The sequence below is a fragment of the Myxine glutinosa genome, chromosome 8, assembly GCF_964187855.1.
Source record: "Myxine glutinosa chromosome 8, kmMyxGlut1.1, whole genome shotgun sequence".
NCBI lineage: Eukaryota > Metazoa > Chordata > Myxini > Myxiniformes > Myxinidae > Myxine > Myxine glutinosa.
The window spans coordinates 35,687,343-35,759,431 of NC_136268.1; the positions used below are offsets into that span (position 1 = coordinate 35,687,343).

Below are 72,089 nucleotides of genomic sequence, written 5' to 3' on the forward strand. Positions count from 1 at the left end.
CAATCAGGCCATGCTGGCCCAGGCGTTCGAAGAGCGTGCGGAGGTGGCGTAGGTGCTCTTCGCGGGACGCGCTGGCGACGAGGATATCGTCCAGGTAGACGTAGACAAAATCCAAGTCGCGCAGGACGCTGTCCATCAGTCGCTGGAACGCCTGAGCCGCATTCTTCAGACCGAAGGGCATGCGCAGGAACTGGAAGAGTCCGAATGGTGTGATGACCGCCGTCTTCGGGACGTCCTCCGGCCTGACGGGGACCTGATGGTAGCCGCGTATGAGGTCCACCTTCGAGAAGAAGGACCTGCCCGCCAAATGGGCGGAAAAGTCCTGAATGTGGGGGACGGGGTAGCGGTCGGGAGTCGTGGCGTCATTGAGACGGCGATAGTCCCCGCACGGTCGCCATCCCCCGCCGGGCTTCGGCACGATGTGCAGCGGCGACGCCCAAGCGCTCTCTGAGCGCCGAACGATGCCGAGTCGCTCCAGGGTAGCGAACTCCGCTTTTGCCACCGCCAGCTTCGTCGGCTCGAGGCGGCGTGCCCGGGCGTAGACCGGTGGCCCGACGGTGGGGATGTGATGGGCCACCCCGTGCTTGACGGCCCCCGCCGAGAAGGTGGGCCGCGTGAGGGCCGGGAAGCCGGCGAGGAGGCGGGTGAATGCGTCCGCTGCCGGAAGCGTACAGACCAACGTGGCCGGAACCGAATCGTTCGGCAAGCCGCTTGGCAAGCCGCTCGTTGAGCTGGGCAACGCACACGCGAGCGAGCTGAACGTCTCGGCCTGGACAAGCCGTCTGCGCTTGACGTCGACCAGGAGCCCATTAGCGCACAGGAAGTCCGCGCCAAGCAGTGCCATGGGCACGTCGGCGGTGACGAACGTCCATCGGAAAACCTGCCCTCCAAACCGCAGAGAGGGGCAGCGTTTTCCGTACGTACGGATGGGCGTCCCGTTCGCGGCAAGCAGTGCGGGGCCCCCACCCGTGGCGTGCTTGTCTGACGTGCCGGCGGGAATGACACTCACCTGCGCTCCCGTGTCGCACAGGTAACGGCGCCCGGAGAAGGTGTCCGTTATGAACAGCAGGCTGCTCGAACGGCCGGCGCTCATCGCCACAATTGAGCGCCGGCCCGGGCATTTCCCGACCCGTTGAAGGAGCACGGCGGATGACACCGCCGAGCTTCGTGGCCGAACTTGGCGTGGAACCAGCACCAGGTGGTGGAGCTGGAGGAGCGCGGCTGGCTCCGCCAGGCCGGTGGAGTCGACGGGTTTCCCCGTGGTGGCGGTTTTCGCCGCGGCGGTGGGCGGGGCGTGGCGGCGTTCACGAGGTGCGTATCAGCATGCTGCTGAACCTCAGCGTGCTGTAGAAGATGATGCTGTGGAACATCAGCGTCGAAGGCCGTGACGGCCACGCCAACGCTCGCCCGCGTGTCCGAAGCGGCGAAGTACTTGTCCGCCTCGGCCGCCAATGCTCGGGGTTCCGTTAGCCCGGTCCCGGCCAACGCGAGGCGAACCTGCGCTGGAAGTTGGCGACGGAAAAGCGCCCGGAATAGCGAACCGGGGGCTTCATCGCCCAACAGTGACAGCATATGGTCCATTCGGACCGACGGGCACGTCTCACCGAGCTCGGGGAGATCCAGGAGGCGGTCGGCCCGTGCGTCGTCCGTAAGGCTGAACGTGGCTAGGAGTAGCCGCTTGAGTGCCTCGTACTTGTGGCCGTCCGGTGGGTGGCGAAGGACGGACACAACTCGAGCGGCCGTGCCGGGCCCGAGGGAGGCGACGACGTGGCAGTAGCGCGTGTCATCGCCGGTGAGGTGCCGAAGCTGAAATTGGGCTTCGGCCTGGACGAACCAGACTTCGGCCTGAGCCTCCCAAAATTCCGGAAGTTTGACGAAGGCGGCCATGGCGATGGCGTCGCGTGTGGAAGGATCGCTCCGGCAGATCCAACGTCGAGGGTCACCAGTAAAGCGCGGCGTTACGCGCGCTGCTTGTGAGCAAGGAGGAAGCGGACAAGCGGTAACATATAAACGTCTTTATTGTAAGACTACACTGTAACACTGAACTCCTCCGGGCTGGTCGCCCGGTGTATATCATGAGGCCACGCCTACCCCTCGGGCGTGGCCACCGCCCACTTGGTGCGTGGAATGATGTCACCACGCCAGTGGGCTTTTGTGTCCGCCACAGTATCACACATATTCAGTGAGGATTTTAGATCCTCCTTTTGCAAGATGGAGGCACCAAGATGGAGGCTCGCAGCCCCAGGCGTCCTTATACCATGTAATTAGGCAGACAGATTTGGGTTATCTCTCTCGCTATTATAACTCTCGCTTAGGGCGACAGGAGCAATAGCTGGAGAGAAGTTCCGATTACAAACTTCAGAAATAAGCGTTTTAATGATATAGATAAGTCTAATAAACTGGAAAGTTAACACACATTGGTCCATACATTCAGTGCAGGCTGATGTCAGAGAAGTTAAAAGTTCACTGCAGTCCACAGTTAACAAATACTTCTTTGATTTGAACTTGAAGGCATCTATTCCCAACACCATGAAAGGTAGGTCTGTGTAAAATTAAAGTATTAAATAAATAAAGGAAAGGCAAGTGTGAAAGTTGGGGTTGTTTTAAGTGCTTGAGCTGGCAGTTTATTCTGAAAGTCAGCAGAAAACAACCTCTGTCCACCTTCTGGTGTGGAGGTAAGTATCTCCCAATTTACAAACCTTTGCTCAACCAAATGAATGAAAATTTTACTCAAAAATGAAAAAACAATCACGATGAAATTCTATGTAAATTTTATTTGGAACCATAATTGTGTAACTCTAGGAACGAATGTAGTCAAGATTCTTTTTCAACTGTATACAATGCATGATTACAATTATTGGGAGACCAAAAAGAGAAAGAAAAAAAAAAGAGACAAAAAAGAAAAAGAAAAAAGAAAAATGCAAGACAGTCCATAAACAATATCATTCCTACTTTAAAGAAGTCCACAATGACTCTAGTGAGTCTCCCGAGACAAGAAATCAAATACCCCGATAAATGATGACACTCCACGTTCCATGCTACGTATTGTTGGGTTCTAATAGATCATGACGGCATTGCGACATGTGCGCCAAGTAATGTGACACCCGCTTATGTGGTCACTGTGGTGTAACTAAAGTTACATCTGCGTAAGTACTATGTGATTAATGATTATACATGAGTGGTCAGGTGGTTCAAGGAAGCAGCCCCATCAGCCCACAGATTTGATGTTCCCTTCAACTCGCATCCCTCATTATCACAGTATCCCAACTTTTGTATTATTTGACTAACATTCACCATGTGTCTGTGATGCTCCAAGAGCTGGACCATCACTCTCACGGAGTTCAATGTGGGATGTTCTGGGATGCGGAGGCACTCAATAATGCTGGGACAGGTCAGTTGACAAGTCACCAAGTAGGTGGACGATGAGTTCTCAAGTTGGGTGAGTTGAGTTGGAGCTTCGGTGGGGATATTTCCAAGGAGATCAGTTCAGGGTCAGAGAGTGACAACTGAATCAGCCGCAAGTGCTCGCAGTGGGCTTGGTGTCTTCCTGAGTCTATTGTCTCTCCTATTGATTGTTCCTTTTAGGGGGAACTCATGCCCCAGATGACAGGCGATGAGCAATTTTTAGGGTTAGGGTCAGGGTTAGGGTTACGGTTGTTAGGGCTATGGTTGTTAGAGTTACGGTTGTTAGGGTTAAGGTTATGGTTACGGTTGTTCGGGTTATGGTTGTTCGGGTTATGGTTGTTCGGGTTACGGTTGTTCGGGTTACGGTTGTTAGGGTTAGGGTTAGGATTACGGTTGTTAGGGTTAGGGTTAGGGTTAGGGTTAGGGTTAGGGTTAGGGTCAGGTTTAGGGTTAGGGTTAGGGTTCGGGTTAGGGTTACAGTTGATAGGGTTATGGTTGTTAGGGTTACGGTTGTTAGGGTTAGGGTTACGGTTGTTTGGGTTACGGTTGTTGTTGTTGGTGTTAGGGTTAGGGTTCGAAAAGGCTCTGGTTTCGAAAAGGCCCAGGCACAGGCTCCGAAAAAGCTCGCTGGCAGCTATCATATACCCACCAGAGTCTGTGCTCCTTTATTCCCTTACCCATGTCCCAGCATCTTAAATTGTTCTGTTGTAATTCCAACTTTCCCAACCAAATCCGTTCATTGTAAAAAATATCTGTGGCAATATCTAGTTATTTATGTTTAACCAATAAGCACATGTTTTTTTCTTCACCCTCAGCTGAGGATCCAGACAAGACTAATGCCTTCTGGGTACTTTAGTAATGTATTAAGTATTCTTATGCCTACGTGTAATTTCTATCGCCACTCTTATTTTCTTTAAAATGTTAGTTATCGGTGTGGAGCTTCAGTCTCTGTCATTTGGTGGAAGATACCTCGAGGTAGCAACAAATGTTGGGTTTGAGTGAGAACGAGGCTCACATCCACAATTCAACTCAGACTATCATTCTTCGGCAATTCTGTGGACCATGCCCCAGAATGTAAACGATCACTGCACTGTCCATAAAAATTACAATATATACAGAGGGCAATACAAAATTAGGCAGACAGTGTAATCCTCTTCCAAAATGCCTTCCTCAGAAGCTCCCGCTCACGGCGGATTCCTGCCAGCACCACTCGGTTCTCTTGAGCACGCCTTGCCAAGTATGGAAGCACTGACTGAATAGTTCCAAATGGCACAGACTTGTACACGAGGTATCCCATGCTCCCTTGGAAGGAGAAAACAACAGAACGAAGATTTTGTCGTTAAAGTTTACCTAACCTGTTCCATTATTTTATTTAACTTCAGCATTTTATGGTATTGAGCATCTCAAGTAAAACCATGTAGCCTGCAACATGAAGTTATATTTTTACATATAAGATTGAGGTTCATGGAAGAGCAAGGTAAGAGGGGGGGGGGAGGGGGGGGAAGCAAGGGAATGAATGAACATGAAAAGAGGAGAGAAAGGCAGAGAGGAGCGCAAGAACAGCAACCTGCAAGTAAGATAATCATCATTATCAGCCCAAGGCGTCCTTATACCGGAAGCCAGCTACTTCAACCGGATTCTCCTGGGTAGAAAGTTAAAGTTTTTCTTGGGTGGGGGGAGGGGTGGGAAAGGGAGGAGGGGAGTGCCCATTCACAGCAAGCTGGTTGGGCCATAGTCCAAAGACTGGGGAAGTGGGTCAATGTAGGAGTCTTCCTCATTAGGCATTCCCCCTTCCACTGGTAGTCCTATGATGAGCAAGTCTCCTTCGCCACAACTTGCAAATAAGATAGTTGGGCTATGTGTGGTTATTGGGAATGGACAATAATGAGAATAGGGTTGCGGATGACTTGAGATGGTGATGTACTGCCAACTTCAAAACCTAGAAGAAAGAATTGGATTGAACAGCCTCAGAAAGGTGGTTTCACTAATGGGAGAAAGGAAGAACAAAATAGAGTGGAGGTGGGCAGTAAGCACCCAATCAATCCCAATCCCAATCCACTCCATACATTTTGTATTCCTATTTCTACAGGTATCAATACTCATGGAAGAGTGGAAAATCTGAGAAAAAATAAATTATATATATATATATACTCGTATATTGGATGAGGTCAATTTCTTCCCTACAACCTCAAAACGTACCGAGGGTTAGTGAAACGTGGTCACACATGCCAAAAAGCTGCCCAAAGGAAATGCAGCCATTTGCTGGAAGGATGGAAAGGTCCTTCATTCTGGGGATGGGTATTTAGAAATGGGCGAACAATTAAGAAAATGATAGAAGACATGGGAGTTATGGTAACAATAGTTACTGAATTAAACTAACAGCATTTCTTCATTTATACGAGACATTTCCAGATATTTGAGAAGTGTGGTTTACTTTGATTCACATTGTTAATTCATCGTTTTAAGTGGGCAGGGCCACACACAGAAAGAGAATCACGTTCTTGGATTTCTCTTTGAATGGTTCTCATAAGAAAGCATAATGTACACAAGAAACGTGGAATCGTAAGATATGGAATGTAAGCTATGTTTGAGGACTGTCACATGACTTTAGTCCCCATTGGACTTAGTCCGAAACGGGGGCGTGTGGATTGGGTCTCGTCTGTCCGTCCGTCCGTCCGTGCATTCGCGCGTCCACAACCATAACTCGGAGAATGTATGGACCGATTTTGTTCATACTTGGTACAAAGACAATACATGATGGTATACTATGCACATCATTTTGTTTTACAATGCGATCAAAGATGGCGGCCATTTTAGTTGTAAAAAACCAGATTTTGAACACGTCCTCAACTTTTTCTCGGACATGCATTTACCGATGTTGCTCAAACTTTGCACACAGATAAGGAATGATGGTATACATTTGCACATCATTTTGTTTTACAATGCGATCAAGGATGGCCGACTGGTGGCCATTTAGTTGTAAAAAACCAGATTTTGAACATGTCCTCAACTTTTTCTCGGACATGCATTTACGGATGTTGTTCAAACTTTACACACAGATAAAGAATGATGCCTTACATATGCACGTCATTTTATTTTGAGAGGAGATCCAAGATGGCCGACTGGCGGCCATTTTATTACTTAAACGTGTGCGCAACCATTTCTCGGCCATGCACGGACCGATTTTGTTCATACTTGGTACAAAGACAATACATGATGGTATACATATGCACATCATTTTGTTTTACAATGCGATCAAAGATGGCGGCCATTTTAGTTGTAAAAAACCAGATTTTGAACACGTCCTCAACTTTTTCTCGGACATGCATTTACCGATGTTGTTCAAACTTGGCACACAGATAAAGAATGATGGTATACATAGGCACCTCATTTTATTTTACAATGCGGTCAAAGATGGCCGACTGGCGGCCATTTTAGTTGTAAAAAAACAGATTTTGAATACGTCCTCAACCTTTTCTCGGACATGCATTCACCGATGTTGTTCAAACTTTGCACACAGATAAAGAGAGATGGTTTACATATGCACATCATTTTATTTTACAATGCGGTCAAAGATGGCCGACTGGCGGCCATTTTAGTTGTAAAAAAACAGATTTTGAATACGTCCTCAACCTTTTCTCGGACATGCATTCACCGATGTTGTTCAAACTTGCACACAGATAAAGAATGATGGTATACATAGGCACATCATTTTGTTTTACAATGCGGTCAAAGATGGCCGACTGGCGGCCATTTTAGTTGTAAAAAAACAGATTTTGAATATGTCCTCAACCTTTTCTCGGACATGCATTCACCAATGTTGTTCAAACTTTGCACACAGATAAATAAAGATGGTTTACATATGCACATCATTTTGTTTTACAATGCGGTCAAATATGGCCGACTGGCGGCCATTTTAGTTGTAAAAAACCAGATTTTGAAAATGTCCTCAACTTTTTCTCGGACATGCATTTACAGATGTTGTTCAAACTTTGCACACAGATAAAGAATGATGGCTTACATATGCACGTCATTTTATTTTGAGAGGAGATCCAAGATGGCCGACTGGCGGCCATTTTATTACTTAAACGTGTGCGCAACCATTTCTCGGCCATGCACGGACCGATTTTGTTCAAACTTGGCACAAAGACAATACATGAGAGTATACATATGCAGAAGATTTTGTTTTTAATCGGACCAAAGATGGCCGCCCGGCAGCCTTTAATTCTGTACAGCACAATTACTAAATCCACAGGGGCTATGACATTTTACATCTTTTTCTTCTTGTTGTCCTTTAATCAGGGCTTGGATCATCAGATTACTTGCAGGAAAAGCAACCATTACTGATGTGACTGATATGAGTCTCAGGGGTGCCTTTAGTGGGGCGGCTTAGCCCAAATATTCAAAAGAATTGTGCATTTTGTGATACAAGCACCAAATTTGGCACAAATGTACATTAATATGTTGCGAACATTTTCAGATATTGGGCCACTTGAAATTCCGTAATTATTTTTTTCAAATTTTTTCAAATTTCGTAATTTCAAATTTTTCGGGTGACACCGTCACAATTTCGGTCTTCGAGGCCGGCCGATAGGCAAAGTGTGACCGGAAGGGACGAGGTTCTCCTGACCACGTGGCCCTCGATCTGGGAAGCGAGAGGCGTTCCATTAGTGGACGCGCCCCTCACGCCCGACTTTTGGGCGGCCCCGGCAGGCCGTTTGTTTTGACGTTCCGTGACAGGCCCCGCACCCCCACCTCCGGGCCGACCGGAAGCTTGTGCTGAGTACATCATACCTGAACAACTCAGTGAGGCAGAACACAGCAGTGCACACCAGGGTGACCCCTTCAGTGCATAAACCAATTAACCTGTCCACTGCAGGGCATATAGAAATGAAGTTATTTTCTGCATATAATAATAATATAAGTTCAGTTCTATATAACAATTTCTGTTATCACCACTACCACTACAACTACCACTACTACAAGCTTTGTCTGGAATTTTGTGGACTAACAGACAAACAGACATACAGACAAGCTGGGATCAAAACATTACCTCCTTCCACCATTGAGTGTAGAGGTAAACATCATGGAAATTATATCATGCCCTAGATTTAATTCATGCTTACCCGTGTATTTGCTTCACTGGTTCACAAGGTCTTTTGCATACATGTAATTCAGACTCTCGTCTTCATTGCTGACCACACAATGTTCGCAACATATTAATGTACATTTGTGCCAAATTTGGTGCTTGTATCACAAAATGCACAATTCTTTTGAATATTTGGGCTAAGCCGCCCCACTATATCGGCCGGCCTCGAAGACCGAAATTGTGACGGTGTCACCCGAAAAATTTGAAATTACGAAATTTGAAAAAATTTGAAAAAAAAAATTACGGAATTTCAAGTGGCCCAATATCTGAAAATGTTCGCAACATATTAATGTACATTTGTGCCAAATTTGGTGCTTGTATCACAAAATGCACAACAGGTTTGCTATGCTGCTACACTACTTGGTTTTTCTTTTGTAAATGATCATCACACAAAAAAACGGGCCACAAATGTAGGTGCCTGCATAATACAACACAGGTATTGCTGCTTACCTTTGCACAGCGTGCCGCACACTGTTCTCGTTGTGAGTGGCAATGATCATATGGTAGCTGTCACCATGACGACTAGTAAGTTCCAGCAATATATCCAATGCAGAGTGGTAACTGTGAAGTGAAGATTTGGTGAACATAAAGAAAAAGGAAGACTTGTGCAGAGATGAAATACAAATTATTATTATTATTATTACTATTGCTGGATTAAGACAGCCATGTATGTATGTATATATATATATATTTATATTACAAAGGTGGGCGGTCCGCTTCGAAAGTCCGCTTATCCGCTTATCCGCTGCAGCGGACTAACGTTTTCGAAGCGGATAAGCGAATTGGAACAACCCCCGGAAACCGAAGCGGATAAGCGTAAGCGGACTACCGAAAAATTAAAGCGCATCGCGATTCGCCAAATCAGCTGTTAGCCTGAGCCGTTACTCTAGAATTGTGAATATTTATTTAAGTGAATAATAAGGGAAAACTGAATATTTTATTGGACGCTAGAGCGGCAATAACGTCAAGATGGAGAGATTTCTGACTCTCCAGCCCAGCGGCAGTGCCAGGGACAGGCACACGAGCGACGCAAACCAGCAGTCCCAGCACAGCGACATCCACAACCCGGCGGTCAACATGATGGGGGACGTGGAGGACAGTCAGGAGATCTGCGCCCTGACCCCTCAGCTCGCGCGCAGCGAGAGCAGGATGTCGCTGGACTCAATCGAGTCGGCTGAGATCAACGTGACAATGGACACAGACAATTCCTCAAGAAGGCCCACGAGGTGGAGGAGGAAGACGAGGACTAGTCAACAGACTGCTAGTCTGTTGACTAGTAGACTCTCTTGTCAAAGAAAGGACGGGCAAATTGATTTTTCTTTAATGTAACTTGCATATATTAAAATTATATTTAAATTAACTGTAGAGTAGAGTAGAGTCGAGTGGAAAACTTTATTTCAATAAATTTTGAATAAATTTTATTTAAATAAAAATGTATATTTTTGATCTTAAAAGCTTTGTTTGTCTTTGTAGTAGTTAGAAATGGCTATTTAGGCTTAAAACGCATTAAATTCCCTTTGGAAACGTCAAAAAGCGCTTTAAAAACGTCGAAGCGCTTTTAAAAAATCGAATCGAAGCGGATAAGCGGATAAGCGGTAAGCGGACTAAGATTTTCGGCCGCTGAAGCGGATAAGCGAATCGGACTACACGGGCTGGCGGAGCGGATAAGCGGTAAGCGGACTTAAAATTTTCCGAATCGCGCCCACCTTTATATATATATATATATATATATATATATATATATATATATATATATATATATATATATATATATATATATATATAATCATGTGTGTGTCACTGGAAGGCAAATGACAATCTCTTGACTCACCATGGTATGTGTGTATATATTGATATAAATAACAAGTTCTCCAGTTTATATGGACATTAAACTGGGCATCTCAACTACCAGCATTAGATGGTGGATGTTTAAGATCCCATAGTTCTTTGTGATGGGGAGAAGAGCTATCGCCAGCAGCGTGGTCAACTTCCAAATTCCTGCCCTGACTGTGCTAGGAAGGCAAAGGCAAACCGCCCAGTTTAACCCATGGAAGAAACTGCTTCAACAGCACAACCATTCTGTAAAGTTTATGGCCGGCACAGCTCAACATTATCATCTCTGGTTCTTCGCAGGCTGGGGCTGCTTGTTGCTGCCTCCTAGAGGGCAATTTGGAGCTTTGAACATACGTGATCTACCATCTTCGATTATTTTTGGGGGAAAGAAGAGGGGCAGGGTTGGTGGTGTGATGATGTGTAATATATCTGAAAAGAAATGTGATGAGAATGTTATGAAGACATGACGGACTAAATAGCCTTTTCTGACATACATGTTTGTTCTGTGTGCTCCCTTCATGTAGAACACTATTGTTGAGCAAAAAAGCAATTAAATGTCGTTCAAGTGAATGATGCAACCAAATGAATGAGCACGACATTAAGATTGCTCTTTCAAAATAAAACAAAATTTCACCTTTTGTTAGTATCCTCATAGGATGGTTGGATTGGATCTGTATAGCCTCCAACTTGTGCTAAGTAGCGCTCTTTGTCCATGTATGCTCCTCGTACAAGCTTTATGCCAAAACCGCAGCCCAGTTCCTTTGACAGCTGAAGGTCTTGCATCATGGTCTTCTCAGTACTCTGTTCAAAATGTGGTTTCAAAAGTTTTTGGGTTTTTTTTGCATACAAAGTCGGAGGTCGGGGGGGGGGGGGGTTGGGAGGGAGAGGGGAGGGTGGAACAAAGCATGGAAAGACCAGGTGCAAGACCAGAAAGGAGGCGGTAGAAGACAGAGAGACCACTGATCTGTCTCCGATGTGAAAGTGAATGGCCTATGAGCACAGCATCAGTGTGGGATGCAATGATCTTGAAGGTCTTAGTTTCCACAGCGTGAAGCCGAGCTTGGTGTGAGGCAGGAGCACCAGCCCAAAGGGGAGAGAATTACTCCATCAAGCTGCGGATGAAGGCCTTGTAGGTGGATAGGAGTTCAGGTGTGTCAAGGAAGGACTTTGTACGACGGAGGGTGCACAGTCAGCAGCTGGTTTTGGAGGCCAACTTTGAAATGTGGTTTGCCCTAAAAAGATCATGGCTGAGAGTGAGACCCAGGAGTTTGAATAACGAAACTTCCTCAAAAGGATTGTTAAAAAAGTAGATAGGAGGGTTTGTCAGGCAGACATTTTGGAGAGAGTGTGAGTGTGAGATTTGTCAGGATGGAAAGACATATTCCAATTGTTTGACCAGCTTGTGCTTTTGTCAAGGTCTGAAGGGAGGGAAGAGGCTGCAGGATGGATGTCTGTCTGAAGGATTAGGGATGTTATGGCAGACGGTGGAGCCATAAGCAAATATAGATACTGAGGATTTTCCAGAGAGTCAGAAAGATCATTAATGATGATTAGGAATAGGACTGGACCCAGAACACTGCTTTGGGGCACTCCAACCTTTATGGGGAGAGGAGATTAAAGAATTCCATTGAGAGCTTTCAGATTTCAATGAGATAAATGACAGAGGGCAGCAGGTTCACAGACTGGGAGAGAATTGAACATAGAGACACAGAAATCACACATTATTAAAATCCCCATTGTTAAAAAAAATCTCATTATGTTTTGTTTTTCTTACAATTTACCTTGAGGTAACATTGATAGGTGTTCCACACGAAGGGCTCGGGACAGTTGTACTTGCTCATAAGGGCGAGGGTGATGAGCGAGAGAGCAGGGTTTAAGTACGTGTATTCTGCATCGACCAGAACTCTCACCCCATGATGCTTTGCATACTGTCGTGAGAAGAAAGGAAACAAAGGTGGAGTTGGGTACACTTGGGAAACAAAGGTGAGGAAGTATGAGGGAATACATTTTAAACTAGAAGGGCACTCGGTAGAGGGCGCCACATAATGCCTGATCCAGTGTAACATATCGGGCCCAATAAATTAATATTATATGTATGAATATGACTCATTCACTGCGCAAAACCTAGAACCTGTAATTCCACTACATTTTACATATATGAGTAGAAAATAGTGGAGTACAATACTTTGGCTGTTCCACCTCGTTTCAGCCGCATCTCTCAATGGTGAAGAAACACTTTAAAATTCCTAGTATCCGGATCCAGATCCAGATCTTCGCCAAAATCTAATCAATTCTTTCTTGTCACACACCCAAACTGTCCACCAAATTTCATCCGAATTAGTCCACAACTTTTTGGGATATCAGATGAAAACAGATGAAAAATCACTCATAGAGCGGCACTTGGCAAAAGAGAACAAAGTAGAATGGCACTCAATAGAGAATCCTTTGCATCCTTTTGACCTCAAAAATAATTGGTGGTTGAATTCAGTGACCTGATATGCAAATCATCTTCAAATTTTAAGTTAATCAGATGAAAATCAACAATTTTAGAAATTTGGCCTATCACTCCGATAGCCGTTGACCTTTTGCCCGATGTTGACCTCAAATATAATTGGTGGTTGAATTAAGTTCGCTGATATGAAAATCATATTCAAATTTCAATATCAATCGGATGAAAATTGAGGATTTTAGAAATTCGAAATTGTTGTTGACTTTGTCCTATGTTGACCTTTTGGCCGATGTTGACCTCAAATATAATTGGTGGTTGAATTAAGTTAGCTGATATGAAAATCCTATTCAAATTTCAAAATCAATCGGATGAAAATTGAGGATTTTAGAAATTTGAAATTGTTGTTGACCTTTGTCCTATGTTGACCTTTTGGCCGATGTTGACCTCAAATATAATTGGTGGTTGAATTAAGTTAGCTGATATGAAAATCCTATTCAAATTCCAATATTAATCGGATGAAAATTAAGGATTTTAGAAATTCGAAAAGGTTAATTCCTTTTCGGTGGTGGGGGTAATGAGATGACGTTGATGTGCACTAATTGATTTGATAAACTCACACTCACCTGAACAATGGCATCTAGACGTGTAAGGGAGGCAGCCAGATGCCCATTTTCAGATTTGTTGAGACATGCAAAGTTACAGGACTGCAGAAAACAACAAACCAGAATGAGACAAAGGTGACTATTTCATTTGTTGTTGTAATATCGTGTAATTGAGGTGGACAAATGCATTCGAGCTAGGAGCTAAAAGGGTAAGAAACTTTAGTGGAGGAAGTTAAGAGATGAAACGGGTAAGAAACTTTTTTTTCTACAGTGCCAAAATGCATATGGTGGAGTTTGATCGCTTGGACATATATTAAATACAGGACAAGGACATTATGATAACTTTGGCTGTGTTTACATTAATTACATGGCACAGTATATATATGTGTGTGTGTGTGTGTGTGTGTGTGTGTGTGTGTGTGTGTGTGTGTGTGTGTGTGTGTGTGTGTGTCGGCACTTGCGTGGATTGGCTCACTATGCTCACCTCAAAAAGGTCCAAGTGGTGTAAAGCTCTAAATGGTCAAGGGTCCAAGCTGCATCTTCGGAGGAGTGGGGTATGTTAATTAGCTCAGGGATTATGGGTAATTTATCCCCTGTATGTTGTTACCTCTGTACTTTATTCCTATGTCCCTTTTGGCACCACACCATAGACACAAAATCAAGCCACGCAATCGACTCCCCATTAAGCACACTAATTAATAATAAAAAGCTAACCGGAAATCAGGATCGAGCACTGCTACGGATTACTCCGACTGGAAAGAGACACAGAACGGGCAAGGCCAAGAGCCGCACACCGAAGAGCCGTGATTGGGCGGGAGGAGTTGATTGGCACAAGCCCAGGTAAGATGGGACTTGCTGATTGGAGCAGAGATGGATGACAAAGAGGCGCCCTCGCTGATTGGTGAAGCACGACAAATGACATCAGAGCCTGGGTGATAAAAGAATGCTCTGGCGGACATTTTGGCTCTCTTGTGCCTTGTCGTTCTGGAGACCATAGCAAACGGTCGTTATTCCCTCTTGCGCTTTCTCGTACTAGACCTCGTACAAACGGTGGCACTTTGCTCTCTGGATCAATGAAGCTCATCATGAACGGCCATGTTCTGAGATCTTGCTAGTGGTTGTGAAGAGGCAGAGCTGCAGAACAAAGAGCTGCGGTTCCCGTGCAGAGTTCGTGAGAACGGACACGGCCTGCCTGTGTTGCGCATGGACCGCAGACAAAGGCCTGCGCTGCGCCGGAGGGCGCACTGAGGCCTGGTTCTGAGGCCAACGAGCGTGCGGTTCCCGCCAAGGCCTGGGACGATTTCCACGATTACTGACGAGACCGCACCGGCCAAGTTGAGTTAAATGCACACAGACATATATTTATTTTCAGTTATTTTTACCCTTTCATCTGTCTTTGGGTCTGTTTGTGGGGACGTCCCATTTAGGAATGTAGTTTATCGCGCATTTTCTTTCGCCTGGAATTTTATTAAATAAACATGTTTATTTTTGTACATTTTAATTCTGTCTCGTATGAGTTTATTTATTACAGGTTCGAGGGTTGCCGGTGGAATTCGTGAAGGTTTCCCCCTCCCTCTTGCTCCCCCATGCATATTCTCCGCTGTATTTTTGATTGATTGCCTCAGAGTAACAGCTTGTTCGGCTATTCGTTCCTTGGAAAGATTTTAATTATCAGGACCGTGGTAATATACATATATATATATACATACACTACATGACCAAAAGTATGTGGACACCTGAGCATCAAATATCTCATTCCAAAAGCATGGGCATTAATATGGAGTTGATCCCCCATTTGCTGCTAAAACAGCCTGCACTCTTCTGGGAAGGCTTTCCACTAGATGTTGGAACATTGCTGTGGAGATTTGCTTCCATTCAGCCACAAGAGCATTAGTGAGGTGCAGCACTGATGTTGGGTGATTAGGCCTGATCGCAGTCAGTGTTCCAATTCATCCCAAAGGTATTTGTTGGGGTTGAGGTCGGGGCTCTGTGCAAGCCAGTCAAGTTTGTCCACCCCAATGTCGACAAACCATTTCTGTATGGACTTAGCTTTGTGCACGGGGGCATTGTCATGCTGAAACAGTAAAGGGCCTTCCTCAAACTGTTGCCACAAAGTTGGAAGCACACAATTGTCTAGACTCTAGAATGTCATTGCATGCTGTAGCGTTAAGATTTCCCTTCACTGGAACTAAGGGGCCCAGCCCGAATCATGAAAAACATCCCCAGACCATTATTCTTCCTCCACCAAACTTTACAGTTGGCACTATGCACTTGGGCAGGTAGCGTTCTCCTGGCATCCGCCAAACCCAGATTCGTTCGTCGGAATGCCAGATGGTGAAGTGTGATTCATCACTGCAGAGAACGCGTTTCCGCTGCTCCAGAGTCCAATGGCGGCGAGCTTTACATCAATCCACCTGACACTTGGCATTGTGCATGGTGGTCTTTGGCTTGTGTGTGGCTGCTCGGCCATGGAAATCCATTTAATTAACCTCCCGGCGAACAGTTGTGCTGACATTGCTTCCAAAGGCAGTTTGGAACACGGTAGTGAGTGTTGCAACCGAGGACAGACGATCTTTACGCGCTATGCACTTGGCGGTCCCGTTCTGTGAGCTTTTGTGGTGTACCACTTCGCGACTGAGCTGCTCTTGCTCCTAGACATTGCCACTTCACAATAACAGCACTTACAGTTGACCGAGGCAGCTCGAGCAGGGCAGAAATTTGACGAACTGACTTGTTGGAAAGGTGGCATCCTATGACGGTGCCACGCTGAAAGTCACTGAGCTCTTCAGTATGGCCCATTCTACAGCCAATGTTTCTCTGTGGAGATTGAATGGCTGTGTGCTTGATTATATATACCTGGTCAGCAATGGGTGTGGCTGAAACAGCCGAATCGACTAATTAGAAGGGGTGTCACATACTTTTGGTCATGTAGTGTGTGTGTATATATATATATATATATATATACAGTCACATGAAAAAGTAAGTACACCCCATGTAAAATTTTGACTTTTTCAACATATTTCACCATACAGCTATTTGATCTTCATTTCAACAATATTGATAGATAAAGGTGATATAATATAACAAATATCATGAAACATTTACATTTTGTAGTCCATTGTATAATTTAGATAAACATAAATGCAAATTTCGCATGTGGAAAAAGTAAGTACACCCTTGGCTCTAATAGGTGGTATTGCCCCCTTTGGCAGAAACAACCTCAAGTAGGCGTTTCTTATAACTGTCTACCAGTCTCTGACATCGACTGGGAGAAATTTTTGCCCACTCCTCCATGCAGAATTCTTTCAGCTGTGCGATGTTTGAGGGGTTTCTTGCATGCACAGCTCGTTTCAAATCCCCCCACAACATCTCGATGAGATTTAGATCCGGGCTTTGACTTGGCCATTCTAGAACCCTCCATTTCTTTCTTTTCAGCCATTCCTTGGTGGATTTACTGGTATGTTTAGGGTCATTGTCATGTTGCAAAGTCCACCTTCGGTTGATCTTCAACTTTCCGACAGATGGCCTCACATTATCCTCAAGCACCCTCTGGTACAATGAAGAATTCATAGTGGGTTCTATGATGGTGAGCTGCCCAGGCCCTGATGCAGCAAAGCTGCCCCAAACCATAATATTTCCTCCACCATGCTTTACAATTGGTATCACGTTCTTGTGGTCAAATGCTGTCTTTGGTTTTCGCCAAACATGTCTTCTGATACTGTGGCCAAACAGCTCTACCTTTGACTCATCTGTCCAGAGCACATTGTTCCATAAGTGCTGGTCTTTGCCTAGGTGTTCATTGGCAAACTTTAGTCTTGCCCTGATGTTCTTTCTGGACAGCAAATGTTTACTCCTGGCACACCTCCCATGTAGATCAAATTTGTGCAGCCTCTTTCAAATAGTAGATTCGTGCACTTTGACATCAACAGTGGCAAGAGCTACCTGTAGGTCCCGTGATGACATTCTGAGGTTCTTAGAGACTTCTTTCAGCATCTTGTGGTCTGCTCTCGGGCTGAACATGCAGGGGCGGCCTGGCCTGAACAAGTTGGCAGTTGTTTGGAATCTTCTCCACTTGTAGATGATCTTCCAGACAGTCGAATGATTGATTTCAAATTGTTTGGAGATCTTTTTAAATCCCTTCCCAGACTCGTAGGCATCTATAACTTTCTTTCTGAAGGCCTCAGAGAGCTCTTTTGATCTAGGCATGGTGACGCCGCACACTTCAACAACAAAGAGCAAACCAAACTAAATGTCTGAGGTTTAAATATAACAGGTTCCTCCAAGATCCTCTCTAATGATGTTCTAAGAATCTAAGCATTTGCACCTGAGCTGGTGCACCTGATTCTAAATTTTAGGTATTTGAAGTAGTGATAAATGTAGGGGTGTACTTACTTTTTCCACATGCGAAATTTGCATTTATGTTTATTTAAATTATACAATGGACTACAAAATGTAAATGTTTCATGATATTTGTTGTATTATATCACCTATATCTATCAATATTGTTGAAATGAGGATCAAATAGCTGTATGTTGAAATATATTGAAAAAGTCAAAACTTTACATGGGGTATACTTACTTTTTCACGTGACTGTATATATATATTTCTCACAGCTATATGAACACTATGTTCAGCGTCCATCCTCTAGATTATTAGACCATACCATGAGCCTCAACATTTGCACAAAGAGAATAAATCCCTACGTCTCCATGTTGCAGACAACGAGAAATAGCTTGTGCAGACAGTTGCATCGCTTGTGATGGTTCCTGTAGACATTCACTGATACGTTTCTGGCAGACAGAGACAGAGGAGGCAAAACATCAGTAAGACCACAAAGATTCATCTGAATTAATCTGCACCCAATGCAGTAATAAGACAACATTTTACATAATCAAGATGTAAACATGCAATTACGGCCTTCAGAATAAACAATTTTCACATAATGTGAGAAAATTACAAGTTACGCCATTGTATCAGAAAGCAGGACAAAGGAGCATATCCAAGTCAACGACTGTTGTTCAGGGATATGATTGGACAACCCTTGGTTGTAGCAAACAGCATGTACACACATCTATCTATAATTCCAGTAATCTCTGTGTGTATGTGTGTGTGTATGTGTGTGTGTATGTGTGTGTGTATGTTTGTCTGTGACCACTGTTTCTCGACAACCACGGGTCCGATATACTTGAAACTTGCCAGATATATTGCTGGGGACCTGAGGATGTGCCTTTTCAAGGTTTCATATTAATCGGAGAAGTAGTTACCGAGCTATGTCCAAAAAACGATTCAACCAATCAGAGAGCAGCGAGCTATCACGTGTGCCGAACGTGGCGAACAGACTCTGCCTCGGACGGCACATTTGAGAGCGTATTCATTTATTTCACGTTGGCAAACTATGTTGGCGCTATGTTGGCGTTAAACTATGTTTTAAAACTAATTAAAACTAATTTGCGATTCATCGTAACTGCGATATGCGACCTTCCGGACAGTCAAATGAGGACGTCACTTCCGGACTTACGGATAGTCATAGTGACGACGTACTGATGCTGAACGTGGCGAGCAGACGCTGCCTCGGACGGCACATTTGAGAGCGTATTCATTTATTTGACGTTGCAATCTGTGTTGATTGTTGTAAGGTACGATCGATTGTAGTACACGTTTATAATAACTCTGCCGATACAGGCCCGATTAACTGCAGCGCCATCCGAGCTGCGGCGTCGGGACGATACATTCATTGTACGGTCACATCACGCACTTACGGGCACGCCCATGGGCCCATGGGCACGCCCATGCATGCATGGGCGAAGACTTTTTTTTTTTTTTTTTTGGCAAGGAACGGGCACCCACGTACGGGCACGTCCTAGTATTCTAAATTAGAGGCTATAAGCCATTACATATTGTTGTGATAGTGGCTTTATTATGGTAACAGATAATAAACATAAAGTTAAACACAACTTGCTAATTGAATGACATTTAAAATTTCATTTAAAATCCAGGGATTCATTAAGAAGCGAATTTCCTCATATTTTATTTCAGTGGTAAACAATGTAAATCTGCAGTTTGGATGTTGTGGAAAAACTGCTCTTTTGCTCTGGCGAATGGTTAACTCCTGAAACATCAGGTTTTCCTTGCTTTCCATGGTGGTTATAAGCAAACATCATGTCCTGTTGATTTCATCCATTGTTCAAACTAAGGCTTACTATAGTAAATGACAAGTTGGATTACCTGATAAACATCACGTTATGTAGACTTAACTAAAACATCAAATCCAACAAAGAACTTGCCATGTGTGAAACAAGGATCATGGTGCACACTGGCCAAACACACAGACCAAGCTCTGCCCCTCTCCCTACTGTGGGATTCAAATCCACCACCCGAGCTAATGTGAGATGATGGGCAGATATATACAGACTTGGCATTTAATATGGAATATATATTTTTTCTTGACTTGGGTTTACTTTCTGAACTCAGTACATCAATCTGGTGAGTTTCTTTTACCCTTCGGTGATGCCCTGGTTGAAAGAACCATGTCACTGATTGTCTTTCGCAGCAAGAAGTCAATAACAGGATTATATCACAGGTGGCGTGACAAAATGTAAGGACAGGTACATTTGACGATTGGCTTCACAATCGGGTATATAAGGGTTGTTGCGTTCTGTATTAGTGGAAAACAACTGCTGCACGTCTACAAAGGTTATTGCCGCTTCCTCTGGAGATGGTCTGTCAACTTGACAATGCTGTTTGTCATGGAGTGGTGGCTTTACGAAATTCTGGCATGAAACAGCGTGCTATTGCTCAGCAGTATGGCAGCACTCAAGGTCAAGTGTCAAAGATCCTGAAACGAAATGCTCAGAGGGGTGTCCCTACTCCAATACCGAGGCCAGGACGTCCATGCAGAACCACAAGGAGAGATGATCGCCAGCTGCACCGGTTAGTCTGCAATGGCCGTACCAAGTCAGCTAATCGGATTAGGGCTGAGTGGCAGCAACTGACAAATGTGCCTGGATCCAGAAGGCTAGTCAACCAACGACTGGTTCAAGCAGGCTATCGTGCCAGGCGTCCCCTGAGAAAGCCACGCCTGACCAGACAACACAGCCAGCGCCGATTGCATTGGGCCAGAGAGCACCGTCAATGGCAGCCAGGACACTGGAATCACGTGACCTTCAGTGACGAGTCTAGATTTCTGGTCTATCGTCAAGATGGCCGCGTCCGAGTGCGCAGACAAGTGCATGACGCCTACAACAAAGATTGTATAGTGCCAAGAGTCCAGGCTGGAGGTGGTGGGGTGACCGTTTGGGCTACTTTTCATACAGGGGGCAAAACTGACCTGGTTGTTCTGAATGGAAACCTGAACCAGTTCAAGTACAGGGTCATTCTGGAAGAAACATTGCTTCCATTTGCTCGTGCAGCCTTTCGAGGAAACTTTGTCTTCCAAGATGACAATGCACGGCCTCAACGTGCTCGCATGATCCAACACTTTCTTGCTGACTGTGGTGTAGAGCATATGGAGTGGCCTGCCATGTCCCCGGATATGAATCCGATAGAGAACTTGTGGGCAGAATTAACGCGTCAAATCGACAACTTGGACCAGCAGCCTACCTCTGTGCGTGAATTGCAGCAGACTATTATCACTGCATGGCAAGCGATTCCTGTCCAAACCTTGGCAAATCTCGTGAACAGCATGCCTCGACGTGTACGTGCTCTCCTGAATGCTCGTGGGGGTTACACGAAGTACTGTACTGTAATTTTACTGTCCGTAATCCCAGTCATAATTTAGCTTTTGTTTTTGTTGAAATTTTTTTTGGCTAATGTGCCAAATAAAGAGATACTTCTGGAAAACGTACAGAAGTTTAACACAGTACTGTCCGTGAATTGAGTTCGATATCAGTTTACATCACTTTCAAGGATCAATTTATTTGCTTTGAAATGTCAAATGTGGTTTTTGTTTCTTTTAAAGGTCACATTAACAAAATCTAGAATAATTTCAACATAATTCCAATGAACTTTTGGTTCTAAGTCATCTTGAAAAGTAAGTTCACCCCCACAAAAAAAATATTCCATATTAAATGCCATGTCTGTATATATATATATATATATATATATATATATATATATATATATATATATATATATATATATATATATATATATATATATATATATATATACGTATATATATATTGTTGCGGTTTTGTGAATAAAGGCAACCCCCCCATAGTTATTTACACCACAACATGTAGCCTCGTATAGTTCGTTATTTCTTATTAAATGTAAAGCATAGTCCCCTTTCCGGTGTTAGGATGTGTTGATATGCGTTGAGGCAGGCAGGATAATAGTAGGCCTCATTGGAGCCTAAAGTGCCTCGTCATAGGACTAGGCCAGGCCTTGCAGGCCCGAAGGAGGAGCTAAAGGGAGTGACCAAGGAGGAGCAGTGATCAGCCAATGGGAGCTAAAGGGAGTGGCCGAGGGTGACCAATGAGGGGCTGTCACAATACGTGACCCCAGGTGGCCAATGTAGGCCCGTGGAACATTCGAGTGGGGTTTCGGGGGGTTATAAAACCCGGCCCAGACTCCCCGCTCTCTCTCTGACCCTCTTGCTGGGCTCCTGAGATACTCTCTTGCTGGGCTCCTGAGATACTCTCTTGCTGGGCTCCTGCTATACTCTCCCTCGCTCGCTTGGCTCCCGCAGACTGAGCGCTCCTCGGGTTCCTGCTACGTGCAACTTAATCGATCATCGTCCCTGCCGCGATCATCTCCGGCGGTGGTGTCCCAGGTTGGAGCGATTCTCGGGGCTTCCGTCCAACGAGCCCATCCGGGCGAGCTGCACGACCGAGCCTGTCCGGGCGAGCTGCACGAAGCGACCACGCTTCGTGCGCATTACCCTCTTCCTTCCCTTCCCCGAACGAATGAGGGCCCTTGTCTGGGAACCTAGGTAAGGCCGTTAAGATTCTTCGCTTTGTCCATGTTCTGTAAATACTGTGAATAAATACTGTGTTTTGGTTTCCAACCTGGCCGTCATCGTCCTTTCCATATTGACCTAGCATCGCTCCGAATTACAACCGCTCGATCGGGTTTGATAGTGTTAACGGCACGAGTTACGCGACGCACAACCACTCGGGAGTCCAGGATCAGCGTGACTCGTGCGGGGTTCAGTCCCCGTTCTCACAGCTGCGTGCGTGTGTCTGAAGGTATTCGGGTGGTGACCATTAACCCTTCCACGCGTAGCTGCGGGCTCGGCGGCTGGAATTGCTTAGCAATCCGTCCACCACTAGTGTAGTTGTGGTTGGCGGCCTCGTGGACCCGGAGTTCGAGGGGGAGCAGGGCTTAAACCCCCCTTAGTACGTCGACGAGCCCGGGATCCGCAACAATATATATATAACATTAATGAACAGGATTATAAATAATTAAATTCATATATGTGGGAAAATTACACGCCCAGAACAGGAATCAAAGCCAGGTCCTCTGGTGAACCGTACCAGTGCTCTGCCATCTGAGCTATCTGGGCGACATGCAATTTTCCCACACATATGATTGCCACCCTCTTTCTGTCCCTGCTTCCGGGGCACTCGCTGCCAACCATAGGAGCACCAACGGCCTGCTCATGAGAGGGTCTTTCTTCCAATGGGGGGACAAATTTGGTAAAATTTGGTAAAAAGGTCCAAGGTCAGCATCACATAAAATCATAAATTTTCGTCCAATTGACCTGAAATTTCAATTTACCATTTGTGTTTTGTCATCAAATTTTCAACAAAGCTTTATTCTGAGAATATAGAGAAGGCTAATTTATAATTGGGTCAAAAGGTCAAAGGTCAGTGTCACATAAAATTGTTAATTTTCATCCAATTGACCTCAAATTTTAAGAATTTGTATGTGGGGTCACTGAATTGATTCACCAATTAAAAGTTAGAAGCTGATTGTTTTTTTTAGATCAAAAGGTCAAAGGTCAAGATTGTGTAAAATCACCAATTTTCAACCGATTGACCTGAAATTTAAAGAATTTGCATAACGGGTCACTGAATTGGTTCACTAATCAAAAGGTGGAAGTCGATTGTTTTTTTTAGAACCAAAGGTCAAAGGTAAAAATCATCAATTTTCATTTTGTATTTTTTTTTAATGTTTTTTTTTTTTTTGAGCCTGCAGAAAAAGAAGAAAACGTCTGAATACAAAAGGACTCGGTCTGGCGTTGCATTTTCAGATGCTTTCTATAGTTCCTATTGATATCAGTATTAATGTTGCATGATTGAACTTTTTAAAGAATATTAATACATTGTGGTAAAAACAAGATAAGAGAACGTATAATCACAACCACACAAGTTAAAATCTAAACGTTTTCTCCACAATTCAACGAATCAGCAAAACAAGAGGAGGAGATGGGCTGGAAAAAAAAAACTCACACAGAGATCAGCACTCATGAGAGCAGTTATCTTCAGCTGCATCATAGGTCGAGCAGAAATTTCATTAAGTGGGATTGCAGAATCAAGGACACTTTGGGCAAAATGGTTAGAATTCGTCTGGAGCATGGAGGCAGCATCACTTGAGTAGTTCCTGGAAAGGTCTATGCAGACCTTCATCTGCTCCAGGTTCCCATCATACCAAGACTCGCTGCCAACATACAAGGGAAACAAGTACAGATACATTCAAAGTGCACTGCCATGTCAAATAAATGAATAACATCCTCCAGTGTGGCATTGCCGGGGCGTCCCTGGCGCCCGGCGATACCGCCGTGCAGCACATAGAGACGGTATTGGGAGGGAGAGGTGTACAATAATGTATTGATTAATTGTGTAATTAAAATCAATAAATAATAATCGTAAAATAATTTCAAAATCAATTATTGGCTAATATCATACCTCAACCACCAAAGCTGTAATTTTCATCCGAAGCTGTAACTTTTTGAAAGTTAATTAAATAAGTCATTAATTGAAAAAAAATTTTGATTCATTGATTAATCAATAAATAATTAATCGATTAATTGATTAATCAATAAATAAAAAATATCCTTTATAGCCACATCACTTGGTCACTGTCGTGTCCAAATATCAGCTTCCTTGCTCAAAAAGTGCCTGAGATATTGGCCAGATGAGAAAGGAAATAAATAAGTACTTAATTAATTGATAATAATTGAGTAATTAATCAATTAATCAAAAAACAGAAAATACTATTTTTGCCAAAGCACGTGCTCACTATTGTGCCGAAATTTCAGCTTCCGAGCTCAAAAGATGGCTGAGATGTCGCACTGACAAAGAAACAAACAAGAAAACAAACAAGAAAGAAACCGGAGTGAAAACTGAGTACTCCCTTTCAGCGCGCGTCATCACCGGACCCCCTTCGGTGCCCGGCGATGACGCCATGCAGCGCCTGGAGATGGAATAGGAAATGAGTGGTGTACAATAGTAAATAAGGAAGGAATTTATTATCTCAAGCCATTAATCATTAATGCACAAACGCAAAGCACGTGATTCCTGAAGATGTCACCCCACAATGTCAATGTTGGCTTCATAGCATCAGCATTTGTTTGTGATATTTTTGCTTCGCATCTGCTATCTCTTCCACCGAAGAAAGACGGAGGTTATGTTTTCAACCCCTATTTTTCTGTCTGTGAGCAGGATATCTCAAAAACTTATGGATGGAGTTGGACAAAACTTGGTGGTTAGGTTGGGTGTGTGACAACTGACGAATTTAATCTATTTTGATGAAGATCTGGATCAGGATTTTTGTGGTTTTCCACTGCTTACTTTGGTCTTTCTTTTGGAATCAAAGTGGTGTATCCAGGTTTCATCCTAGGTCACAGAATGGCCAAATGAAACCTGTGGATCATGTTTAAATTCAACAAGAAGTTGACATTAACGTTGCATCACTGTGCCCTCTTCTGCTCTGGTGTGAAATCTCTGGAAACCCTTCTTGCCAAAACCTTGGTTCATGTTTATATTTTCATGAAAAATCGATTCAAATAATGTTTTGCTTTTGGCATGGACACATGTCAATTGCCTAATGGTGATACGCCTGCCAGTCTCAACACTATGTCAAGAACAGCATGTGACATTTCATCAGATGTCACCTCAGTGGGTTACCCTGACATTGCCTCATCGCCTGTGCTCCATGCCACGAATATAATTCAGCAGACCACTCCTTATCTGTGTTGTATGAGGGAACATATTGACTTGATGTTTGCACCACATCAGCATGAACTTTTTGTGTCATTTTCTTGAGAAACAAATATATGATCACGGCACGATATTTGATGCATTCCATTTCAGAAAATGGTTGAACTCCATTGGAAACTCAGTTACCATGTGGAATATACAAAAAACAACAATTCAATTTGTCATTATTCATCAATTAAATTGTACTACATATTATCCAAGTTTCATCGGGTAGCTGACTCTTCCTTGATAGTCAGGAATGAAACGTATAGGCCCCCTCGTATAGAGTGCACTAGCTGTACCAGAAATACAGTAATTTTGATTACTGTGCTGCTGGTATTGCTGCTGCAATGTGATATACAGGGTGTTCCAAAAACACCATGCCAACCTTGGTTGTTAATATATTTAGAACCACAAATGATACAACAATACCCTTTGGTTTATAGGATACAGAAACCCATACCGTTTTGTGTACACCATCAATACACTTCAATATGAGCTCTGTTTGTTGCGCACAGGACATCAAGGCGGTACACAAGTTCTTGCCATGTTCGGCTCAGCATGTTTGCGTCAACCAGTGCGGATGCAGCTGTGATCCGAGAACGAAGATCATGCAGGTTTGTCACCTTGGTGTTGTCGACATCTTTGACAAACCCCAACTGAAAAAAAATCAAGGGGGTTATGTCTGGTGATCGTGGGGGCCAGACGTCTGGTCCATCTCAGCCAATGCAGTGACTTGGAAATTTTTCATTCAGGATGGTTCAATCGACTCAGGCCCAATGAGAGGGAGCATCGTCCTGTTGAAAAAATATATCGTGTTGTCGGTCTTCAATCTGTGGGAAGGCAAATCCTTCCAACCTGTTCATGTAAATTGTTGATGTCACTGTATCCTGCCCAATGAAAAACGGGCCCACCAAGTGGTCATGGAGAAGGCCACACCACACATTGACCTTTGGACTGTCACATATGTGTTCAATGATCATTGATCACCATTGGCATAGTTTGACTTCTCTATTTTGGGGGACTAGAGCTTAATATTAATAATGGGTAGCTAGGTCTGACTTCCAAAATTACCATTTGTTAATGTAGTTACAGTGTATGTGAAATCACAAATACAGTTTACATTCATTATTGTTACTCACGTTTAAATACAGGATGTTTTTATCTTAATTGTAAACTACTGAAAAAATATAAAGGTGGGGGCATTGCCCCCCCCCTGCCCACCCCAAACTCCGCCAGTGATGACCATGTGGAATTTTCAGAGCCCCAGATCCTGACATTATGCCAGTTGACCTTTCCTGACACATGGAAGCAAGATTCATCTGTGAACATGACCTTTTTCGGGTAATCTTCGTCATCCTCTATGCGATTGGGGCTTTCCAACGAAAACACCTTGCTTTTTGATCCGTCATTTGATTTGAGTTCCTGCAGAATATCCACCTTATAGGCATAAAGCTTAAGTATTTTATACAAAATCCTGTGTACAGTAGTGGTTGATAGTCCCAGTTCTCTGGATGCGTATCGGATAGATTTTCTGGAACTTTCTTGAAATAATTGACACACTTGTTCAACATTTGCTGCACTTGTGCTTGGTCGACCGGTACTTTTTTGTTTTTGACAACTTCCAGTCTCCTTAAACCTCTTGTACCACTCTCTGATACTAGTCCACGATGGCAGATTCCTTCCATACCTTGTACAGAATTACACTGAACTTGCATGTCAGAACTCGTCTTGATGAACCATTTGACGCACTGAGCTTTCTCCTATGGAGTCGCCTTTTCTTTTACATTAAACCACCAGACCTGGAAATGAAGAAAACCGTATGAGTTTCTGTATCATATAAAACATAGTGTCGTGTGACTACCGTGGAGTGAACACCGCAGGGCGACACGGATGACCAAATTAGCTTTACTCCAAGGCGTTCAATCCAAAAATGCCGGTATTCTTTACACGCGAGGGAAAGGAGGATGACAAACTTACCTGGACGGCTTCTACCCGACGTCTTTGCACCTGGATAATCAATTAACTCAAACCGACACGGAATTCGAATGCAACAATAAAAAGGTTTAATAAAAAAAATAATGCAGGACAATGAAAAGGTAACACTAAATTCCTAAATTGAGGGACCCTCCAAAAAAACAGACAAGATTACAGACAAAGGGGAAAAAATAACTGTGTAAATAAATGTGTTTGTGTGGCACTTAGCTCTAGTCTGCTCTTGAACCTCGTCAGGAATCGCCCCGGGCCCTGTGTCCTTGCGCGCCAAAATACGCTCATTGGCGCGAAGTCTGTGCTTGGGAACGACCTTGGCGCGCAGCTAGCTCTTCCAGCCGCCGAGCTCAAAGCGAGCAGGCCGTGCTCGCCCACTCGCTGTCTGCTCCACACCAGCACCCACGTCTCCCAGCGCAAGAGCGCTATGAACTCCGACCACTCGCCGTGAACTCCCGAAGCAGAGCAATATATCAAATCGTGACCATTCACCGCCAAAGCCAGAAGATGCGAGGTCAAGAGGGCCAAGAAGACAAGAGGATGAAAAACTCGTGAACTTCGACCGTTCGCCGTTGAATCCCGAAAATCAGAGCAAGCTGAGAGAGAAACCACGAGCCAAGAAGAAGAGGAAAATGTCCAAACACAACCGTTCGTTATTGAGGCCAAGACTCAAGAGAGAAAATGTCCGCTCTCTTACTCCTTTGTTCTCAAAGCTTTGATGTCATCTCACGACGTCTCCATGTCCGCTCCTATTAGCGAGTGCCATCTTAGCAGTTCTTGCTTAAACCAAATTCCGGACCAATCACTGCTCTTCGGCTCGTGGCCTCACAGACCTCCTGTGCCTGTGTGCTCACCAGTTCGGTGTTATCAGCGGTAGTGCTCAATGTCCTGCTTCTGGTTGGTTTTTATTTTGTGTGGTAAATGCGCGATTTCCTGGCTAGGTGCTGCATGTGTCATAAGGAACAGAGGAAAAATAACAGAGGCCATTACATACAGGGGATTTACCATTAATCCCTAACTAATTAACATATTACATACGTGCTTACACATGTTTGTAATATGTTAATTGTATATATATGTTTGTAATATGTTTTGTAATATGTTAGAACGAATATACGCACTTACACGACATCCGGCCTGACTTATGTACATCAAGATCGCTACACGACATTCGGAGCATACTACCTATGCAATTCTACCTGGACTAAGGTAATCACTGCCTACCCCCTACAAACGTAATAATATAGTATCCTTGTATCATTTGTGGTACTAAATATATTAATAACTAAAGCTGTCCAGGTCGTTTTGGAACACCCTGTATACAGTATTTCACTCTATATATTTAAACTTCCCAATCACAGTGTTAAGAGATTCTGAAGTAGAGGCCTGGATGAAATATGAAAAATATTCCATACACACCCATGACAAAACCCATGAGCCTGGGTTCAAGGGAAACCTTTTGTTTAAAAAAGACTCATAAAAGTTGTTTAGATGTACAGTATTTAGTTCAATATTAATTCTTAAACATTCAATGGAATCAAATGTGGCAATAAAGTATGAAATGGGCGTCGATAGACAACAAGTATGTTATTCAAGCAAGCAAAAATTTTGTGGTATATACATGGAAGTAAAAAACCACCTTTAGAGGCCATTTTTCCCCGCAAAGCGGGGGTTGGCCTTTTTCGGGAACCGTGGTTGTTGTTGTTTTTTGGTTCCCCTTTTTGAAGCAATGTTTTACGGCCGGATGCCCTTCCTGACGCCAACCCTTTTTGCCGCCTTTAACGACAAACAGGGAATTACCAGTGAACTGGTACTCAATTAGCCGACCTCGGAAGGAATCCTTCCTGACGCCAACCCTTTTTGCCGCCTTTAACGACAAACAGGGAATTACCAGTGAACTGGTACTCAATTAGCCGACCTCGGAAGGAATGACAGGCTGAGTCAACCCCCCTGGTGTTAATTCAGCGATTAGACCAGGATTCGAACCCAGGATCCTAGGCATCCTAAGCCGGCACCCTAGCCGCTAGCCCAACACCAGGGTATATACATGGAAGTGATAGAAATGAACGAAAATGATTGCCCGCCCCTGAAGTAGTGCTACTGATTATTTATTTATATACATGGAAGTGATATAAATAAATAATCAGTAGCACTACTTCAGGGGCGGGCAATCATTTTCGTGGGTGGGCCACAATAATTTCGGTATGTCGTCATGGGCCGCATGTGTTTTGTAATTAAATTACTACAAATAATTTTGTAAAATAAAAAGTTACTAAAAATTTTTTTACTCAAAAATTATTTTTTTCGAAAAAATTAATAAATTCATGTCAAATCATGTCGTTCGCTCTGGCAATTCCATATTGTGGTGTGTATAGTCTGGTAAAAAAAAAAAACCGCTTTTTTCATTCGACCAACCATCTCATGCCATTGTCTGGCTTTCTCTTCGTCAGACATGTTTTTTTTTTGGCTGCATGTTTGCACTCAAAGTGTTGGTTCAAATTGTATTCTTTGAATACAGCGAAACTTTCTTTGCAAACAAAGCACAAAGCCACAAAGCTTGCCCTGCTCCATCTGTAAAGAAGTATTTTGAAGTCCACTCCTTGTTAAACACTCGGCATTCAGCATCTACTTTTCTCTTCTTCGATAAACTCATGCGACACTGAAGTGCGACAAATCCGAATTCCTGTAAAACTGAAAACTACACAATGAAGCTATATTTCACGCAACTCCCATGCTAAACTATTGGCTGCTATGATTAGCAACATAATCATAGCAACCAATCATAGGGTGCCATACACGCAGACATTGCATTGTTTTCCTGTTGCACAACGTTCGCTGATAAAGTAAATTAAAAGTCCCCCAAATGTTATTGCTTCCACTGTGTTTAAATAACAATATTGAAGCAAACGCAACAATGTGGGTTTTAACTGTGACGTGTCACAGATCTACAGGGGCTCCTCATGGTTGTTGTTGTGGTTCTTCTTGGGGGTCGATTTTTGAAATGTGGACCCATTGGTCAGACAGCTCTCGGACCCCACCCACATTTGTCACTTGACTCCACCCACCATGGCGATGGCACCCAGACGAAATAATATGGCTGCCATCTTGGTTTTCTGGAGGGCCTAAGACATCAGGCCTGTAGGCCTCTGCTGAATATATACACTGCCCGGGTTTGTTGCATCATATTTCCCTTGGCTTTGTTTGGGTCGAGTGTTACTCACGATGAGGAACCCTGAAAAACCTAATCAAGTCAAATAAAAACAATTAGTAAGGTTTAATCAAGCCTTTCAGCCCGCATGGCTCCCTAAAAAAATAGCATTATGTAATTTTTAAATGGCCTCATATTGGGGTTAGACAATTTGTGACACTGACAAATCAGCTCATTCTGATATAACCATGGTGGAGGCTGTCATGGATGAAAGTTATTCTTTTAATTTTATAGCGCATTAAATGCGTGCTTCCCAATCGCGCTATTCATCTTTTAAGAGTGCTTTAAATGCTTGTTTCCCAATCGCTCCATTACTGGACTTTGTCGCAGGATGTTGTGACCAGATGTGGTCATTTTTGTTGTTTTAAGGGTGGAAGCATAAAGGCTGGTCTGGACGTCATGGCAGGCCAGACAGAAGTAATATATGGGCAAGAACCGGCCCCAAATCATATTTTTCCCACCCCTGCAGTACTGTCAGAGAGATAGGCTGGTAAAGAAGCAGCAAAAGGGCGAAACTCGGTTCAGACAATCCTGTCTAATCCTAACTTCTTACCCAGCCCTACTCTCTTGAACATCTTCTTCCAATGGTACAGCAAGCATTGGTTGTAAGCCGAAGCTGCGCAGGCGATGCATTGTGCCGGAAAATTCCTTGACACCCGGGCCAGCCACAAACTGCCCGTAAAACGTGGCCTTCATCATGAACTCGAACAGCCGGCGCCCCAACAAGCGCCTTGACAGGGCTGTGAGCTGGAAACGTGTGGGAAGGAAGAGAAGCAAGAAAATGGAACAAAATGGTAAAAACTTTGGAACATATATGTACTTTTGGGGGATAATTGAATAGGTAGGAGCTGATTGATTGTTCCCTCCAATTACGGGTTGGAGACGTGACCCGGTATTCATATTCGTATATGTATGTATGTATATATATATATATATATATATGTATATATGTATATATATATATATATATATATATATATATATATATATATATATATATATATATATATATATATATATATATATATATATATATATATATACTAGCTTGGCTCGGCTCGCGCGTCGTTACTGAGGAACGGGCTTATTTTAGCTGAGGCTAATGACTGTACCGAGTTGCTGTGTTATCATGATTTACACCAATCATAATACAAACATTTATTTTTCACAAATGTATTTGTTGTGTTTGTGATATTACATTTTTATAAACAATTTAGGTTGAAGATTCAGTTGAATGTTTTTTTTTTCAAGAAAGAACCATTCGGCACATACATAGGGGCGGAGGAGGTGCAGACTGGAAGTTTGGGACGATTACACCTCACCACCACGTAATTCAAAACACCTCAACACCAAGTAACTCAAAACACATCACCACCAAGTAATTCAAAACACCTCACCACCACGTTATTGAAAACACCTCAACACCAAGTAATTCAAAACACCCCACCACCACGTTATTGAAAACACCTCAACTCCAAGTAATTCAAAACACCTCACCACCAAGTAATTCAAAACACCTCACCACCACGTAATTCAAAACACCTCAACACCAAGTAATTCAAAACACCTCAACACCAAGTAACTCAAAACACCTCAACACCAAGTAATTCAAAGCACCTCACCACCAAGTAATTCAAAACACCTCAACACCGAGTAATTCAAAACACCTCACCACCAAGTAATTCAAAACACCTCAACACCAAGTAATTCAAAACACCTCACCACCAAGTAATTCAAAACACCTCACCACCAAGTAATTCAAAACACCTCAACACCAAGTAATTCAAAACACCCCACCACCACGTTATTGAAAACACCTCAACACCAAGTAATTCAAAACACCTCAACACCAAGTAATTCAAAACACCTCACCACCAAGTAATTCAAAACACCTCAACACCAAGTAATTCAAAACACCTCAACACCAAGTAATTCAAAACACCTCACCACGAAGTAATTCAAAACACCTCACCACCAAGTAATTCAAAACACCTCAACACCAAGTAATTCAAAACACCTCAACACCAAGTAATTCAAAACACCTCACCACCAAGTAATTCAAAACACCTCACCACCAAGTAATTCAAAACACCTCAACACCAAGTAATTCAAAACACCTCAACACCAAGTAATTTAAAACACCTCACCACCAAGTAATTCAAAACACCTCACCACCAAGTAATTAAAAACACCTCAACACCGAGTAATTCAAAACACCTCACCACCAAGTAATTCAAAACACCTCACCACCAAGTAATTCAAAACACCTCAACACCAAGTAATTCAAAACACCTCACCACCAAGTAATTCAAAACACCTCAACACCGAGTAATTCAAAACACCTCACCACCAAGTAATTCAAAACACCTCAACACCAAGTAATTCAAAACACCTCACCACCAAGTAATTCAAAACACCTCACCACCAAGTAATTCAAAACACCTCAACACCATGTAATTCAAAACACCTCAACACCAAGTAATTCAAAACACCTCACCACCATGTCATTCAAAACACCTCAACACCAAGTAATTCAAAACACCTCAACACCAAGTAATTCAAAACACCTCACCACCAAGTAATTCAAAACACCTCACCACCAAGTAATTAAAAACACCTCAACACCAAGTAATTCAAAACACCTCACCACCAAGTAATTCAAAACACCTCAACACCAGGTAATTCAAAACACCTCACCACCAAGTAATTCAAAACACCTCACCACCAAGTAATTCAAAACACCTCAACACCAAGTAATTCAAAACACCTCACCACCAAGTAATTCAAAACACCTCACCACCAAGTAATTCAAAACACCTCAACACCAAGTAATTCAAAACACCTCACCACCATGTAATTCAAAACACCTTAACACCAAGTAATTCAAAACACCTCAACACCAAGTAATTCAAAACACCTCACCACCAAGTAATTCAAAACACCTCACCACCAAGTAATTCAAAACACCTCAACACCAAGTAATTCAAAACATCTCACCACCAAGTAATTCAAAACACCTCAACACCAGGTAATTCAAAACACCTCACCACCAAGTAATTCAAAACACCTCAACACCAAGTAATTCAAAACACCTCAACACCAAGTAATTCAAAACACCTCACCACCACGTAATTCAACACACCTCACCACCACGTAATTCAAAACACCTCACTACCAAGTAATTCAAAACACGTCACCACCACGTAATTCAAAACACCTCACCACCAAGTAATTCAAAACACCTCACCACCAAGTAATTCAAAACACCTCAACACCAAGTAATTCAAAACACCTCACCACCACATAATTCAAAACACCTCAACACCAAGTAATTGAAAACACCTCACCACCAAGTAATTCAAAACACCTCACCACCAAGTAATTCAAAACACCTCAACACCAAGTAATTCAAAACACCTCACCACCAAGTAATTCAAAACACCTCACCACCAAGTAATTCAAAACACCTCACCACCAAGTAATTCAAAACACCTCAACACCAAGTAATTCAAAACACCTCACCACCAAGTAATTCAAAACACCTCAACACCAAGTAATTCAAAACACCTCAACACCAAGTAATTCAAAACACCTCAACACCAAGTAATTCAAAACACCTCACGACCAAGTAATTCAAAACACCTGACCACCAAGTAATTCAAAACACCTCACCACCAAGTAATTCAAAACACCTCACCACCAAGTAATTCAAAACACCTCAACACCAAGTAATTCAAAACACCTCACCACCAAGTAATTAAAAACACCTCAACACCAAGTAATTCAAAACACCTCAACACCAAGTAATTCAAAACACCTCACCACCACGTAATTCAAAACACCTCAACACCAAGTAATTCAAAACACCTCACCACCAAGTAATTCAAAACACCTCAACACCAAGTTATTCAAAACACCACAACACCAAGTAATTGAAAACACCTCAACACCGAGTAAATCAAAACACCTCACCACCAAGTAATTCAAAACACCTCACCACCAAGTAATTCAAAACACCTCAACACCAAGTAATTCAAAACACCTCAACACCAAGTAATTCAAAACACCTCACCACCACGTAATTCAAAACACCTCACCACCAAGTAATTCAAAACACCTCACCACCAAGTAATTTAAAACACCTCACAGCCATAAAACACGTAATAAAAACACCTCACAGCCATAAAACACGTAATAAAAACACCTCACAGCCACGAAATTAAAAACACCTCACAGCCACAAAATTAAAAACACCTCACAGCCATGAAATTAAAAACACCTCACCACCACGTCATTTAAAAACATCTCACCACCAAGTAATTCAAAACACCTCACCACCACGTCATTTAAAAACACCTCACCACCAAGTAATTCAAAACACCTCACCACCAAGTAATTCAAAACACCTCACCACCAAGTAATTCAAAACACCTCACCACCACGTAATTCAAAACACCTCACCACCACGTAATTCAAAACACCTCACCACCAAGTAATGTAAAACACCTCACAGCCATAAAACACGTAATAAAAACACCTCACAGCCATAAAACACGGAATAAAAACACCTCACAGCCACGAAATTAAAAACACCTCACAGCCACAAAATTAAAACACCTCACAGCCACGTCATTTAAAAACATCTCACCACCAAGTAATTCAAAACACCTCACCACCACGTCATTTAAAAACACCTCACAGCCACAAAATTAAAAACACCTCACCACCACGTCATTTAAAAACATCTCACCACCAAGTAATTCAAAACACCTCACCACCACGTCATTTAAAAACACCTCACCACCAAGTAATTCAAAACACCTCACCACCACGTGATTCAAAACCACCACAACATTATTAGAAACACTTCACAACCACGGAAACTGTCCAGATGTGTAGATATATAGATAAATGACTGTACCATTCAATGATAAGATAATGATAAGTTGCTGTTTTGTCATGGTTTAAAGCAATCATAATTCAAACAATTATTTTGCACAAATGTATTTGTAATATATGTGATATCACATTTTAGAAACAATTGAAGTTGAAAAAAAAAAATTCCCGAAAAAATTCCAAATTTTTTTTTTTCCATTTTTTCCCAAAAAAATACCCTTTGGACATACGGACGGGAGAGATATGTGCATACCAGAAGTTTGGTACGATTTCACAAAAGTTTGAGGGAGTAGTTCAGTGACAACACAGGACAAGACAGACGCTGCACAGATATATATATATATATATATATATATATATATATATATATATATATATATATATATATATATATATATATATATATATATATATATATAGATAGATAGATAGATAGATATATATATATATATATATATATATATATATATATATATATATATATATATATATATATATATATATATATATATATATATTCTTGTATTCACCGGGGGGATTAAAATCCCCCAAGGTGACGTTTGGCCGATCGAGCTTAAACTCCTATGCGTTCAGTCCAACTATGGCGGTGTTATTTATACGTGCGAGGGTGTAGTGGATCGCAGCGAGCTCTTACCTGGACGGACGGGCGCGAAGCGGGTTTTCCGAACCACCAACAAATAAACGGGACAGGACAAGGAATTAAAATTCATCAATTAACAGGTTTAACAAAAGAAATTCCAGGGAACAAGAAATGTGCGGAACCTAAAATTCCTAAATTGAGGTGCCCACATATGGACTCGTATACAACACAAGGGGAAAACGAAAGTGAAAAATAAACGTGTTCGTGTGGTGTGTACTCAGCTTTGAGCGGCCCTCAAACCCCGTAGGCCCTCAAACGGGTCCTCGAGTCCGTGCTCGGGAAAGCACGCCTTGGCGCACAGCTGCGTTCTCCCCAGCCACCAAACGTGAAGTGAGTAGGCCCTCGTTGTCCACTCCACAAAGCACTGCGGTCTCTCCAACGCACACGGCACGGCACACAGCCGCCACGAAGCCACGAACCAAGAGCGTCAGAGTGCACGACATGCGACCGCCTGCCACGAATGTTGAAACCAAGAGAAAAAAATGTGCCACTGCACGCTATCAAAGCCAGCCCGGAGAGAGGGAAAAATGTGTCTGCCCGCAATGAATGTCCCAAAGCAAGAGAGTAAAAACTGTGACTGCTCGTCGTCAAACCCCAGACCAAGAGGAAGAAAAATAGCGGTCCTCAGCCTTTTTGTTCCCCGGTCTCGAACGTCATCTGATGACATCTGGGGACGCTCCAATCAAAGAATCCACTGTAGCAGTCCATTGCCCTGACAAATCATCACCTCTCGGGGCAGGGCCCCACGGCCCTGCCTGCTTGGTGTTGCGATGACTCGGCTGGTGACGCCAGCAGCAGCGTTCAAATGTCTGAATCCTGGTGGCTTTTCTTTAGTGTTATTAATGGCTTTTATTTAGTATGGGTGTGGAGTGCACGGCTGGCGTGGTGTGTGTCATAAGGAACAAGGGAAAAACCACAGAGGCAACTACACACAGAGAATTACCCTCATACCTTACCTAATTAACATAGCTCCACCCCTCGCATGGAGACAAACATACACTTACGTGACATCCGGCCTAACGGATCCCTACTTAGTTACATGAGCGTTTCTTCTTCTTCGTGATTTGGAGCACACTACGCTATACAATCCTATCTGGTCCTAAGGTATTTCATTACTACCCCTACAAACGTAACAATATATAGCACCAGCCACGGATTACATCTCCCACGGTAGAAACCGCATAATCTGCAAAGAACTAACAGCCTGTCTGCCACCCAGACCATCGGTCCTGCCAATGCAAACCAAAACTAGGGGCGCTGCGATCGGCAGAGATAACAATCAATGATATACAGCGTGACGAGCGCTGTCCGAAGTCCGAGACCAAAACGTCATCTTCGTCCCGGAGGCATCAGCTCAGCCACTCTGTCAACAGATATATTTGATTCATTGGTAAACATTGGTCAAACAACAGAGCCGCCGATCTGAAATGCCTCTTTTGAAGGCGCATTTTTTATTTAAAAAAAAAAAAGGTAAAAAAAAACAACATTTAAACAGCTGTGGGCATGCACCTTGACCCCATGGCCAAGGCACACAGTCCATAAAGACTGTCCCATTAGCATACACATGCACCTCAGCCCAAAGGTTGAAGCACATGGACAATCAAAACACATGTATCCTGACCACAAAGGGCTAGAATGCATGGTCATACAATTGAACCCCTCCTACTTAGGAGTGCGTCCCCATGACTTCAACACCATGCCGTCCCGACGAGGGCTTATTTACCCTCATTAGGATGGCATACTGCAAAAAAATCGAACCAATGAGGACCAAAATCGTCTATTAAATGCAAAAAGGGACCTACTGGCTTTAATGGTGAGCACCAGTCATGGATTACTTCTTAAAAAGTAGAAACCGCATAATCCGCAAAGAACGAACAGATTGCAGCGCACCACCTGCTTTTGGTTTACATTGGCAGGAATGATGGTGGAACTTCACTGGAACATCGCTCATCCTTCAGACAGACAACAGCCTCATCAGACCTTGACAAAATTACAATCTCGTCAAACACTTCGAATATGTCTTTCAATCCTAACAAATGTCACACATCCATTCTCTCTCCCCAAAAGGACCATCTGGCAAAACTTCCCATCTAGCTCCTTAACAATCCTCTTGAAGAAGTTCAGTCACTCAAACATTTTTCAGTCACTCCCAAAATCTAGAATCACTGCTCACATCCATACATTCATTCCTCTTTTTCCCTGCCTATGAAACAAACTTCCACATTCTCTTCCATTTCATTCTTCCCTCCAGGGCTTCAAGACAGCTGTCCAACACCATCTCAGGTCATCCCCATCCACAACCATGATAATTTCCACTCCCATTAACCCTCAAAAGCCTACCTCTTTCAATACTATATTTCTCAAAAAACCCAATCCTGGTACTTTTCATTGTCTCAAAGCTCTAGGCCTTGAGGGAACCCTCTTAGTAACGAGTATGAACAATATCTACACATGAAGAGTGTGACTGAAGGGGACTCGTGCTTCACATCACCATTGATTGAGACGTGTCACTCGCAGAACCATGACTTCGTCAGCATGCAGAGGAAGCAATCACCGAGGATAAGCTTCGGGTAGCGCTACGCAGGGGGAGCTATAACACCGCTGCGATACTTTGGTTCACATTCAGACAAACACGATCAGTGTGTACTGCTATGTCATCGGATCGTATTTCCTGTTTACTACCCTAAGATTCCATAGTTTGTGTTTTGGTATGTGATTCTAAAATATCTCTTGGCTTTGAAGAAGCTAATACAAATCGGTGGCTGAAGAAAATATCCGTGTGAGTCATATTGGAGCATTGATTTATTTCGTAAGTGTGGCATATCCGCAGGGTTATGGGGTGGAATACCACGACACCTCCCAAGGCATGTGCACCCAGGTAATACACAGAACATGGCAACATACCAACACACCCACCTCACCAATAACTGTACAACAGGTACAGAGATCAGAATTTAAACTCTGCCTTACACACATGCACACAAGCGGAGTGTCTAAAAGAGGCGACTATGTTTGCGGTGTGCTTACAGCAGCAGAATGCGGCGGAGATAACGGGAAGGTATAAATTCAGACATTCGGTGACTCGGTTCAGACACGTTGGGTCCTCGTACTTGGTTTACAATACATGACTTTCAATATCACGTAATCCGCCCCTGAATGCTTATCGTGCATGTGCAGAAACCTCCAGTAATGAGATCCATCGGGGCGGCCTGGACGTGTATCAAGCGTGCCAGATAAGGATTGTAGTATGAAACTGCTCATAGAACTTATAAAGAAGCCGGAAATACTTGGAAACATACCTGTAAGAAAGGGGTGTGCTTCTGCATGACAAAATATTTGGAGAACTTTCTGATCAACAATCTCATTCACATTTTAAATGCAATGACATGTTGTACATGAAGTCTGGTAATGGTTAATCCTTCCAGCATCCAGCTGTTGAGGGTGAAGAAGGAAGTATTTCTTAGCATCAAGCCACTGCGGCCTAAAAATGGTGTGGAATGTAAAAGGCAGAAAGGAGAATCGTTCATTGTCATCTTGATTGTTCAGCCAAACAAATGAAATCCACTTCACTCAATGGTCTTGGTGATATAGAACAAACGTCACTATTACATAATGACAAGTTGAGAGACCCGCGAATAAAATGAGAAAGTCTTGCAAGGAAAAGCATGCTTCGAGCTCCGAATCATGTCGTGGTGATGAGCTGTGCTCATGCCCCTGGACTTTACTGTATCCGCCACGTGTATTGGCTCTCTGAAAGGACTGTACTGATTGGCTACTAACGTTCAAATGTTTGCTCTTTCACCGCTATTAGCAAAATGTAAAGAAAAATTAATAATTCATCACACCCATAAATGGCAATGCCTTCCTGTATACACAGTATGTTTTGTTTGGTTCCGGGACCACAACAGATATTATACTAGATTTTGCATCTATTGGTGAAAGGAGAAGCATCTGTATGTGTGTTTGAGTGTATGAGTGTATGTGTTATATATATATATATATATATATATATATATATATATATATATATATATATAACCACTGCTGCCGCTCACTTGTATTAACAGGAAATGGTACGAACCCGACTCCTCTCATCCACGGATTTTTCTCGTATTCCTTCTGGCGAGTCCGATTTTCATCCAGGAACAGAACAATTATGGTTAACTATTTTGAAATTGCCACTCTTTTGTCTAAATGCTGAAAATTATGTTTAGAAGACGATTTGAATTACAGATTTTGCACTAGTAACGGCTACTAGTAACGGCCGCTAGTAACGACCAGTTCTTCCTTTTCCTCCTCACAAGCATCTGCATTGTTAAATGCTCAGTCTTGTTAATGCAAAGCGGGGTTAAGCAATTGGTTCACGCTGTCTGTCTCTCGGTCTATTTCTATTCCACATGGAGAGTGGAATAGTCCAATTTTTATTGGAATAGTCCAATAGTCCAATTCTCTCGGTCCCATTTTTCAATTAAATTTAATACTTTGAACACCGAAGAACACATTTTTTTTTTTTTTTTTTTACTTTGAACACCGAAGAACACGAATCAGAACACGTACCTGCAGGATAACAGTACTTTGGCTCTGAATTGGGCAAATTGCACTCATACCGATTACGCAAGTGCACAGTGTGGTAAAGCAAATCAGTCAGTCTGTCTGTCAGTGACACAAAATTGAAAATCATTCCAAACAGGAAAACCTACTATTTTTATGGACGTCATAAATGATACAAACAACAGGCACTAATAACAAATTTAACATGTTAGATAAGTGGTGTAAAAGACGGTGCATCAATGGTGGTAAACTTCCTATCCAATGGTTGGTTAATTTTTTTCTACAACCTTAAAAACCCATTCTATTCCAATTGTATTATATATTTGAAAACTGTAGAACACAAATCGTCTCGTTTTCTCTTCCAAAAACTCTTCAGTTCAGCAGTACTTGGGCAAAATTGTATGCTGTGTCGACCAATCAAATTTGCCACTCATGGCGGGAGAATTTCGAGATTCTTCTCCTTCTTCCAATAAACTGTCTCCAATAAAGTCCCTTCCCTCCTCCTCTCCCCCCTATGGGCGGCACCGGGTATGTTTCCTCCCATAGGGTGTCCTCACCCTCACCCACCCTCTTCCCATCTCCTCTCCCCCCATGGGCAGCGCCGGGTAGCCCCTCAAGTATATTGCACCTCGTTCACATTTCTCCACTTTTAAACTATTAACATTCCAAATCATAAACGATTAGATGACGTTGGTGCTGCATCACATTCTAAGTCCCACGTCAACGATCATTTACAACCATTCCACTCAATCACAACGTTTCGTTTACCTGAACCGAGTTATCCACAAGCGTTTGGAACGAGCAGAAAGAGAAGACCAGGAGAGCTCGCGCGATCTCGGCTAGAGTTTTGGCGCGAAACGTGTGCTCGGCGTCAAAATCGAGGGGCTGATCAGGAGACGATGCAAAGCTCGACGGCGGGAGAACCGTGAAAGCATTTTCCATGGAAATGTCCTCCAAGTTGTTCGAAATGGAAACTGACAGAGTTTGGGCTTTGACGAACGTCGGTCCCGGATCCTCGACTCTTGTGACGTGGGTGAGTTGATGGTCGTGGCGGACTTGATCGGCTGTTCGTGGCGATGAGGAGATTGTTCGTGGCGATGAGGAGAATGTTCGTGGCGATGAGGAGATTGTTCGTGGCGATGAGGAGAATGTTCGTGGCGATGAGGAGATTGTTCGTGGCGATGACATTGTTCGTGGCGATGAGGAGATTGTTCGTGGCGATGAGGAGAATGTTCGTGGCGATGAGGAGAATGTTCGTGGCGATGAGGAGAATGTTCGTGGCGATGAGGAGATTGTTCCTGGCGATGAGGAGATTGTTCCTGGTGATGAGATTGTTCCTGGTGATGAGGAGATTGTTCCTGGTGATGAGGAGATTGTTCGTGGCGATGAGGAGATTGTTCGTGGCGATGAGGAGATTGTTCGTGGTGATGAGGAGATTGGATTGCGAGGAAAAGTCACAACTGAGCGATAAAGCGTCGAGGGTTTCATTGTCATCATTTTTTGGGTCAGCATGTCGTGCTTTTAAAATACTATACAGTTGAGTCGAAGAGAAAATGGCAGCGAAGAAAAAAATATGTAAATAAACTACAAAGACTAAAACAAAATGTGAATGAGCAAAGGATTTTTTTTATAGAGGGGATTGGGGTTTGAATTTGATACGATAAAGGAACTATAGCCGACAAAATGTCCCAAATTCACTGCCAGTCTCAAGGGGCAGAAGAGATTCAGGATGAATGTGCAGGTAAACAGGAAGAAGAAGAAGAAGAATCCAGCATGTGAAGAATAAGAAGAAAAATGATTAACTGTGAAGAAGAAGAAGAAGAAAATGAATAAATCAATCATGAGACGCTTTCATATAACTCCCTGCGATTTCCTGATGTTGAAACAAACACGACGATTTTTCTTCTTCATTCATAGACACAAACGAAAAAGAAAATCGAACGTGGGAAAAAAGTATACAGGTAGGAAAGAGTACTGTACTGGATTGAAAAATAAAACCCACAGAACGATACGATTAGTTATTCACAAAGAGAAACTCAAATCGTCAGCTCTGGTTCAAGCTTTATAGAAAGAGGGATTGTATTCGTGGCAGAGGAAGGAGGGGAGGTCGGTGGAGATAGGGTTTGGGGTAGGGCGAGGGAGCAGTGACTTGTAGCTTTGTATAAAGAAAACGAGGCAATAATAGCGTTAAAAAACAATTTATTATTGTGCACAAAACTACATACCTAATCATGCAAGGATATTAATACAGCAATATACTACATGGTCTCATTAACAATGTTTAAGACAAAGGAGGACCAGAACCTTATTATTATTTTTTAAGTCAAGGCTGTATATATTCGTACAAGTGAATAAAAAAATGTATGCTAAATTAAGGCTGGTTAAAAATGTTTTCCTGTTTATCACCACCTTTTTTTCAAAAAAGTGGGTAGGGCGGGAGGGGTTTTTTTTTTTTTTTTTTTTTTTTTTCAGATTGAAATTTTAATGGATTATTCAACGCACAATGTTTTTTTCTTAAATATACTTGATCGGACATACATGATTATTCATGTTATGATTTCTAAACGAGTAAACCTTCGTATGTACGCACTGATACGATTCAAATAAAGAAAATAAAGAAACCGATGTCACATTGAGTTCTGTTTACTTTTAATATTTGCTGATACATATAAAAATGGTAGACCAAAACTTCGGCTTTTAAGAATAATGTCCGGTTGCCATACATGTATCTATCAGCAGCTATTGCCATCACATTCATACATATTTGACTATAATTCCTCGCCACGAAATATCACTTCATGGTACCGGTACATGCATATTGAGCAGTTTGGCAGACATGGAAGAGGACATAAACCACATCAAAAGGATGTCGAGTTCGCATTTATACATCTATCTATCAGCAGCGACTGCTATTATAGCACTCATAGATGTATCTATCTATCAGCAGCTACTGCTATTATAGCACTCATAGATGTATCTATATATCAGCAGCTACTGCTATTATAGCACTCATAGATGTATCTATCTATCAGCAGCTACTGCTATTATAGCACTCATAGATGTATCTATCTATCAGCAGCTACTGCTATTACAGCACTCATAGATGTATCTATCTATCAGCAGCTACTGCTATTATAGCACTCATAGATGTATCTATCTATCAGCAGCTACTGCTATTATAGCACTCATAGATGTATCTATCTATCAGCAGCTACTGCTATTATAGCACTCATAGATGTATCTATATATCAGCAGCAACTGCTATTATAGCACTCATAGATGTATCTATCTATCAGCAGCTACTGCTATTATAGCACTCATAGATGTATCTATCTATCAGCAGCTACTGCTATTACAGCACTCATAGATGTATCTATCTATCAGCAGCTACTGCTATTATAGCACTCAGGGATGTATCTATCTATCAGCAGCTACTGCTATTATAGCACTCATAGATGTATCTATCTATCAGCAGCAACTGCTATTATAGCACTCGTAGATGTATCTATATATCAGCAGCTACTGCTATTATAGCACTCATAGATGTATCTATATATCAGCAGCTACTGCTATTATAGCACTCATAGATGTATCTATATATCAGCAGCTACTGCTATTATAGCACTCATAGATGTATCTATCTATCAACAGCTACTGCTATTATAGCACTCATAGATGTATCTATATATCAGCAGCTACTGCTATTATAGCACTCATAGATGTATCTATCTATCAGCAGCTACTGCTATTATAGCACTCATAGATGTATCTATCTATCAGCAGCTACTACTATTATAGCACTCATAGATGTATCTATATATCAGCAGCTACTGCTATTATAGCACTCATACATGTATCTATCTATCAGCAGCTACTGCTATTATAGCACTCATAGATGTATCTATATAACAGCAGCTACTGCTATTATAGCACTCATAGATGTATCTATCTATCAGCAGCTACTGCTAATTACAGCACTCATAGATGTATCTATCTATCAGCAGCTACTGCTATTACAGCACTCATAGATGTATCTATATAACAGCAGCTACTGCTATTATAGCACTCATAGATGTATCTATCTATCAGCAGCTACTGCTATTATAGCACTCATAGATGTATCTATATATCAGCAGCTACTGCTATTATAGCACTCATAGATGTATCTATATATCAGCAGCTACTGCTATAATAGCACTCATATATGTATCTATCTATCAGCAGCTACTGCTATTACAGCACTCATAGATGTATCTATATAACAGCAGCTACTGCTATTATAGCACTCATAGATGTATCTATATATCAGCAGCTACTGCTATTATAGCACTCATAGATGTATCTATATATCAGCAGCAACTGCTATTATAGCACTCACAGATGTATCTATCTATCAGCAGCTACTGCTATTATAGCACTCATACATGTATCTATATATCAGCAGCTACTGCTATTATAGCACTCATAGATGTATCTATATATCAGCAGCAACTGCTATTATAGCACTCATAGATGTATCTATATATCAGCAGCAACTGCTATTATAGCACTCATAGATGTATCTATCTATCAGCAGCTACTGCTATTACAGCACTCATAGATGTATCTATATATCAGCAGCTACTGCTATTATAGCACTCATAGATGTATCTATATATCAGCAGCTACTGCTATTATAGCACTCATACATGTATCTATATATCAGCAGCAACTGCTATTATAGCACTCATAGATGTATCTATATATCAGCAGCTACTGCTATTATAGCACTCATAGATGTATCTATATATCAGCAGCTACTGCTATTATAGCACTCATAGATGTATCTATATATCAGCAGCAACTGCTATTATATCACTCATAGATGTATCTATCTATCAGCAGCTACTGCTATTATAGCACTCATACATGTATCTATATATCAGCAGCTACTGCTATTATAGCACTCATAGATGTATCTATATAACAGCAGCTACTGCTATTATAGCACTCATAGATGTATCTATATATCAGCAGCTACTGCTATTATAGCACTCATACATGTATCTATATATCAGCAGCTACTGCTATTATAGCACTCATAGATGTATCTATATATCAGCAGCTACTGCTATTATAGCACTCATAGATGTATCTATATATCAGCAGATACTGCTATTATAGCACTCATAGATGTATCTATATAACAGCAGCTACTGCTATTATAGCACTCATACATGTATCTATATATCAGCAGCTACTGCTATTACAGCACTCATAGATGTATCTATCTATCAGCAGCTACTGCTATTACAGCACTCATAGATGTATCTATATAACAGCAGCTACTGCTATTATAGCACTCATAGATGTATCTGTCTATCAGCAGCTACTGCTATTATAGCACTCATAGATGTATCTATATATCAGCAGCTACTGCTATTATAGCACTCATATATGTATCTATCTATCAGCAGCTACTGCTATTATAGCACTCATAGATGTATCTATCTATCAGCAGCTACTGCTATTATAGCACTCATAGATGTATCTATCTATCAGCAGCTACTGCTATTATAGCACTCATAGATGTGTAGCGGCTGCCGCTGGGTTTTCACAATCGCCTTGCACCTATCAAGGACGCGGAGCGATCACCATGCCGGGCTCGTCCAGGACGCCCGGGCAGGCCCGCGCTCAACTTGCCAGGGCTCGGTCGGGACGCTGGGCCCCGCCCCCTGGCGCCGGGCCTGGGCAAACCCCCCGGGATAATAGATATATATTGCTGCCCGATAAACGGGTTTTCAGAGTGCCTGAGTGTTTGATTTGATTAAAGCAACTCGGATGAATTCCAGCTTTTTGTCGCGTCCATTCTTCCGATCGACGTGGGAGCCCCAGCTCCTTCATTGGTGACCTACCGACATGGACACGGCAGTCGCCCTTAAACTGCCTACCTTCTGGGAGGCTCACGCGGCGGTTTGGTTCGCACAGGCGGAGTCCCTGTTCGCCCTGCGAGGCATCACGGCCGACGACACCCGCTTCCACCATGTGGTAGCTGCGCTCGGTTCGGCGACCGCGGCCCGCGCCCTGAGCCTCCTCGAGAGCCCGCCAGCCGCTGACAAATATGGCGCGATTAAGAAGCTTCACCTCGATGCTTTCGCCCTCCCATCGGCGGAACGCGCACGGCGCCTGCTCGAACTGCCTGAGCTCGGCGACACGCGCCCTTCCGAGCGAATGGACTACATGCTTTCACTGCTCGGCGAGCACTCTCCGGCATTCCTGTTCCGGGAGCTGTTCCTCCGTCAGCTGCCTAACCCGGTACGCCTCGCCCTGGCAAGCATGACGATCACAGATCCCCGGGCCCTTGCCAGAGAAGCCGACAAGATCTCCGCCGCAGGACAGCGCATCGCAGCGGCGACATGGGACTCACCGCCGCCCGAGCACCCGGCACGGTCGACGGCCGAACTGCCGACGCAATTGGCGGCCGCTACACCGAGCCGACCACCTCCAGCACGACGACCGGGGCCTCCACCTGACCAAGCGTGGTGTTACTATCATGCCAGGTTCGGACAGAAGGCCCGGACATGCCGACCCCCGTGCACCTTCGGCAGGCCGGGAAACGGCCGGGCCGGCGTTCATTACCAGCCATGAGCGCCGGCCACACGGGCAACTTACTGTTCATCATGGATAAAGCGTCCGGACGGCGCTTCCTGTGCGACACCGGCGCCCAACTGAGCGTCATACCCGCCTCTGACCAGGACAGGCAATCCGCGGTTTGCGGCCCCTCCTTGGTTGCGGCCAACGGATCGACCATCCGCACCTTCGGCCTGCGCAACGTCACCCTCTGCTTCGGCGGCCAACGCTTTGCTTGGACGTTTGTAACCGCAAACGTGCCCATGGCTCTGCTAGGCGCCGACTTCCTCTGCGCACACGGACTGCTGGTGGACGTCCAACGGCGTCGTTTAATCAACGCCGAAACCTTCAGCTCCCTGGTATGCACATTGAGCAGCTCCGCGCCGACCGAGCTGGCATGCACCGTCCCAGCGGCGAACGAGTTTGCTCGCCTGCTCACGGAGTTCCCGGCCCTCACGCGGCCGACGTTTTCGGCCGTCGCAGTACGGCATGGGATCGAGCACCACATACCAACCACGGGCCCACCGGTCTACGCCAGGGCCCGCCGCCTCGACCCAGCCAAGCTCGCCGTAGCGAAGGCCGAATTCGACGCGTTGGAGCACCTCGGCATCGTGCGGCGCTCCGATAGCGCGTGGGCCTCGCCACTGCACATCGTGCCAAAGCCGGGGGGTGGATGGCGCCCGTGTGGCGACTACCGCCGTCTCAATGACGCTACCACCCCCGACAGGTACCCGATCCCGCATATCCAAAACTTCTCCGCCCGTCTGGCGGGACGGGTCATTTTTTCGAAAATTGATCTCATACGGGGATATCACCAGGTACCTGTCAGGGCGGCCGACGTCCCTAAAACGGCAGTCATCACGCCGTTCGGCTTATTTGAATTCTTGCGGATGCCGTTTGGTCTCAAGAACGCGGCTCAGGCGTTCCAGCGCTTGATGGACGGCGTGCTGCGTGACCTGCCGTTCCTTTTCGTTTACCTGGACGACATCCTCGTCGCCAGCACGTCCCGGGCCGAGCACCTCCTCCACCTCCGAACACTGTTCGGGCGCCTCAGCGAGCATGGCCTCATCGTCAACCCGGCCAAATGCCACTTCGGCACGACGGCCGTTGATTTTTTGGGCCACCACATCACCAAGAACGGGGCCGTGCCGCTGCCAACCAAGGTCGAGGCCATCACCACGTTCCCGCGTCCCCGCACCATAAAGGCCCTGCAGGAATTCCTGGGAATGGTGAATTTTTATCACCGCTTCGTGCCCCGCGCTGCTCAACTCATGCGGCCCCTCTACGAAGCCCTCCGGGGCAAGCCGGCCAAGCACGACATTGCCTGGTCCGCAGCAATGGATGCGGCCTTCCAACGCTCAAAGCGGGCCCTCGCCGACGCAACACTGCTTGCTCACCCGGTGCTCAACGCTCCCATCGCCCTCACCACGGATGCCTCCGACTACGCGGTGGGCGCCGTACATGAGCAATGGGTGAACGGGGTTTGGCAGCCACTCGCTTTTTTCAGCCGGCAGCTCCGGCCGAACGAGCTCAAATACAGCACGTTTGACCGGGAGCTCCTCGGTCTACACCTGGCCGTCCGCCATTTCCGCCACCTCCTGGAGGGCCGACCTTTCACAGCGTTCGTCGACCACAAGCCGTTGGTTTACGCCATGGCCAAGGTCACGGAGCCATGGTCGGCCCGCCAACAGCGCCACCTCTCCGCCGTGTCGGAGTTTACCACGGACATCCGGCACGTCGCCGGCAAAAACAACGCCGTGGCCGACTGTCTTTCCCGGGCCAGCGCGAACGCGGTCCACCTGGGCGTGGATTTTGCGCTTATGGCGGCGGACCAAACCACCGACACCACGGTGCAAGCCCTCCGGGCGGCGGAAACGGGCCTCCGCCTGGCCGACATCCCCTGCGCGGACACTGTCCTGCTCTGCGACGTCTCCCAAGGCCAGCCTCGCCCCAACGTGCCCGTCACCTGGCAACGCCGCATCTTCGCCTCCCTCCACGGCCTTTCCCACCCGGGCCGGAAAGCTTCCCAGAAGCTGGTGTCGGCGCGTTTCGTCTGGCACGGCCTTCGTCGGGACGTCCGCGATTGGACCAGCACCTGCACGGCCTGCCAACGGGCCAAGGTCCACCGACACACCCAGGCCCCGCTGGCACCTTTCACCGTGCCCGAACGACGTTTCGACCACGTCAACGTGGATCTGGTGGGCCCCCTCCCCCCGTCACGGGGGTTCACACACCTGCTCACCATGGTGGACAGGACCACCAGGTGGCCGGAGGCCGTTCCCCTCGTCTCCACCACCACCGCCGACGTGGCGCAGGCTTTCATCGCCACCTGGGTCGCCCGCTTCGGCGCACCGGCGGACATCTCGTCAGACCGCGGACCACAGTTCACCTCCGAGCTGTGGGGCGCGGTCGCCCGCAACCTGGGGGTCAAGCTCCACCGTACTACGGCCTACCACCCCCAAGCAAACGGGTTGTGCGAGCGATTCCACCGCTCCATGAAGGCCGCGCTCATGGCCGGCCTTCAAGACGGCGGTTGGGCCGACCGGCTGCCGTGGGTCCTTTTGGGCCTTCGCACGGCCCCCAAGGAGGACCTCCAGGCATCCACCGCCGAGCTGGTCTATGGCCAGGCGCTACGCGTCCCGGGCGAATTCGTGCCCGACGCTACCAGTCCCTGGTCCGCAGCTCACCAGCGCTCGGACCTCCAGGAGGCCGCCCGACGGTTTGCCCCCGTGCCAACATCTCACCACGGTGACCCCCAGTCCTACGTCCCCCCAGCACTCCGCACAGCGGAGTATGTTTTTGTGCGTCACGACGCACATCGGTGGCCACTCCAGCCGCCGTACGACGGGCCCTTCCGGGTGCTGCGACGGGACGACAAGTCGTTCGTCATCGACATCGGCGGCAGGTCGGACCGGATTGCGGTGGACCGCCTCAAGCCGGCGCACGTGGACGTCGACCACCCACCACGGGTGGCCCTTCCGCCGCGGCGAGGCCGCCCCCCGTCCACGGTGCCCCCCACTCGACCGCCCACCACCTCACCGGACCCCCTCCCACGACCCGCCAGGGGTCGCTTCGGCCGGGTCATCAGGACCCCCCTCAAATTGACCCTGCCGGTGCAAGTCGATTCTGGGGGGACGTGTGTAGCGGCTGCCGCTGGGTTTTCACAATCGCCTTGCACCTATCAAGGACGCGGAGCGATCACCATGCCGGGCTCGTCCAGGACGCCCGGGCAGGCTCGCCCTCAACTTGCCAGGCCGCAGCCAGGACGCTGGGCCACGCCCCCTGGCGCCGGGCCTGGGCAAACCCCCCGGGATAATAGATATATATTGCTGCCCGATAAAAGGGTTTTCAGAGTGCCTGAGTGTTTGATTTGATTAAAGCAACTCGGATGAATTCCAGCTTTTTGTCGCGTCCATTCTTCCGATCGACGTGGGAGCCCCAGCTCCTTCAGATGTATCTATCTATCAGCAGCTACTGCTATTATAGCACTCATAGATGTATCTATCTATCAGCAGCTACTGCTATTATAGCACTCATAGATGTATCTATATAACAGCAGCTACTGCTATTATAGCACTCATAGATGTATCTATCTATCAGCAGCTACTGCTATTACAGCACTCATAGATGTATCTATCTATCAGCAGCTACTGCTATTACAGCACTCATAGATGTATCGATATATCAGCAGCTACTGCTATTATAGCACTCATAGATTTATCTATCTATCAGCAGCTACTGCTATTATAGCACTCATAGATGTATCTATATATCAGCAGCTACTGCTATTATAGCACTCATATATGTATCTATCTATCAGCAGCTACTGCTATTATAGCACTCATAGATGTATCTATCTATCAGCAGCTACTGCTATTATAGCACTCATAGATGTATCTATCTATCAGCAGCTACTGCTATTATAGCACTCATAGATGTATCTATCTATCAGCAGCTACTGCTATTATAGCACTCATAGATGTATCTATCTATCAGCAGATACTGCTATTATAGCACTCATAGATGTATCTATATAACAGCAGCTACTGCTATTATAGCACTCATAGATGTATCTATCTATCAGCAGCTACTGCTATTACAGCACTCATAGATGTATCTATCTATCAGCAGCTACTGCTATTACAGCACTCATAGATGTATCGATATATCAGCAGCTACTGCTATTATAGCACTCATAGATGTATCTATATATCAGCAGCAACTGCTATTATAGCACTCATAGATGTATCTATCTATCAGCAGCTACTGCTATTATAGCACTCATACATGTATCTATATATCAGCAGCTACTGCTATTATAGCACTCATAGATGTATCTATATATCAGCAGCAACTGCTATTATAGCACTCATAGATGTATCTATCTATCAGCAGCTACTGCTATTACAGCACTCATAGATGTATCTAGCTATCAGCAGCTACTGCTATTATAGCACTCATAGATGTATCTATATATCAGCAGCTACTGCTATTATAGCACTTATAGATGTATCTATATATCAGCAGCTACTGCTATTATAGCACTCATAGATGTATATATCTATCAGCAGCTACTGCTGTTATAGCACTCATAGATGTATCTATCTATCAGCAGCAACTGCTATTATAGCACTCATAGATGTATCTATATATCAGCAGCTACTGCTATTATAGCACTCATAGATGTATCTATCTATCAGCAGCTACTGCTATTATAGCACTCATAGATGTATCTATATATCAGCAGCTACTGCTATTATAGCACTCATAGATGTATCTATATATCAGCAGCTACTGCTATTATAGCACTTATAGATGTATCTATCTATCAGCAGCTACTGCTATTATAGCACTCATAGATGTATCTATCTATCAGCAGCTACTACTATTATAGCACTCATAGATGTATCTATATATCAGCAGCTACTGCTATTATAGCACTCATACATGTATCTATCTATCAGCAGCTACTGCTATTATAGCACTCATAGATGTATCTATATAACAGCAGCTACTGCTATTATAGCACTCATAGATGTATCTATATATCAGCAGCTACTGCTATTATAGCACTTATAGATGTATCTATCTATCAGCAGCTACTGCTATTATAGCACTCATAGATGTATCTATCTATCAGCAGCTACTACTATTATAGCACTCATAGATGTATCTATATATCAGCAGCTACTGCTATTATAGCACTCATACATGTATCTATCTATCAGCAGCTACTGCTATTATAGCACTCATAGATGTATCTATATAACAGCAGCTACTGCTATTATAGCACTCATAGATGTATCTATCTATCAGCAGCTACTGCTATTATAGCACTCATAGATGTATCTATCTATCAGCAGCTACTACTATTATAGCACTCATAGATGTATCTATATAACAGCAGCTACTGCTATTATAGCACTCATAGATGTATCTATCTATCAGCAGCTACTGCTATTATAGCACTCATAGATGTATCTATATATCAGCAGCTACTGCTATTATAGCACTCATAGATGTATCTATATATCAGCAGCAACTGCTATTATAGCACTCATATATGTATCTATCTATCAGCAGCTACTGCTATTACAGCACTCATAGATGTATCTATCTATCAGCAGCTACTGCTATTACAGCACTCATAGATGTATCTATATAACAGCAGCTACTGCTATTATAGCACTCATAGATGTATCTATATATCAGCAGCTACTGCTATTATAGCACTCATATATGTATCTATCTATCAGCAGCTACTGCTATTATAGCACTCATATATGTATCTATCTATCAGCAGCTACTGCTATTACAGCACTCATAGATGTATCTATCTATCAGCAGCTACTGCTATTACAGCACTCATAGATGTATCTATATAACAGCAGCTACTGCTATTACAGCACTCATAGATGTATCTATATAACAGCAGCTACTGCTATTATAGCACTCATAGATGTATCTATCTATCAGCAGCTACTGCTATTACAGCACTCATAGATGTATCTATATAACAGCAGCTACTGCTATTATAGCACTCATAGATGTATCTATATATCAGCAGCTACTGCTATTATAGCACTCATATATGTATCTATCTATCAGCAGCTACTGCTATTATAGCACTCATATATGTATCTATCTATCAGCAGCTACTGCTATTATAGCACTCATATATGTATCTATCTATCAGCAGCTACTGCTATTACAGCACTCATAGATGTATCTATATAACAGCAGCTACTGCTATTATAGCACTCATAGATGTATCTATATATCAGCAGCTACTGCTATTATAGCACTCATATATGTATCTATCTATCAGCAGCTACTGCTATTATAGCACTCATATATGTATCTATCTATCAGCAGCTACTGCTATTACAGCACTCATAGATGTATCTATCTATCAGCAGCTACTGCTATTACAGCACTCATAGATGTATCTATATAACAGCAGCTACTGCTATTACAGCACTCATAGATGTATCTATATAACAGCAGCTACTGCTATTATAGCACTCATAGATGTATCTATCTATCAGCAGCTACTGCTATTATAGCACTCATACATGTATCTATATATCAGCAGCTACTGCTATTATAGCACTCATAGATGTATCTATCTATCAGCAGCTACTGCTATTACAGCACTCATAGATGTATCTATATATCAGCAGCTACTGCTATTATAGCACTCATAGATGTATCTATATATCAGCAGCAACTGCTATTATAGCACTCCTAGATGTATCTATCTATCAGCAGCTACTGCTATTATAGCACTCACAGATGTATCTATATATCAGCAGCAACTGCTATTATAGCACTCATAGATGTATCTATCTATCAGCAGCTACTGCTATTACAGCACTCATAGATGTATCTATCTATCAGCAGCTACTGCTATTATAGCACTCATACATGTATCTATATATCAGCAGCTACTGCTATTATAGCACTCATAGATGTATCTATCTATCAGCAGCTACTGCTATTACAGCACTCATAGATGTATCTATATATCAGCAGCTACTGCTATTATAGCACTCATAGATGTATCTATATATCAGCAGCAACTGCTATTATAGCACTCATAGATGTATCTATCTATCAGCAGCTACTGCTATTACAGCACTCATAGATGTATCTATCTATCAGCAGCTACTGCTATTACAGCACTCATAGATGTATCTATCTATCAGCAGCTACTGCTATTACAGCACTCATAGATGTATCTCTATATCAGCAGCAACGGCTATTATAGCACTCATAGATGTATCTATCTATCAGCAGCTACTGCTATTATAGCACTCATAGATGTATCTATCTATCAGCAGCTACTGCTATTATAGCACTCATAGATGTATCTATATATCAGCAGCAACTGCTATTATAGCACTCATAGATGTATCTATATATCAGCAGCAACTGCTATTATAGCACTCATAGATGTATCTATCGATTAGCAGCTACTGCTATTACAGCACTCATAGATGTATCTATATATCAGCAGCTACTGCTATTATTGCACTCATAGATGTATCTATATATCAGCAGCTACTGCTATTATAGCACTCATAGATGTATCTATATATCAGCAGCAACTGCTATTATAGCACTCATAGTCTATGTATCTATATAACAGCAGCTACTGCTATTATAGCACTCATAGATGTATCTATATATCAGCAGAAACTGCTATTATAGCACTCATACATGTATCTATATATCAGCAGCAACTGCTATTATAGCACTCATAGATGTATCTATATATCAGCAGCAACTGCTATTATAGCACTCATAGATGTATCTATATATCAGCAGCAACTGCTATTATAGCACTCATAGATGCATCTATATAACAGCAGCTACTGCTATTATAGCACTCATAGATGTATCTATCTATCAGCAGGTACTGCTATTATAGCACTCATAGATGTATCTATATATCAGCAGCTACTGCTATTATAGCACTCATAGATGTATCTATATATCAGCAGCTACTGCTATTATAGCACTCATACATGTATCTATATATCAGCAGCTACTGCTATTATAGCACTCATAGATGTATCTATATATCAGCAGCTACTGCTATTATAGCACTCATAGATGTATCTATATATCAGCAGCTACTGCTATAATAGCACTCTTAGATGTATCTATATATCAGCAGCTACTGCTATTATAGCACTCATAGATGTATCTATATATCAGCAGCTACTGCTATTATAGCACTCATAGATGTATCTATATATCAGCAGCTACTGCTATTATAGCACTCATAGATGTATCTATATATCAGCAGCTACTGCTATTATAGCACTCATACATGTATCTATATATCAGCAGCTACTGCTATTAAAGCACTCATACATGTATCTATATATCAGCAGTTACTGCTATTATAGCACTCATAGATGTATCTATATAACAGCAGCTACTGCTATTATAGCACTCATAGATGTATCTATCTATCAGCAGCTACTGCTATTATAGCACTCATAGATGTATCTATATATCAGCAGCTACTGCTATTATAGCACTCATAGATGTATCTATATATCAGCAGCTACTGCTATTATAGCACTCATATATGTATCTATCTATCAGCAGCTACTGCTATTACAGCACTCATAGATGTATCTATCTATCAGCAGCTACTGCTATTACAGCACTCATAGATGTATCTATATAACAGCAGCTACTGCTATTATAGCACTCATAGATGTATCTATCTATCAGCAGCTACTGCTATTATAGCACTCATAGATGTATCTATATAACAGCAGCTACTGCTATTATAGCACTCATAGATGTATCTATCTATCAGCAGCTACTGCTATTACAGCACTCATAGATGTATCTATCTATCAGCAGCTACTGCTATTACAGCACTCATAGATGTATCTATATATCAGCAGCTACTGCTATTATAGCACTCATAGATGTGTCTATATATCAGCACCAACTGCTATTATAGCACTCATAGATGTATCTATTTATCAGCAGCTACTGCTATTACAGCACTCATAAATGTATCTATATATCAGCAGCAACTGCTATTATAGCACTCATAGATGTATCTATCTATCAGCAGCTACTGCTATTATAGCACTCATAGATGTATCTATATAACAGCAGCTACTGCTATTATAGCACTCATAGATGTATCTATCTATCAGCAGCTACTGCTATTACAGCACTCATAGATGTATCTATCTATCAGCAGCTACTGCTATTACAGCACTCATAGATGTATCTATATATCAGCAGCTACTGCTATTATAGCACTCATAGATGTGTCTATATATCAGCACCAACTGCTATTATAGCACTCATAGATGTATCTATTTATCAGCAGCTACTGCTATTACAGCACTCATAGATGTATCTATATATCAGCAGCAACTGCTATTATAGCACTCATAGATGTATCTATCTATCAGCAGCTACTGCTATTATAGCACTCATACATGTATCTATATATCAGCAGCAACTGCTATTATAGCACTCATAGATGTATCTATATATCAGCAGCAACTGCTATTATAGCACTCATAGATGTATCTATATATCAGCAGCAACTGCTATTATAGCACTCATAGATGCATCTATATAACAGCAGCTACTGCTATTATAGCACTCATAGATGTATCTATCTATCAGCAGGTACTGCTATTATAGCACTCATAGATGTATCTATATATCAGCAGCTACTGCTATTATAGCACTCATACATGTATCTATATATCAGCAGCAACTGCTATTATAGCACTCATAGATGTATCTATCTATCAGCAGCTACTGCTATTACAGCACTCATAGATGTATCTAGCTATCAGCAGCTACTGCTATTATAGCACTCATAGATGTATCTATATATCAGCAGCTACTGCTATTATAGCACTTATAGATGTATCTATATATCAGCAGCTACTGCTATTATAGCACTCATAGATGTATATATCTATCAGCAGCTACTGCTGTTATAGCACTCATAGATGTATCTATCTATCAGCAGCAACTGCTATTATAGCACTCATAGATGTATCTATATATCAGCAGCTACTGCTATTATAGCACTCATAGATGTATCTATCTATCAGCAGCTACTGCTATTATAGCACTCATAGATGTATCTATATATCAGCAGCTACTGCTATTATAGCACTCATAGATGTATCTATATATCAGCAGCTACTGCGATTATAGCACTCATAGATGTATCTATCTATCAGCAGCTTCTGCTATTATAGCACTCATAGATGTATCTATCTATCAGCAGCTACTACTATTATAGCACTCATAGATGTATCTATATATCAGCAGCTACTGCTATTATAGCACTCATAGATGTATCCATCGATCAGCAGCTACTGCTATTATAGCACTCATAGATGTATCTATCTATCAGCAGCTACTGCTATTATAGCACTCATAGATGTATCTATCTATCAGCAGCTACTGCTATTATAGCACTCATAGATGTATCTATATATCAGCAGCTACTGCTATTATAGCACTCATAGATGTATCTATCTATCAGCAGCTACTGCTATTATAGCACTCATAGATGTATCTATCTATCAGCAGCTACTACTATTATAGCACTCATAGATGTATCTATATATCAGCAGCTACTGCTATTATAGCACTCATACATGTATCTATCTATCAGCAGCTACTGCTATTATAGCACTCATAGATGTATCTATATAACAGCAGCTACTGCTATTATAGCACTCATAGATGTATCTATCTATCAGCAGCTACTGCTAATTACAGCACTCATAGATGTATCTATCTATCAGCAGCTACTGCTATTACAGCAGTCATAGATGTATCTATATAACAGCAGCTACTGCTATTATAGCACTCATAGATGTATCTATCTATCAGCAGCTACTGCTATTATAGCACTCATAGATGTATCTATATATCAGCAGCTACTGCTATTATAGCACTCATAGATGTATCTATATATCAGCAGCAACTGCTATTATAGCACTCATATATGTATCTATCTATCAGCAGCTACTGCTATTACAGCACTCATAGATGTATCTATCTATCAGCAGCTACTGCTATTACAGCACTCATAGATGTATCTATATAACAGCAGCTACTGCTATTATAGCACTCATAGATGTATCTATATATCAGCAGCTACTGCTATTATAGCACTCATATATGTATCTATCTATCAGCAGCTACTGCTATTATAGCACTCATATATGTATCTATCTATCAGCAGCTACTGCTATTACAGCACTCATAGATGTATCTATCTATCAGCAGCTACTGCTATTACAGCACTCATAGATGTATCTATATAACAGCAGCTACTGCTATTACAGCACTCATAGATGTATCTATATAACAGCAGCTACTGCTATTATAGCACTCATAGATGTATCTATCTATCAGCAGCTACTGCTATTACAGCACTCATAGATGTATCTATATAACAGCAGCTACTGCTATTATAGCACTCATAGATGTATCTATATATCAGCAGCTACTGCTATTATAGCACTCATATATGTATCTATCTATCAGCAGCTACTGCTATTATAGCACTCATATATGTATCTATCTATCAGCAGCTACTGCTATTATAGCACTCATATATGTATCTATCTATCAGCAGCTACTGCTATTACAGCACTCATAGATGTATCTATATAACAGCAGCTACTGCTATTATAGCACTCATAGATGTATCTATATATCAGCAGCTACTGCTATTATAGCACTCATATATGTATCTATCTATCAGCAGCTACTGCTATTATAGCACTCATATATGTATCTATCTATCAGCAGCTACTGCTATTACAGCATTCATAGATGTATCTATCTATCAGCAGCTACTGCTATTACAGCACTCATAGATGTATCTATATAACAGCAGCTACTGCTATTACAGCACTCATAGATGTATCTATATAACAGCAGCTACTGCTATTATAGCACTCATAGATGTATCTATCTATCAGCAGCTACTGCTATTATAGCACTCATACATGTATCTATATATCAGCAGCTACTGCTATTATAGCACTCATAGATGTATCTATCTATCAGCAGCTACTGCTATTACAGCACTCATAGATGTATCTATATATCAGCAGCTACTGCTATTATAGCACTCATAGATGTATCTATATATCAGCAGCAACTGCTATTATAGCACTCCTAGATGTATCTATCTATCAGCAGCTACTGCTATTATAGCACTCACAGATGTATCTATATATCAGCAGCAACTGCTATTATAGCACTCATAGATGTATCTATCTATCAGCAGCTACTGCTATTACAGCACTCATAGATGTATCTATCTATCAGCAGCTACTGCTATTATAGCACTCATACATGTATCTATATATCAGCAGCTACTGCTATTATAGCACTCATAGATGTATCTATCTATCAGCAGCTACTGCTATTACAGCACTCATAGATGTATCTATATATCAGCAGCTACTGCTATTATAGCACTCATAGATGTATCTATATATCAGCAGCAACTGCTATTATAGCACTCATAGATGTATCTATCTATCAGCAGCTACTGCTATTACAGCACTCATAGATGTATCTATCTATCAGCAGCTACTGCTATTACAGCACTCATAGATGTATCTATCTATCAGCAGCTACTGCTATTACAGCACTCATAGATGTATCTCTATATCAGCAGCAACGGCTATTATAGCACTCATAGATGTATCTATCTATCAGCAGCTACTGCTATTATAGCACTCATAGATGTATCTATCTATCAGCAGCTACTGCTATTATAGCACTCATAGATGTATCTATATATCAGCAGCAACTGCTATTATAGCACTCATAGATGCATCTATATATCAGCAGCAACTGCTATTATAGCACTCATAGATGTATCTATCGATTAGCAGCTACTGCTATTACAGCACTCATAGATGTATCTATATATCAGCAGCTACTGCTATTATTGCACTCATAGATGTATCTATATATCAGCAGCTACTGCTATTATAGCACTCATAGATGTATCTATATATCAGCAGCAACTGCTATTATAGCACTCATAGTCTATGTATCTATATAACAGCAGCTACTGCTATTATAGCACTCATAGATGTATCTATATATCAGCAGAAACTGCTATTATAGCACTCATACATGTATCTATATATCAGCAGCAACTGCTATTATAGCACTCATAGATGTATCTATATATCAGCAGCAACTGCTATTATAGCACTCATAGATGTATCTATATATCAGCAGCAACTGCTATTATAGCACTCATAGATGCATCTATATAACAGCAGCTACTGCTATTATAGCACTCATAGATGTATCTATCTATCAGCAGGTACTGCTATTATAGCACTCATAGATGTATCTATATATCAGCAGCTACTGCTATTATAGCACTCATAGATGTATCTATATATCAGCAGCTACTGCTATTATAGCACTCATACATGTATCTATATATCAGCAGCTACTGCTATTATAGCACTCATAGATGTATCTATATATCAGCAGCTACTGCTATTATAGCACTCATAGATGTATCTATATATCAGCAGCTACTGCTATAATAGCACTCTTAGATGTATCTATATATCAGCAGCTACTGCTATTATAGCACTCATAGATGTATCTATATATCAGCAGCTACTGCTATTATAGCACTCATAGATGTATCTATATATCAGCAGCTACTGCTATTATAGCACTCATAGATGTATCTATATATCAGCAGCTACTGCTATTATAGCACTCATACATGTATCTATATATCAGCAGCTACTGCTATTATAGCACTCATACATGTATCTATATATCAGCAGTTACTGCTATTATAGCACTCATAGATGTATCTATATAACAGCAGCTACTGCTATTATAGCACTCATAGATGTATCTATCTATCAGCAGCTACTGCTATTATAGCACTCATAGATGTATCTATATATCAGCAGCTACTGCTATTATAGCACTCATAGATGTATCTATATATCAGCAGCTACTGCTATTATAGCACTCATATATGTATCTATCTATCAGCAGCTACTGCTATTACAGCACTCATAGATGTATCTATCTATCAGCAGCTACTGCTATTACAGCACTCATAGATGTATCTATATAACAGCAGCTACTGCTATTATAGCACTCATAGATGTATCTATCTATCAGCAGCTACTGCTATTATAGCACTCATAGATGTATCTATATAACAGCAGCTACTGCTATTATAGCACTCATAGATGTATCTATCTATCAGCAGCTACTGCTATTACAGCACTCATAGATGTATCTATCTATCAGCAGCTACTGCTATTACAGCACTCATAGATGTATCTATATATCAGCAGCTACTGCTATTATAGCACTCATAGATGTGTCTATATATCAGCACCAACTGCTATTATAGCACTCATAGATGTATCTATTTATCAGCAGCTACTGCTATTACAGCACTCATAGATGTATCTATATATCAGCAGCAACTGCTATTATAGCACTCATAGATGTATCTATCTATCAGCAGCTACTGCTATTATAGCACTCATAGATGTATCTATATAACAGCAGCTACTGCTATTATAGCACTCATAGATGTATCTATCTATCAGCAGCTACTGCTATTACAGCACTCATAGATGTATCTATCTATCAGCAGCTACTGCTATTACAGCACTCATAGATGTATCTATATATCAGCAGCTACTGCTATTATAGCACTCATAGATGTGTCTATATATCAGCACCAACTGCTATTATAGCACTCATAGATGTATCTATTTATCAGCAGCTACTGCTATTACAGCACTCATAGATGTATCTATATATCAGCAGCAACTGCTATTATAGCACTCATAGATGTATCTATCTATCAGCAGCTACTGCTATTATAGCACTCATACATGTATCTATATATCAGCAGCAACTGCTATTATAGCACTCATAGATGTATCTATATATCAGCAGCAACTGCTATTATAGCACTCATAGATGTATCTATATATCAGCAGCAACTGCTATTATAGCACTCATAGATGCATCTATATAACAGCAGCTACTGCTATTATAGCACTCATAGATGTATCTATCTATCAGCAGGTACTGCTATTATAGCACTCATAGATGTATCTATATATCAGCAGCTACTGCTATTATAGCACTCATACATGTATCTATATATCAGCAGCTACTGCTATTATAGCACTCATACATGTATCTATATATCAGCAGCTACTGCTATTATAGCACTCATACATGTATCTATATATCAGCAGCTACTGCTATTATAGCACTCATAGATGTATCTATATAACAGCAGCTACTGCTATTATAGCACTCATAGATGTATCTATATATCAGCAGCAACTGCTATTATAGCACTCATAGATGTATCTATATATCAGCAGCTACTGCTATTATCGCACTCATAGATGTATCTATATATCAGCAGCTACTGCTATTATAGCACTCATAGATGTATCTATATAACAGCAGCTACTGCTATTATAGCACTCATAGATGTATCGATATATCAGCAGCGACTGCTATTATAGCACTCATAGATGTATCTATATAACAGCAGCTACTGCTATTATAGCACTCATAGATGTATCTATCTATCAGCAGCTACTGCTATTATAGCACTCATAGATGTATCTATATATCAGCAGCTACTGCTATTATAGCACTCATAGATGTATCTATATATCAGCAGCTACTGCTATTATAGCACTCATAGATGTATCTATATATCAGCAGCTACTGCTATAATAGCACTCATAGATGTATCTATATATCAGCAGCTACTGCTATTATAGCACTCATATATGTATCTATATAACAGCAGCTACTGCTATTATAGCACTCATAGATGTATCTATATATCAGCAGCTACTGCTATTATAGCACTCATAGATGTATCTATATATCAGCAGCTACTGCTATTATAGCACTCATAGATGTATCTATATATCAGCAGCTACTGCTATTATAGCACTCATAGATGTATCTATATATCAGCAGCAACTGCTATTATAGCACTCATAGATGTATCTATCTATCAGCAGCTACTGCTATAATAGCACTCATACATGTATCTATTTTTGCAGCAGCTACTGCTATTATAGCACTCATAGATGTATCTATATAACAGCAGCTACTGCTATTATAGCACTCATAGATGTATCTATATATCAGCAGCTACTGCTATTATAGCACTCATACATGTATCGATATATCAGCAGCTACTGCTATTATAGCACTCATAGATGTATCTATATAACAGCAGCTACTGCTATTATAGCACTCATAGATGTATCTATATATCAGCAGCAACTGCTATTATAGCACTCATAGATGTATCTATATATCAGCAGCTACTGCTATTATAGCACTCATAGATGTATCTATATATCAGCAGCTACTGCTATTATAGCACTCATAGATGTATCTATATAACAGCAGCTACTGCTATTATAGCACTCATAGATGTATCTATATGTCAGCAGCTACTGCTATTATAGCACTCATAGATGTATCTATATAACAGCAGCTACTGCTATTATAGCACTCATAGATGTATCTATATATCAGCAGCAACTGCTATTATAGCACTCATAGATGTATCTATCTGTCAGCAGCTACTGCTATTATAGCACTCATAGATGTATCTATATATCAGCAGCTACTGCTATTATAGCACTCATACATGTATCTATATATCAGCAGCTACTGCTATTATAGCACTCATAGATGTATCTATATAACAGCAGCTACTGCTATTATAGCACTCATAGATGTATCTATATATCAGCAGCAACTGCTATTATAGCACTCATAGATGTATCTATATATCAGCAGCTACTGCTATTATAGCACTCATAGATGTATCTATATATCAGCAGCTACTGCTATTATAGCACTCATACATGTATCTATATATCAGCAGCTACTGCTATTATAGCACTCATAGATGTATCTATATATCAGCAGCTACTGCTATTATAGCACTCATAGATGTATCTATATATCAGCAGCTACTGCTATAATAGCACTCTTAGATGTATCTATATATCAGCAGCTACTGCTATTATAGCACTCATAGATGTATCTATATATCAGCAGCTACTGCTATTATAGCACTCATAGATGTATCTATATATCAGCAGCTACTGCTATTATAGCACTCATAGATGTATCTATATATCAGCAGCTACTGCTATTATAGCACTCATACATGTATCTATATATCAGCAGCTACTGCTATTATAGCACTCATACATGTATCTATATATCAGCAGTTACTGCTATTATAGCACTCATAGATGTATCTATATAACAGCAGCTACTGCTATTATAGCACTCATAGATGTATCTATATATCAGCAGTTACTGCCATTATAGCACTCATATATGTATATATACTGAAACGCAAAAGAAACTTACCACCTTTGAAACCTTTAAATATCAACAATAACACTGCGTGTAGTAAATGTGTGAACTTATTTGTGGACAATAGTGTCCTCACTGTCAGACAAAACGGTCATGGATGGTCACTTGAACCTTCAATTGGCACTTCATAGCACAGCTGTTGAACAGCCGTTTTGACTGTCAGTGATTAGCCAAGGGGAACGGGATGATTTTAATGAGCTGCACGTGATGTCTTGATATTGGCTTTAAAAAGGCCAGTGCAAAATGGGCATTTTGACCAAAAAATTTGACCATTTTGACCAACTTCAAAAAGACCGAAAACGCAAAAGAAACTTATCACTTGTTTGAAATGTAATAAAATTGTAACAGTTCAAAATAAAACAAACCAACAATTGCTAATTGAAACATTGGCATTTTATTGATGACATGTCAAGTTTTTGACCAAGATACACCATCTCATCAGTTTGTTCTACAGTACAGAACAGCACAGGGTGCAATGTCAGTCCCCTTTCAATAGCGTGTGTGGCCACCATTGTTTTGGATACAGGCAGTGCATCGTCGGCGTATACTGCCTTACCAGTCTTTGGATGGATTGCTGCTGGATTCTGTCCCACTCAGTCCTCAATGTCTGAAGCAGCTCTGCCCATGTCCTGGCCCTGCCAACTATGCGTCTCCCAAGCTCATCCCACAGGTGCTCTATGGGATTCAGGTCAGGGGAGAACGCAGGCCACTGCATGGTGTTGATGTTCTCGCCTTGGAGAAATGCAGTGCTAAAGCGAGCAGCATGGGGACGAGCGTTGTCATGCTGAAAGGTTCTCAGTTCTTGGTGGTCTAGCAGGAATGGCAGCAGATGAGGTCGCAGGATGTTATCCACATACCGCTGGGTGTTAAGATTCCCATCCACAACCACCAGTGGCGTCCTGTACCGGCCTGATATGGCGGCCCACACCATCACACTTGGGCCACCCTACCTGTTGGCTTGACGCACGCAACAATCGGCATATCGCTCGCCAGTTCTTCTCCAGACATGCTCACGCCCATCAGGACTGTCCACACAGAACCTTGACTCATCGCTGAAAGCGACCTCGTTCCACTGTGCCAAGGTCCACCGCTGATGCTGCTGGCACCATCTCTGTCGGTTGCGGCGATGGGCAGCCATCATCACGGGGCCTCTGTATGGTCTTCTGGCAGTCAGACCATAGTCATGCAGTCGTCTTCGTGCAGTATCATTGGAGATCCGTGGTTTGCATGCCCCGGAGTTTCTGCCGCAGTGCGGGATGCTGGACGGAATCGATCCCGCAGGTGACTTCGGACCATCTGCCTGTCCTGCCTTGCAGTGGTGACTCTTGGCCTCCCTGATCGAGGTCTGTCATCTGCAGAGTTGTGGAGGGTGTCTCTGTCCACCAGGGCCGATATCGTCTGGTGTGAACAGCCAAGGCGACGTGCCACCTTACGGTAGCTCAGTCCGCCTTGCAGCATGCCCAGGGCACACTGCCGTTTATCCCTTGACAATCGTGGCATGTTGATTGAAATGCCCATTTTCACTGGCCTTTTTAAAGCCAATATCAAGACATCACGTGCAGCTCATTAAAATCATCCCGTACCCCTTGGCTAATCACTGACAGTCAAAACGGCTGTTCAACAGCTGTGCTATGAAGTAACCATTGAAGGTTCAAGTGACCATCCGTGACCGTTTTGTCTGACAGTGAGGACACTATTGTCCACAAATAAGTTCACACATTTACTACACGCAGTGTTATTGGTCCGAGAGCTAGGTGGATTTTATTTGACATGGAAACTACAAAAGCTTTCTCATGCTGGTGTGGTACAGGTAGCTTACCTGACCCCAGAAAGCCAATTCTTAAGTGCAGCTAGCGGTGGGTGGGGTAGGGGGCGCCACTCAAAGTACCCCCCAGATTGGTTTTATTTGACATAGAGACTACAAGACGAACTCATATGCCAAGTGGTAGGGTGATCTCCACTGACTACAAATCTGCAACTTAAGAAGAAAATTTCTGGTGGGGAGGTCACTTAAGAACAACATTAATTAGTGCTAATTAGGCCTTTATTTGACATATAAGCTACAAAACTGAAATCACATACAACATGTAGAGAATGGTCCCCTCATCAATAAACAACAACTTAAGAACAGAATATGTGGTGGTAAGGTCACTTAAGAAGACGTCAAAGGTCACGGAATAGGGGTTTCCAGCTCTTAATTACTGTTTGATTACAACATGCCACATGATACACACATGGCGTTGTCAATGAAACCTATATCAGTGGAGCCTGAAGTGAGATACATGAGAAGCAGAAATTTTTCCAATCTTACCACTTCCTTTGATTTCAATCAGCGAAAACATTTAAAAATGTACCTATTTGGCCCCCATGGCTATTTACACTGTTATTTGACATGTAAGCTACAAAACTGAAACCACATGGAAAATGTAGAGTACGGTCCCCTAATCAACGAGCACCACCTTAAGAATAAAATTTGTGCTTGGGAGGTCACTTAAGAACAGGTCAAAAATGCCAATTTTGACTGAATGACCTTTGAACTAGTTTTGTTTGACATGTAAGCTACAAAACTGAAACCAGATTCAAAATGTATAGAGAATGGCCCCCTCATCAATAAACAACAAGTTAAGAAAAAAAATTGTGGTGCGGAGGTCACTTAAGAACAGGGCATTTAACCCTCTCAATCTGATTGGAAAGTTAAATGGCAACTACTGTACACTGTACATCGATAACACCTGGATAATTAAGTAGGCCTAAAACTCGAGCACAAAACACTCCTGCACAAGAACCAAACACTGAATGCATCCTTCGACGAATTCCTAGTGTTTAGAATGTTAGAAAACGTATTGGAAACTGTTTGCAATGCCTTGTCCTCCTGTAAGTGTAACATACATTGTATCTGAGATTTGAAATTAAGAGTTACTCTTCGTCATCTTCATCGGATTGCAAAATGTCCTCATCAGAAGAGCAGGGTTCAAAGTTGTCATTATCCTCGGCATCAGTTTCAGTTTCTCCTTCATCAGGAACAAGAGATCCAGGTATCTGTGGTCCATCAAACCATATGACGTCGTAGGCTTGCCCTTGAACCTCCCAGCCATTTTCTGCAGTTGGCTGTTGACATATCATCTTTTTGTTGGCATCCGCCCACATTTTGGCAACAAATGATGCACGCTTGATTTGCTGGGAGACCTCGGCTTCACACGGTGGTATCATGGTTGCATCGATGCCCCAAAGGTTCTCAAGAGGATTCTTCACTGTGGCCTTTGGTGCATATGTCTTCTGAAACACTTTATAGCGGTGTGCATTGAGTGAAAGTGCTTGAATTGGCTTGGCTCCATACATTCTTGCAGTGAAAGACATGATTACTTCCACTGAATCCAATCCCAAGTTGTCCGTTGCCATCTCTGCAAATGCGTCTTGAGCATCCTTATAACCCTCAAGAATTTTGAAGGGACGTTTCTTTCCTTTTTTGAAGAAGGCAGATGTGTAATCTGATCCCGTAAATGCATGGAAGCCAGCTAGTGCTTGACAGAGTGGGGTTTCCAAGACTTTGCTAATTTCAGTGATGTCTATGAATCGCCTGTCATTCCTTCCCGATGTCCCAACATCCATCCAAATATGTGCTTTGAACTTCCTGCAGTGATACAGCAGAATGACGGCGACATCTGTATCTGATGCCCTGACTGCTATGTTCTTCGCATTTTCCTTGTCAATGTGACTAACATGAGTGCAGATCAAGGTGTCAGCTTCTTCATGATTGGTTTTCAAGGTCTCTACTTCTTCCTTCATGACTTTCCCATCTTTCACGTAGAAAAGGTAGCATGCTCCAAGATACGAGAAATACACAAGTCGTCCTTGAATTATGTCTGCATATTGCTGGGCCTCCCATTCTATTGCCAGGAATTTTGGTAGCTGCTCTTTGAATGATCTTGACTTTAGACAATCCAAGATATTTCTCGGGCGGTGCTGTTCAGGTTCAGATATGGCGTATTCTTTCTTGTCTGTGTCATCCAGACCTCTTCTTGCTCTTTCACAGTCTTTTATTGATAGGACTGGATATGCGTCAAAGATGAGATGCACTCTTCCACGGGAGAGAGCGGTGACTTGTCTTAAAATGCCGGCTGCCAAGGCTCCATACGTTCCTGGAATGTGGAGTGGAAGAACATGTAGCAGGAACATACCATCAACCACATAGGCATCAACTGAGCTTGGTGTGACAGAGGGAACTTTGCTCTCTAACAGCTCCAGAAGGCCACTCTTTTCCGTCTTGACCATACAACCGTCTGTGCTGCACATGGACAGTGGAACCGGTGTCAGTGGATATGAAAAGATATGTTTCAAATCAAGTTTTCTCTGACAAGCAATGACAACCAGGCGTCCCATAAGGTCACGAGTGCACACAAGTGATGCAACACGTTTGTCTCTGTTACGCTTATTTACTGTGCCATTTTCCGTGAAGGTTCTGAGCTTCTCCCTTTTGATTGGCCGTTCAAACCGATTTGGATCTTCAATGCAGGCATCAACAAATGCGTTGTATCTGGCTTGTCCTTTCTCCCGGATGGCCAGCAAACATGTCTTGATGGAATCTGTCGCTGCCTTACCAGTGCTGATGTTGTACAGCCTATCCGATATTTCAGTGTACTTAAATGGATTGCATGAGTCTTTTATCTGGTTTACAACCTTATGCAAATCGCTTGTGTCCCTTCTGATGCGGGCTGGGCGGAGTTCAGCTGTGATGTCTTCCGTTTGAGATAGTCCGGTCATTGCTAATGCCCTTGATATAATTGCTGCTCTGGTGGACTTGGTTAACATCCAGCGAAGACGTGCACTGAAGTTGTTTGTCATGGATGATATACCAGTCCGTCTGGATGCAGAATCGGCATTTACTGTCTGTTCCAGTGTAAGATCTACTGGGCATCTACTGAATGCCTTGTCAGTCCTTTTAACCGTAAAGACACCGTTTTCCAAGATAGAACGAAGTCCTGGGTGAGTACTGTCCATGTTTACCAAGTCCAACTGAAACTTTGTGAGCCACCGTGAGTAATTGACATGGTTTGTGGCGAAGAACAAGTGTATGATTGGTGTTAGTGCATGAGTGAACAGGTCCATGTCGTTTGTTCGAATTGCTCGCTCCAGAAGGTGGAAGTCGTGGATAAAGTCGATGTAAATCATCCAGAATTGGGCAGTTGGTCCATGTGTCCCTGATCGGGTTTGGACAGCATACTCCTTGTATGACGTGACACATCTTGTGAACGCAGAAGATGATTCTATTTGTGTCCATGTCTCTTCATCCTGTTTTGTTTGTAACCTTGAAAGTAAATCTTCAACTTCATCATTGCCTTCAAATGTCTCAAGGAATGCTTGGAAGTGTATCAGTTCAAATGCCAAGGCCAGTATCGGGTGCAACCGTTTGCATCTGTTGAAGTGCTTGCCACTCAGAAAACCAATCAGGGATCCAGCAGCTAGGACATCTGTGTCTCGCAGCATTTCTGGGCCACCAGATGCATCGATCAGTTTCCCTAGGGCTTTAAAGAAAGCCATTTCTATGTGGAATGGACCAAGCATGATGAAGACCTTGTCGAACCTGGGCGACTCGGTAACCTGAATCTGCATGGCAGGTTTGGCAGCATTGAGGTCATAGGTTACAACACCATACTGCTGACCGCACTCTTGCGCACAATTCTGTGTGGTGATTAGGGTATCCTGTATAACATCAAGCGACGTTATCGGCTTGTTCAAGTTTTTCATATACAAGACATTTTGTTCTGGAGTTGTGTCTGGGCATATCAAAGCATTGAATCCTACCCACATGGGAATGTTAGCCATCTGCAAGGCATGACATATCATCCATGCAAGGTCCTTGTCTAGAGCTAGCTTCCGATTAGCAGGCCGGTTGTCAACATCGGTGGTTTCATAATCAAATGTGCCCATTTGGGGTTTTTTACGGTATGGCTCAAGGGGCTGTTCCCGAACATGCAGTTTTCTCTTTCTTGATACTTTTTCTGGCTGTGATGTTGTTGGCGCAACTTGATTAACGGGTCTGCTTGTCCCTACCACATCTTTATTTTGATACAAGATACCCATTGTATCGTGAAGAGTGTCGGCTCCTGACAATGTCTCAGACAGTTCATCAAAATTGTCGAACGCCAAACCAAACACCTGATCAAGAAGGGTTCCCTCCGGACAGGTCTGCTCCGTACTCTGAATGGCATCTCCTAAGGATGTCTCCAGTGTCTCAATGGTGTGGTAATTGACAACATGGCCAAATCTGTTCAACATTTCAATCAGCTTCCTGCTACCAGTCATAGACTTGATTGCCATTCCGAGAATTATCTGTTTGGCTGGTTTTACTTTCCCCCTTTGAGTAACGAATAAGGCATCCTGGCTTGAGGACAAGGCACGACGTTTGAGTTTTGGAGTGTACAAGTTTTGATTGGGGCCCCCGTACAAGACCTGAAAGAAATCTATCAACATATCTGGGACAGTAACTTCACCCTCATACAGGTTTTGCAGAGTGGGAGGTTCAGGTAGAGGTGTGATTTGTGCATGTTTGATTGCTTTACGCAAGAGTAAGGCAGCCTTATGAATGACAGCTTCAGGCGATGCTGCATAATCATAGGCTGTATGGATAAGGTGCTCACCTAAACCTGTGGGATAAACAATGGCCCCTGCCTTTCTAGCCCTATCTTTACACTCTACCCTAATTATGTCACCAAATTTATTCTGTAAGTTTGTTGCCAAATTTCTGGCTGTAGAAATTGGAGTCTCACCGGCGTCTTCACAAAGCTCTTGGTACCGAGTGAAGATGGATGTAAGAAGTTCAGGCCTTTTGCCAAATATAACTGATTTCTCGATGTAAGCATATAAACCTAACAAAGAAATGCTACCTGCAATAGCAGTAGGCCTATGGAGAGACTGTGCATTGGAAAGGTAAGTACTTCTGCAACTGTGATGGTACCGAACCTCTTTACATCGAAAGTCTACACCAGAGATCAGTCCAAGAAGGCTGTTGTCCTTTTTATCAGCTGCAGCAGTTTTTATTTTTATCTCAGCTTCGAGAGTTTCACATTCACCAAGATGTTCTTCTCTACCACCCTTCTTCTTCCT

The 72,089-nt window shown here is 42.8% G+C and overlaps 1 protein-coding gene across 2 annotated transcripts; it reads right to left on the minus strand.

Moving 5' to 3' along the window:
- Positions 1 to 2,754: 2,754 nt before the first annotated feature.
- On the minus strand, positions 2,755 to 42,938 carry PRODH2 (proline dehydrogenase 2). 2 transcript variants are annotated; one of them, XM_068124332.2, is made up of 10 exons: positions 41,655 to 42,938; positions 31,332 to 31,525; positions 23,833 to 24,040; positions 18,142 to 18,228; positions 13,460 to 13,540; positions 12,169 to 12,315; positions 11,022 to 11,188; positions 9,005 to 9,115; positions 5,605 to 5,693; positions 2,755 to 4,707 (listed from the first exon to the last, which is right to left on the minus strand). In XM_068124332.2, the coding sequence occupies exons 1-10, from the start codon at positions 42,396 to 42,398 to the stop codon at positions 4,538 to 4,540; spliced, it is 1,998 nt and encodes a 665-aa protein (XP_067980433.2). In that variant the 5' UTR covers positions 42,399 to 42,938; the 3' UTR covers positions 2,755 to 4,537. The 2 variants fall into 2 exon arrangements, with proteins under 2 accessions (XP_067980433.2, XP_067980434.2); XM_068124333.2 differs by lacking the exon at positions 5,605 to 5,693 and having other exon boundaries at positions 4,454 to 4,707.
- Between the last annotated feature and the right edge of the window lie 29,151 nt (positions 42,939 to 72,089).

Excerpts from the sequence above, each read along its gene's own strand:
- PRODH2 (XM_068124332.2), bottom strand. The coding sequence starts at position 42,398 with ATGCTGACCCAAAAAATGATGACAATGAAACCCTCGACGCTTTATCGC. Across the intron at positions 18,229-23,832 it reads TCATGAGTGCTGATCTCTGT|AAACGTATCAGTGAATGTCT; the intron begins GTGAGTTTTTTT and ends TCTGTCTGCCAG. Across the intron at positions 12,316-13,459 it reads GTCTAGATGCCATTGTTCAG|TATGCAAAGCATCATGGGGT; the intron begins GTGAGTGTGAGT and ends TTCTCACGACAG.